At 38.8% G+C, this 72,089-nt stretch overlaps 1 protein-coding gene across 1 annotated transcript; it reads left to right on the forward strand.

The window, feature by feature from the left end:
• The first annotated feature begins 2,720 nt into the window (after positions 1-2,720).
• On the forward strand, positions 2,721-60,137 carry LOC128740867 (potassium voltage-gated channel protein Shaw-like). Its single transcript, XM_053836438.1, has 11 exons — positions 2,721-2,764; positions 14,153-14,302; positions 14,466-14,598; positions 24,557-24,736; positions 24,798-25,310; positions 41,151-41,447; positions 42,249-42,458; positions 50,475-50,643; positions 59,453-59,548; positions 59,697-59,804; positions 59,923-60,137. The coding sequence occupies exons 1-11, from the start codon at positions 2,721-2,723 to the stop codon at positions 60,135-60,137; spliced, it is 2,115 nt and encodes a 704-aa protein (XP_053692413.1).
• The last annotated feature ends 11,952 nt before the right edge of the window (positions 60,138-72,089 follow it).

Genomic DNA, 72,089 nt, shown 5'->3' on the forward strand with positions numbered 1-72,089 from the left:
ATGCTTCGATATAACGTACAATTCGATATAACGTACAACTTGAAAATCAAAATGTACGTTATATCGAAGTTCCCCTGTACTATTTTTCTCGTGAGCCTTTTCGTGCATTCATATAATCCACGAATTATTTTTTAAAACGCAATATATTCGTACGGAAATAACTTTGTTAATATGTACGATGATTTTACGAATCTGTTTCGTGGTAGAAAATAACGAAATATTTCGTAAAACAAACGTTCGGGTAATATAAATTATGCTTTATTATTAGTGTATAAACTTAAAACAATAAGCTTAATAAGGTCAAAACTTTCACTGCTGCTAAGGATTTACTGTTCCTCCGAAACGGATTTACCGATCACGCTAAAAGTTTATTTTGTTATTCTCAACTGTAAGCCAGTTCTAAGAAATGAGCTTCTGTATAGACTCGCGAGCTAGTAATCACGAGCGTTGATAATTATTATTATATTTATCTAGCAGGTACGTAGCATCGTAGCAGGAAAGTTCATACTACCGTTCATATTTCACTAGTCAACAAGGTTGTTTCATCGATTTGATTGAAAAAACGAATGAATTGGGTGAATGCATTATTTCTCAAAAAATTAGCTGATTACTGCATGATTTACAATATTTAATTATTCCTATGGTTCCCAGAAAATCCTCCCGAACGAAAGAACTCTTAGTTAGATAAACAAGTTTGAATGTATAACCTTCCATCAAAATCCACTTAACAACCTATATAATTATTTGTTGCCCAGTGTTATTTTGCTTTCCACCTGAATATACAAAATAGAGATTTTGGCCATTACCCAACATACGTATATCTATACCGGTTGAAATAATAATCCTTTCTCGGCTTTTATAACCCTCCGAACGAGCGAGTTGGCAGTTGGTGGTCGCTTTGATTTTCCATTATTGCTGAAACACACCGACGAGGATTACGATTGCCATAAATTTCCCGGCGACCATCGACAGTCAGTCGCGGGATGCTTTCGCGGTGCAGTCGTAGAATAATTGAATCAGTTCAAGTTTCCGGCTCAGAACTGTGCAGCCTTCGGCGCTGGGCGAGTCAAAAAGCATTTCAACGTGAAGCACTAGACTCCGCACCAGATAGAAGGTGAAAAATGGTTTAAGTTCGAAAGCAGCGGGCTAACGTTATTCTAGAGAATATTAATTCTATTGGATCCTGTTGCGCCCGAACGACTATTCGAAATGTTTATGAGCTGTGAGTAAATTTATGTGGCTGCGGGGAACATTCGGAACGGACTAAACAAAGGGAGCGGTACGTTACGGCAAACGGAAACTTGCCGATCGTTTGGCTGGATTTTGGCAGCAGGGAAATAATAGTTGGTATTCGACTGTGAGGTTTAATTAATGGCACTTGAAGCAGTGCCAATTTCGTTTTTACCATTTCGTCTTAAAATATATTTTGAAAAGGATTAAAATTTGAAACCGTATTGCAATAGACAAACGAAAATTTATTTACTGTATTGCTAAATTTGAGAACTTTTCCCTGTATATTGACTCATTTTTTCTCTATTTTATCTCTTTTTTTATTCATATTCACTTAGCGGAAACTTCTTAGATCGACAATCATTGTGCGTTACGAAACACAATCAATCGTTAGCAGTGCAAACGAAGGGCTCTTGGCAAAATGAATGCATAAATGAATATATACAGCAAAAATCATAGACTACGGGCGTTGCTCCGCAACAAACATCCCCGGTAACCTGGTGAACACCGTTCGACACCGAATCCTACACCGAATCGGTAGAGGAAAAATCTTCCCCGGGAACAAACTTGTAGCAGGCACGCAACCCACCCGTAACGGTGCTGCAGCGGTGATGCCCTTTCGAAGCACGATGAAGTGCACTTCGTTACGAAATTGGATGAACCCGGAAGAGAAGCGAATTTGATTGCAATTTTTGACGAAGGGCATAAACCCGAAGCAAGTGCTCTGTGGTGTTGTTACTGGCTTTTGACGACGGTGAAAACGAAAAGCGAATAAAACATATGACGATTGGTGTGAATTGTTTCCACGTGAGTTGGTTTGTGATTTGAAAGGAGCCGGAAAAAAGAACTATGCGAAAAGACGAGTTTTATCGTGCATACAGAATTGAGAGGAATACGGTTTTTAGTGGCAAATAAATAGTGAAATTCGATTTTGTTAACAGTTCAAATAGTTCTACACAGGAATTTATTGATGACATACTGTTTTAGATAGGATTCTCATGTTGTAGTGTATACTATCAAGTACAACATAAATATTTTCACATTTGTCTAATGGTTAGTTAAAATTTTAGAAATTGAAACCAATTTTGAGAACCATTTCAACATTGTCGCGTAAAACAAAGCAAGTGTTTATAGTACCATTAGATATCATGCTTAAGTTTTGACTTAAAAGTAAAATTTTAAAATGAAAAACCGTTAATAGCACACCATGTGTTAACCAAAGCCAGTAATCATCTGCAACTGGAAGCAGCCGACAAATGGCGCACCAAATGGAAATCTCAACACCAGACAGCTGTGCGTTTCGTTTTGGGTGGCCACTTGTAACCGCCAATCTCAGTAAGTGAATGCTTGCATTTCCAGCAAAGCAAAAGGAAGAAACGTTACCTCTCCTGCCGAGCAAATAAATGGACTGTCATGAATTATGAAAATGATTTAACGCTGGAGCCAAGCAGTAGCAACAGGAGCAGCAGCAACAGCAGCAGCAGAACGCAATGGACGGAGAAAATCGCATCATTCTCAATGTTGGCGGCATTAGGTAAGTCCAGCAGCGCAATCGAATTAATGATCTCATTATTGTCTGCCCGTTGGTTGGAAGCTTCTTGTTCAGCGGTTCAATTCACAGAACCGTCGGTAAAAGCTCCGCGAAAAAAAAAACCTTTCACCGTCAAATTGTTTACGGGCTATACTTGTAATAAAGGCTAATGGTTTGTCAAAATCTTTTCGAAGAAAAGGGAATTATACTACCAGATGCGAAGCGAAAGGATGCGTAGGAGTCTGAATGTCACTTGCAAGACACCGTCGTCGCGTCGACAGTGGCTTATGCTATCGCGAGGAGCTTGTTGTTTATGAATTTTTCATATCCTGTTACGGTAGATACCTGTTGTTGGAGAGCATGGAGGAGATTGCAGAACTTGCTGCCGGATGACTGATGCTGACTAAATCAATAGCATGTTTTGTTTCTTCTTGGAAGGAGACGAAGAACTGTTGCCTTTTGACGATTGATTTCCTTTGGCAATAGTGTAAACGTGAGTGTTTTGTCCTGGAGTTTTCCAGAAATGGTTCGAATTCAGTCCCTCGGAAAAGAGTGAATTCTGAATTAATTCTATTTATTTATTCAAATGTATCAAGTTGTTGTATTTCATAAATTAGTGGATCCGCTTGTTTTATTAATGTCTGATTCAATTAATGACACAAAGTTTTCTATTTGAATATAATTTCCAGAGAACTATTAAAAAATGCTTACACAGCACTGAAGAAATATTATATTTTGAGTAATCTGGGACTATTTTCGAAGGTACTCGCATTTTCGTTGAAGGAACTAAATTTAGAGTAAATTTTCGATGCTTTCGCTAATTAACCACATTTAAACTTGCAGGGAGTCTAATTTATAACGAGGACCAAGCTAATAAAAATTCTACAAAGCAATGCGTGCAAGTTCTTGATGCAAAGCTTCACATATCAAAAATGTCAAAACCCAACCTGATAAACCCGCTTCATCTTGCCCCAATAGTCAACAGCTATTAAATTCTGTGGCAGAATTTTTAACAAGAGCCTCAAATTATCGTGGTACGAGAAATATCCCCAAATGACTACCTTGGAGAACAACACTTGAAATAGGATAGGGTACTGTCGGTCAACCTTTTTTCCATATTGGGTATTTTTATGACGTCGACCATTTCTGTGATCTATTGTGATATCCATTATATTATAGCTAAGCTGTCAAGATGGCGCACCACTATCCGAAGCGATTTCCATTTTTTGACTAATAGCGTTGGTCCGGCCCGGCAATGTATTTCGAATGAAGTGCACTAGTGCATTGCTGGTAGTTGTCCTCCAAATTCCAAACTGGCAGTGATATCACTCATATTACTGTGAGTACCAGTGGTGAGTTCAGAATAAGCTTTCCCGTATGAGTGACCCTCCGGACCGTGGTCTTGGAGTGCTATCACTCATACGGTCATCTGCATGGTACTCCTCGGTTGAGCCATCCGGCATGAGTGACCCTTCCGTTTGGGGACTTAGAACCCACATCGATGACAGCTCTCCCACAGAGGGAAACTTTTGCTAGACATCTACGTTTGAGATAACTTTCCCCTATGGACCAGTCATGGGAAAAACTCAAAATCTCAAAACTCATCAAAAATCAAAATCAACTGTGAATCATGTCAGCTTGATCCTATGCAGAAAATAATCACGCGTGAGTTTTTCTGTTTTCATAGCAAGAAGCACAAAACTCATACATATTTCTTCCCGCTCGATCACATTCTGCTTTGCTTCAACTGCTACCTGGAGCTATGCACATATACGTGCAAATTCCTTGTTGAACAGCATACGCATTCTGTCGTGCGATACGTTGCTGTGAGTAAGCGTGAGGGAATGAATCTCTAAATAAATCGCAAAGTTAAACTAAAACGCATATTTATTTTATATGTTTATCTAATTCTTATTAGGCTTGTTACTTTCTAGTTAAGAAAATGTCGATTCTCGCGAAGAAAAATTAATTCCGCCAATATGTTTGCCATCTTAATTCATGAATGTGTGTTGCATTTTTCGCTGCTGATGTTTTCTCTGTCGGTAGGTTCTCTGGTTCGTTGTATGAAATGCCAGCTGTGGAAGAATTAAGCAAAATGCTCACAGCTGAATTTGGTTCACATCGCATAGCAACAGAGACATCGCGTAATAGCGACTGAAAATCATATGTGAGTTTCGCGCTTGTGATCAAGGCTGAAATTTCATGTGCTTGAAATCTCATTGAATTTATTGCTGCTATGAATTCTTCAACACTGTGAGTGACCTCTCCGTCCGAAGACTTGGAGAGCCATCACTCATTCTATCAAAATATCCTCAAAGGTGGATCCATAATGTAGAAATAATACTACGCAACTCTGGACAACATTATGATTCTGGCGGAGCTGAAATATAAACTGTTTCCAGGATCTGATGCAGTGTTAATATCTAGTCCGTTGCAGACCGTTTTTCAATGAGGCTTGGGCCTTGAGCCACGAGTGTGAATGGGGATGTAAAAGTGATTGAATGAGAGTGTGAAAGTGATCGAATGAGGGTGCGAAAGTGAGTGAACCATGGAGTCAGTGAGTGAGTGAATGAGTGAGTGAGTGAGTGAATGAGTGAGTGAGTGAGTGAGTGAGTGAGTGAGTGAGTGAGTGAGTGAGTGAGTGAGTGAGTGAGTGAGTGAGTGAGTGAGTAAGTAAGTGAGTGAGTGAGTGAGTGAGTGAGTGAGTGAGTGAGTGAGTGAGTGAGTGAGTGAGTGAGTGAGCGAAAGAAAGGAAGAAAGAAACCGGTCTCATAACTTCCCAAAAATATGTTCGCAATTGCTGAGAGTAAGTGTGAGATGATTTGAGAGAATATTTTGTATGAGGCATTGTGAACGGTGATTGCACGATGGTTCTCACGATTCTGTGTCGTTTTTTTTTTACAGTGGACTCTTCAAACAGTTAACTCTCAGAAAAGTTAATTATCTTCAATATCTGGCTGATCTAAAACCAATATCTGTCGGAAGGTAAAAATTTAGTCCGCAGAGTCACGAGCTTCAATCAGGCCCGCCTGATAATTCCCCATTAAGACCATGAAAGCCTATAGCTGGCGTTTATTAGCATTATTCCACGATGATTATAGCACTCGGGCCGACCTCCCCTCTTTGTAGATGGGACTAACAATTCCTTCCATCCATTCCTCTAGAACAGCGTATCCCACATGGGGGTTCCCAAAAATTTAGTCCTCTGCAGCAGTATAGGGAAATCTGCCAGGGAATTCGCGAACCAAAAAACGTTGAGAGCCGCTGCTCTAGAGGCTTCTTCTTTACCCAAATCATAAGAACTACATAGTGTACAGTCGTATTCAGCGTTTCTCGGCTCTGTTTATGAAGCACCGCTGGTAGACGATCCTTACCGGTGGTTTTTCTGGTTTTCAGCGACCCGTTTTCTCATTTTATTTCTTGGAGGTCAGGTGTTAGGACACTACTATCTTCCGTGGGCATTGCTAGGTTAACCTCCATTCTGCCGCTGGCAACTTTGCATTCGTAGTATTCGCATTTGTGTATTTTACACAATGCTGCCAATCGAGCGAGACGCAAACGATGCCCACTTACTCCATAGGGCGTATGAATAAAACAGTTTACTTTGCCCGTGTAAACCTTATGGGAGAAGTAAAACAAACTCTTTTATTCATATCGCCTATTGGCGCAAGCGTATGAGAAACAGCCGCTGGTGCATGTGTGCGTACATTTTGGTAACTACACACTCACGAGTGCACAGCCTCGTCCCAAGTAACACACAAAACAAGTTAGAAAATAATATTCATGGAAAGTAGTCGTTCAAGAGTACTATAAACGTACTTTGAAAGCATATGTCGTTATTATTAAGGTTTTGAGATGTTTTGTGATGACATGAATTTATTTGACAGCTCATATCAAATGAATAATGTTTGTTTTTGTCAACATGTCAACCCGAAGTGTTTATTATGTCTCTATTACTAAATTTAAACTACTGGAAGAACAAGTTGTAGCCTATGCTATAATAACGTTTTAAATTGGTATGAAATAACCTGATACATACTTCTTTCGATTGTTGTTTCATTAGACTTCAATTTTTTGCGCTTTTTTGGTAATAGAGAAGTTCTGATATATGTAATGTTATACTATTCTATAACAAGCTGTGTTGCTTGGGGTAGTGTGTTTCTGCACAACCCGCTCACGAAGCCAATAGCTCTTGAGCAGCCAACAGCCGACGATGGTGGGCGGCACACTAGAATGTATGGCTATAGATTTTGGTTTAGGGGAGTGTAGTCAACAGTGAGACAACAGGAACAGTGAGACATCGGGAATAGCTTCGCCATAAAACATACAAGATCCATGATATTTTCCTGCAAAGTAAAGTTTGTGAATCTATATCACATAATACAGTTTGAGAAAAATTTGTTAATTTTTTAGTATATTTTTCAACAAAAGTCGTTTTTGGGGGGGTCAAAGTAAATTTTATTGCGATCATTTTCAGGAGATTTTTAACGGCAAATCGCATAACTAATCCAAATTAAATGCCATGTAGTGCATCTCATAGGAATGAGAGATAAAAATAAAAAATATAAGACCATCGAATTGTTTGCTAACACCACTATTTCACTATTTCTTATGAAACATTCCTATTGGGAACAGTGAGACAAACAGATGTGGGTAAATCTCAAAAAAAAAAATTTGTGTTGAATTGTAACGCAATCCATATAAATTGATTGTAAATGAGTTCTGAAGTGTAAGTTGAAGGTCAGATAGCCCGGATTTGACCTTTATATGAATATAAATGTAGATGTGAGAAAAATCGGAATTTTCAATAATGCACAACAATAATGTATCCTTTATGCACAAAATAAACAGTACGACCTCTAAACTATTCTTTGTAAACAAAAAATATGGTTTAGGTTTATTCTAATATGTGTCTCAATATTCAATACTCGTTGTCTCACTCTTCCCACCTACTGGGGAACAGTGAGCCAAAAAGACACCTTCACATTTGCGTTTGTAACTATTTTATCTTTTAATCAAAAGGGCTGAAACTTTTTTTCAGACAACTAGAAGGATATACCTTTCAAATGGATTGAAGACCTCGTTGCTAACTATCACCAAAACAATTTTAAAATTTTTGGAAAAAAAGTGTCTCACTGTAGACGTCTCTCCCCTACTTCTTTTTTTCTTCTTCATTTTATGCCCTCGCTTTCACACGCGGGTAAGAATGTGGGCCTCATGAGTAAATGATACCAACCGCTCAGGTTGTAAGTATCCTTCTATAAGTATATGTAAGAGTGACTTTCAGCATGGCAGAAGGGTTGTTCCGCGTAAACGGAAGTGGTTCGAAAAGATCTAAAGCCAATGCTGTCTGCAAAGTACTAGCAAATTGGTAGAAGACCTGCTCGATCTGTATTTCTACCTGATATGGGGACCTGCAGATATACTCGAATAACTTGTACTGAAATAAGGTCCCACCGACAGCCATGTTTTTGAAGATGGCTAGGTTGATAAGTTTTAGGTGTCTTTTGCTGGTCAGCAAAAAAACGCCTAAACAGCAACAATAAACGGCAAGAAGCCGCTGAAAACAAGCGGAAATAATGCCAAAAACAAACATATAAAACTACGAAAATACTGTGAAAAGACGGCAAGAAAACCAAGAAAACACACTAAAAATACGACAGCGAGATGACAATGAGACAACAAAGGCAACAAAGAGTGTACGAAAAGATGGCGAAAAGGAACCGAAAGGCAACGCTAAGATAACGAATAGACAGTGATAAGAGTCGTCGAAAGAACGATGAAAAAACAGCAAATAAACTACAAAAAGACGTTGAAGTGCACAGGTCCAAATGGGTGAAAAGTGGAACTTTTTTCCTATCATTTTTTGCTTTCGTTTCAGCAATATAATGTCTTCGGAACTTTTGTTCGTAGGAGTATCCCGTGATCTGACAGTATCAAAGATTAGTCATGGCTTACTATGATAAAAATAAACAAATAACTTTTTGTGTTGAGAAACACAGATATAGTTTCTTCGGCAAAGTTGTAAAAAATATGAAGGCAAACAAATTTGCTGAAGAAATAACATTTCTATCTCTATCGGGTGCGGAGAACGTATAAAACATAAAACTAATGCTTGCCGTACTCTCATGTGGGTGGGTGAGGACAAGCTATCCAACTATCAAAAGCTAAGTACATAAAACTAATTTTTAAAGAACTTTCTCAGAAAATGCTCTACATTTCTGCACCCAATAGAGATAGAAATACTATTTCTTTAGCAAATTAGTTTGCCTTCATATTTTCTACAACTTTGCCGAAGGAACTACGTCTGTGTTTCCCAACACAAAAAAGTTATTTCTTTATTTTTATCATAGAAAGCCAAAATCAACTTTCGACACCGTCAGTTTACGGATAGCATTTGTACGAACAAAAGTGCTAAGCAACCGAAACGGTTACAATGAAAGCAATACACGCAAGGAAAACAGTTCCACTATTTGCCTTTCTGGATCACTGTACTGTGCAACAACAGCGAACAAGACGACGAAAATATGTCGACGAAGTGAAGACAAATGAGCGAAAAGACGCTGACGGAAAGACAAAAGACGACAAAAATGACAAAAATTTGGTGAGAAAGCGCCGACAAAACGGCAAAAATGCCATAAAAAATGGCAAAGAAAAACAATAAAAAATGACGAATAGATTATGAATAGATGTAGAAAATACTTTTTCATTCAGATAATAAAAGACAACAAAACAACCACAAGAAATGCCAAGAAAGGCTATCAAATGACGACGCCTTCAAACCAGAAATGCTTGAAAGAGAATAAAAAATGATAATAAATGGCTGAAAAAGCCAAAAAGAAGATGCCAGAGAACCGGATGTTAAAAGTAACGAAAAATGACTAGCAAGCGTCAAAAAGACAACAAAAAAGACATAGCTGTTAAAGTGACTATAATCAGGTTAAAAGAAAAAACGAAAACCACCAAGAGGACGACAAGAAATACAATACACGGAATACACGTATCAAAATATGAAGAATTGAAGACAAAAGAAGAAAACGACGAAAAACTAAAGATGAAATACGGACAAACAACTTTTGTCTTTGTCTTCCATGTTTATTTTTTTAGAGGCGTTAATATTCACTTTTCGAGTTTTTGGGTTGTAGAGCCCACAGATAATTTTGGTCTTAAATACCATGTGTGTGTGTGTGTGTGTGTTTGGCTATCAGTCACGTTCGCCACTCTCACTCGCTCGTCATTACAACCTGAGCAGTTGGTATCATTTACTCGTGAGGCGTATATTCTTACCCGAGTGTGAAAGCGAGGGCATAAAATGAAGAAGAAGAAAAGAAGTAAACCAAAATGTATAAGAGTAGAATAAAACCCAAATTGTTACTTGGGATTGAGAGACTCTCTTTGATCTCCCTCTCTTCCGATTATTACGGCGACATAAATGCATTTCAACAAAAGTTATCTTGACGACTAGGAAGCTAGTGACACTAGCAACCAAATTATGCAAGGCAGATGTTTTAAAGTGCGTTTGAATCGCCGTGGCAACCGAAAGAGAAGAGGCACAAAGAGAAACTCTCATTGTTACTTAGGTCCTTTTGAATAGTTACGCGAGAATTGTTTTTATAAAAATATTTTGACTTATATCCGACAAATTATTGTTTGCCCCCCGATTTTTCATGCCAATTTTAGGAGGGGGAGAAGGGATGGCAAACACTTTAAAAATAATTTGCAATGGCCTTATTTAAAAAAACAAAAATTTGGTATCACCTTAACAGGTGAATTCACGGTCACCCTAATAGTGCAGAAAAATGCGCTATATTGTTGAAATAAACTTCTCCGAAGACACTGCCCTCGAAAAATTGCGCATTTTTTACCCAATTACTAATGACTGCCCTTTTTTGACACTGGACCACAGTGTTATGCAATAAAAAATAATCACACGTCTAGAGGAAATGAAGCGGGATTCATCCGTGTAAAACGATTCTAGTATATTAGTAAATAGTACACATCGAAATTAATTTACACCTTTTAGTTTTCTTATATATGACTCTATACGCGGTCATGACATGGCTCTTTCTTTGGAAAGGGCACCCCCCCCCCCTCTGATGCAAAAAATGATGAATCAAATTAATTCTCGCGTAACTTTTCAAAAGGACCTAAGTAACATTGAGAGACTCTCTTTGGCGTCCCTCTCTTCTGATTATTACGGCAACATGAATGCATTCCAACAAAAAATTTCGCCACGTTTAGCTAGATAATGACGCTAGCAACCGATTCATGCAAAGCTGGTGTTTTGAAGTACATTTGCATTACCGTGGGAGGTGAAAGAGAAGAGGCACGAAGAGAATCTCTCATTGTTACTTAGATCCTTTTGAAAAGTTACGCGAGAATTGGAAAATTTCGATGTATAGGCTACAAATGTATTGGGTTGTTCAATAGGAGGTGGGAATCGAACTCACGATTGCCGGTTCACCACCACCGTACCGAGTAAGTCTGTGAAGAATGATACCAATTTCACCTTTTCTCACATATTTATGCGCAAATGATTAATTGGATAAACAGGAAAATGTGGATATATAGATCAAAAATATATCATTGAGTTCTATGACAGTTGGAATTCGAACTCACAACTTTCGATAGTCAGTCAAGTGTGAAACCATTACACCACCGCACCGCTGCACCCTTACATTAGAACAATTGAGTACAATTGAGTCAAGTTATTAGATATATTCCATTGCGTTTGTAGAATATTTTTATTTTAAAAAATTCGGACGTTGATATGCGGCAACTAAGGGATCGTGGACATTCGTTTGGTTATTCTGAAACAATTTTAACGGTTCAACACTGTGTCAGAACAAGCAAATTGTGTTGTTAGTCACCGCTTACGGTGTTGCAGGCTCATTACGTCTTATTAATCTAATATTACAGTTAATAGTGATAATGGATATAATTATCACCGTTAATAGTAAACACTGTCATTGCTCGAAATGGAACAAAGAGGAGGGACCCAGACTAAATACCACAACCATTATTAGTACTATTCAAGGGAAGGTATTCTTCTGTGATACAACGGAATTTGAGTTCGTGTCATCTTAAGGATTATTATTGTGAACAAAGAGATCTGGCTATGAAGTTCCTACCACCATCATGCTTTTAATTACACTTCGCATTATAATAATCACAGTCCATCGTACTACCATTATAAAGAACACAACCGGTACATTCGCTGCAGATAATATTCGAAGTATTATTAACATTGCTGCTGGCCCCAGTCATCGAGTCAACTATCTATAGGATAACCACTCGCTTCAAACCGAGTGCATCGCATTAATTACCCTCAACGATTGCACTTCTTGTAAGCAGTGGGTGTAGAGTTGCCACCAGTTCACTTCCTTTGTTGCAATTAGCGTTAAGATGCCACCTATTTTATCAGAGCGCACTAATTGATTCTAATTGTCTCCTCAAAGGCTTCATCACAGTTTCCGTGTCTTCCAAACAGTCAGTGCTGTGCACTTGGCTTTGTAGAACGGTAGTTTATCACACCCCTGTGACGGGCGCGGCGGTAAGGGTGTGGAACACTTTCGGGCCGAGTCTCCTCTAATGAATAACATAGCCTTCCGAGGAAGTTGCTGACACATCACATCCACACGGATCGAAGCAGTTTTCCAGGTAGATTGCTACCAGGTGAGCAGCATCTGATACCGTTTGGCTGCGAAGGAAATAGAAAGTTGATTAATTTATGTTTCTGATGCAAGGTGAAGACACGAAGCTGGCTGTAATTGGTAGTCGAAGCTGAAAGCAGAAATGGATGAAGATCCTGTTCGTAGTTCCGTTTTGCTCGAGTGCCGCAAGAATCAAGGCGCCTCAATGCTGTGCATTCTGCGTTCATTCTGTCACACTCACCAGTAGGTAGGTAGGTAGGTAATAAGCTAGCCTGTTTGTTGACTCTGGTGTCGACAGCTGTTCTAAGTGTTGTCGGCCGGTTGTGCAACATGTCACATCATTGCTGGCTGGGGCAAACACTCAAGAAAAGGGAAAGTTTGTCCTGCCAGACATTACACGTGCCCGGCCGGATGTGCGCTAATGGACACGCTGGCAGAAAGTCATTCCTTTGGTAACCTTGTGAATGTTCGGTGATGTAGGTTGAATGTTACTCAGATGGACATGGAATAAGGAAAATACCATCGTTCAGTCTGGCGCCGTTTCGTAAGCCTTCCCAAGTATTTCAATAGAAAGTCATTTTGATTCTTTGCTGGCAGACGGAGAAATTTAAATCTACAGCATGGATACGGAAAAGAAACCTTTTGCAAGCCCAAACAACTGACCCACAGCAACGAAACAAACATGAACAACTTTTGTTATAAGTTGGAGCAGATGCGTCGTCAGATAGATAAATTATTCAAATTTGTCAGTTTTCTTTAATCGTTAGAGAAAAACAAAACAGAACTATTCAGTGACTTGCAACTGTATCCGGTGCTCGCCTTGTTTTCATCATGATTTTCATCACCTCTTCTGAACACTTAGGATGGTTTCGTTCGAAAAAGGAATGTCACCAGGCAGGGTACGTGATACAGCATAGTCGAACCGGGGAGAAGGGTTGATAACATTACACATTAGCTGGCAGACAACCAGTGCCTTGTACGTGTCAAACAAGCTTACGCACAGAACGTGTTATTGTTGTTGTTGTTGTTGATAACGTTGACACTTTTCTGTTCCACCCCATTCTCCTTCTCACCTTTATGCTCGTAAGAAAGCGAAAACAAAGTTTCATTCGTTTAGCAAATGTCCCTCTCTGGCGCTGCTGTCTGTTCGAAGACTATTGCACAACTTGATAATAGCTGTTAGTAGCACTGCTTGACTGCTTTCAGCTGGCCTTTCTTGCCGACGACGACACTAGCCGGCATGTTATACTCGTAAACAAAATGGGCCACACCCGGGAAAAGAATATGAGTTTTCGCAACATGCAGCCCTTGTCGGGTACACCCGGTGATATGCCAGTCGGTGGAACAACGAAACAAAACAGGATAAAGAACATGAGACTGTTTAAAGTATGAATTCTTGATTATGTTTACGCTGGTTTCGTCTTCTGCTCCATTCCTAGTAGGTATCACCATGCGGAGCCTTTGTTTATTTCCGTTGAGCAAGCAAAAAGGATTGTTTCCATAACGAGAAAAATATCAAACGAACTGTCGAAGGTCTAAGTTTTTTACCCAAATCCATTGTAAAACAAGTTTCCATAATCTTGTACCTCTCCGTGTACCACCCTAACGAATATGTTATTAAAAGTTGTTTAACTTTTACTCTTCATCTTTTCTCGTCCTTGTTCTTTGTGGTTACTACCCGGATTCCTGCCTTGGTATACCAACCGAACCGTCGAACGGATGGTGGGATCACCTGCAGATATGAGACCTACAAGGCGACACTCAAAAAAATTCCCGCCACTCGGTTGTCGCGGCTGACCGAGGCGCTGGCGAATTACGACCCGGTGCTGAATGAGTACTTTTTCGACCGACATCCTGGCGTGTTTGCTCAGGTACTTAATTACTACCGGTAAGTGCTTACTTTCATGCTTTTCTCAAATGGAGACGCGTGGTCGGTGCTGGGCAACCACACCAACTGACCACGCGTTTTTCTTCTATGAACTGTAGATCTAGAGGGAAAAGTCCGCTCGTTACAATTTATTTACAGCAAAGTAATCTCGTTACCTTTACAGCACCGGCAAGCTTCACTACCCGACCGACGTCTGCGGGCCCCTGTTCGAGGAAGAGCTGGAATTCTGGGGACTCGACTCGAACCAGGTGGAACCGTGCTGTTGGTCGACCTACAGCGTGCACCGGGACACTCAGGTAGGATAGGCCGCTTAGTATAGGGCTAAAAATAAACGACGGAACAAAAAAGAAAAATTGTCGCGAGCTGGCATGCCTAGTGATCCGCTGGGAAAGTGCTAATACCGCAGCAACGGGCGTGAATAATTTAATTTCTCCCATCCCGCATAGCAACCGGAGAAGAAGAAGAAGAGATGGATTCTTATTTTACTTTTCGTCGGCTGGCCCGGCCTGGCCAGGCTGCGGCCTTGCCAAGTCACAAACGACGGGGTTGAAACTGAGGACTAAATTAAGTTATAATAAAGATCGTCTGATTGAGTTATGTCGGTTCTGCACTGACGAGTGAGTGGAAAGCTTGAAGAAGATGATAACGCTCCGACGAGATTAACCTGAACATTGTGCAGAATAATTGAGTCTGGACGTTTACTGTAAAGCGGAGTGATTTTTTGAATAAGGTGACGTTTGGACTTAAAGTTGGTTATTTTTTGAAAGAATTTTAGCTGGAAAAGGTACCCAGCTAGCATTTTTATATGTATACTAGCTGACCCGACAAACTTCGTATTGCCACAAATTAACCTGTGTTGTACATAAATCATGAATCTCGGATGATCTTTATCACTTCTCGAGTTTTGCAAGTCCCCCAGTGGGCGGCGCTTCCGACGGCGGGTCACCGGCAACACTCGCGACCGGCTCGTCCTGAATGATCTAGTGTTACTATAGATAGTTTTTGTGGTCTTGTTATTGATTAATGTTTTATGGAAGAGTCTCGAATTTCTCGAGTTGGATTAGTTTTTGAGTTTCGCCAAAATTTCTGTTTTATTTGTATGAGAGTCCATATCCCCCTACCACAGGGGTGAGAGGTCTCTAACTATCATAAAATAAATTCAAGACTCAAAAATCTCCTACATGCTAAATTTGGTTCCATTTGCTTGATTAGTACTCAAATTATAAGGAAATTTGTATTTCATTTGTATGGAAGCACACCCTCTTAAAAGGGAAAGGGGTCGTAATACACCACAGAAAAAAAATTCTGCCATTTAAAACTCTCACATGCCAAATTTGGTTCCATTTACTTGATTAGTTCTAAAGTTATGAGCAAATTTGTATTTCATTTGAATGGGAGCCCCCCCCCCCCCCCTCCTAAAAAGGTAAGAAGTCCTAATTCATCATGGGAAAAATGGTTGCCTCCAAAAACACCCACATGCCAAATGTTGTTCTATTTGCTTGATTAGTTCTCGAGTTAGGAGGAAATTTGTATTTCATTTGTACAGGAGCCCTCCCTCTTAGAGTGGGGAGGGGTCCTAATTCACCGTAGAAAATTTTCTTGCCCTCGAAAACCTTCACATGCCAAAGTTGGTTCCATTTGCTTGATTAGTTCTCGAGTTATGGGGAAATTTGTATTTCATTTGTATTGGAGCCCCCCCTCCTAATGTGGGAAGAGGTCCTAATTCATCACAGAAAAAATTCTTGCCTCCAAAAACACCTACATGCCAAATTTGGTTCCATTTGCTGGATTAGTTCTCGAGTTATGAGGAAATTTGTATCTCGTTTGTACAGGACCCCCCCTCCTAAAGTGGGGAGGGGTCCCAATTCATCATTGAAAAAAAAATTGTCTCCAAAAACACACACATGCCAAATTTGGTTCAATTCGCTTGATTAGTTCTCGAGTTATGAGGAAATTGGTATTTCATTTGTACAGGAGCCCCTCCTCTTAAAGTGGGGAGGGGTCCTAATTCACCATAGAAAATTTTCTTGCTCTCGAAAACCTTCACATGCCAAATTTGGTTGCATTTGCTTGATTAGTTCTCGAGTTATGAGGAAATTTGTATGGAAGTCCCCCCTCTTAAAGGGGAGAGGAGTTATAATTCCTCTTATAAAGAGGGGAGGGGTCTCAATTCACCATAGAATAAATTCTTGTCACCAAAAAAAACACCCACATGCCAAATGTTGTTCTATTTGCTTGATTAGTTCTCGAGTTAGGAGGAAATTTGTATTTCATTTGTACAGGAGCCCCCCCTCTTAGAGTGGGGAGGGGTCCTAATTCACCGTAGAAAATTTTCTTGCCCTCGAAAACCTTCACATGCCAAAGTTGGTTCCATTTGCTTGATTAGTTCTCGAGTTATGAGGAAATTTGTATGGCAGCCCCCCCTCTTAAAGGAGAGAGGAGTTACAATTCCTCTTATAAAGAGGGAGGGGTCTCAATTTACCATAGAATAAATTCTTGTCACCGAAAACACCCACATGCCAAATTTGGTTCTATTTGCTTGATTAGTTCTCGAGTTATGAGGAAATTTGTATTTCATTTGTATAGGAGCCCCCCCTCCTAAAGTGGGGAGAGGTTCTTATTCATCATAGAAAACATTCTTGCCTCCAAAAACACCTACATGCCAAATTTGGTTCCATTTGCTGGATTAGCTTTCGAGTTATAAGGAAATTTGTATTTCGTTTGTATAGGAGCCCCCCCCCCCCCTCTTAAAGTGGGGAGGGGTCCCAATTCATCATAGAAAAAAATTTTGTCTTCAAAAACACACACATGCCAAATTTGGTTCCATTTGCTTGATTAGTTCTCGAGTTATGAGGAAATTGGTATTTCATTTGTGCAGGAGCCCCCCCTCTTAAAGTGAGGAGGGGTCCTAATTCAACATAGAAAATTTTCTTGCCCTCGAAAACCTTCACATGCCAAATTTGGTTCGATTTGCTTGATTAGTTCTCGAATTATGCAGAAATTTGTGTTTCATTTGTATGGGAGCCCCCCCTCTTAGTGGGGGGAGGGGTCTCTAACCATCACTAAAACCTTTCCTGGCCCTAAAAACCTCCACATGCAAATTTTCACGCCGATTGGTTCAGTAGTTTTTGATTCTATAAGGAACACAAAACAGACAGACAGACAGACAGACAGACAGACAGACAGAAATCCTTCTTTATAGGTATAGACTAGCTGACCCGACACTCTTCGTATTGCCACAAATTAAACTGTGTTGTACATAAATCGTGAATCTCGGGTGATCTTTGTCACAATCTCGAGTTTTGCAAGTTTCTGAGGAGTTCAACCTTAGATGATTCTTTTTGGCAGTTACGTAACTATCCCAGGTAACCAATAAGCATCACCAATGCTATTCAAATGTAGGCCAATAAGTATTTAAGTCGCCTTAAATGCTACTTAAATTGACCAAACTCGTGACTTTAGTCATGACCTTGAAATGCGGTCAGGCATATATTAATATTTTTTTGAAACGATGATTCTACAATTGATGAAGGGACGGTAAGGGAAAGTAATGAAGAAGGATTTTTTCGGGAATGAAGGGGAAGGGTGGAAAGGAAGGGGGGGGGGGTACTTAAATGCTATTTTGGCAAGATATACAGCTACTTTACTGATAATCTTCTTATAGTGCTCACAATGCTAATTTACAGCTAATTACCGACACGAAGAATTTGAATACAATTTTGGATACCAATTTACAACACCTATGCAGTCAAAAAGCTAATGTACAACAACGTGCAGTATAAAATGTCAGATACGCAGATTTGCTGCTAATGTTAATGCTAAACTACCTGAAATAGGTAGTTTAATATACAAATATGCAATTTTTCCTCGCAGTAAAGTAGAAAACAACTCCCATGTCCCCTCATTGCATAGCCAAAAAGCGGATAGTAATATTCGCCATGATTGTACAACATTTCGCCGAATATAATTTTCCGAAAAACCTTAAACGGAAAACTTTTTTGTGGAAAGTACCATTTCGCGATCCTCTCCTTACTCGCTGTCGCTCGTTCCGGGAAACCCAGGTAGACCTAGGAAAACAAATAAACATAGACAGTAGTGATTTCTGCGGTCAATTGCCTCCCCCCAGTGGGCAGCGCTTCCGACGACGGGTCGCCGGCAACACTCGCGGCCGTCTCGTACTGAATGATCTAGTAGTAATAGTAATTGTTACTATGAAAGTTTTTGTGGTCTTGTTATTGACTAATGTTTTATGGAAGAGTCTCGAATTTCTCGAGTCCGATTAGTTTTTGAGTTTCGCAAAAATTTCTGTTTTATTTGTATGAGAGTCCATATCCCCCTACCACAGGGGTGAGAGGTCTCTAACTATCATAAAAAAAATTCAAGACTCCAAAATCTCCCACATGCCAAATTTGGTTCCATTTGCTTGATTAGTACTCAAATTATAAGGAAATTTGTATTTCATTAGTATCGAAGCCCCCTCTCTTAAAAGGGGAAGGGGTCCTAATTCAGCATAGAATTAATTTCTGCCATCTAAAACTCCCACATGCCAAATTTGGTTCCATTTGCTTGATTAGTTCTCGAGATAAGAGGAAATTTGCATTTCATTTGTATGGAAACCCACCCTCTTAAAGGGGAGATGGGTCATAACTCGCTTTCTAAAGAGGGGTCTCAATTCACCATAGAAAAAAATCTTGCCTCCAAAACCACTTACATGTCAAATTTGATTCCATTTGCTTGATTAGTTCTCGAGTTATGAGGAAATTTGTTTTTCATTTGTATAGGAGCCCCCTTCCTAAAGTGGCGAGGGGTCCTAATTCACCATAGAAAATATTCTTGCCTACAAAAACACCCACATGCTAAATTTGGTTCCATTTGCTTGATTAGTTCTAGAGATATGAGGAAATTTGAATTTCGTTTGTATGGGAGCCCCCCTCCTAAAAAGGTAAGGGGTCTTAAATCATCATAGAAAAAATTCTTGCATCCAACAACACCCCCATACCAAATATAGTTCCAATTGATTGATTAATTCTCGAATTATGAGGAAATTTGTGTTTCATTTGTATAGGAGCCCCCCCTCCTAAAGTGGGGAGGGGTCCTAATTCACCATAGAAAAAAATTCTGCCTCCAAAAACCTTCACATGCCAAATTTGGTTCCATTTGCTTGATTATTTCTCGAGTTATGAGGAAATTTGTATTTTATTTCTATAAAAGCCGCCCTCTTAAAGGGGAGAGGAGTCATAATTCCCCTGCTAAAGAGGGGAGGAGTCTCAATTTAGCATAGAAAAAATCCTTGCCTCCAAAAAGACCCACATGCCATATTTTGTTCCATTTGCTTGATTAGTTTTCGAGTTATGCAGAAATTTGTGTTTCATTTGTATGGGAGCCCCCCCTCTTAGTGTGGGGAGGGGTCTCTGACCATCATAAGAACTTTCGCTGGCCCCAAAAACCTCTACATGCAAATTTTCACTTCACACCAATTGGTTCAGTAGTGTTCGATTCTATAAGGAACATCCCGATAGAAATCCATTTTTATATTTAAGAGATCAAAGTAAAAAATCAGCATTACGTATAAATATATTCTCGTTTTAATTGGCTGTCAGTCTATTGATAGTAGAACAGATTTTGTATTCTTTCCAACGTTTCAACTGTGTATTTCCGTCTTCTTCAGGGATTGAATACTGTCCGCTCTTTGTCAAGTATCTGTGTCTCGTAGAAATTACTTGTCGTTAAAATTGTTTTTGTCGCACATCTGTTACTTTGTCTGATTAACTGGATCATTGCACCTGTTTTTCCTGTTTGTACACTGACGTCTTACGTCTACTAACGTTATTTGCTATAGGGGTTAATGGTGCAAAACGTGCTGCTTTTCACCATTTATGCTTGTTGAGACCTTCACCATTCGATTTCTCTTGATTTTTAACATAAGAAAAATCACTTTTTATCACTTAAAACAGTGGCAACAAAAAGTTCCGTTTTTCGGTCGATGTGGCTTAGTGTACAGCGGCTGTTAGTGCAGTAAGCGTTGGTAATGTTTCTCAAACTCGTTGGTGTAAAAGTGGGCATCGTTTACATCTCGCTCGAGATGCAACATTGTGCAAATGGTATGCAAAATGGACGCTAGGCATATTTCCGTATTTACAACTGCATCTATAGCTTGGTCCAATGGTGATAATAGTCCAACGGTCCGGGAGCGTTATCTAAATCTCTCTTCTCAGCGGTAAAAACAAAGAGCAGTCATACAAAAATAATATCGTCATATAGAAGTGTGTAATGCGTATACCGGAATGATAGATTTGGGAGAAGAAAACAAAACCTGGTATTAGAATACCTAATATAACGAGCGGCAGTAGTTTAGTGAGTAAAACATTCGGGTACCAATCGAAAAAGCGTGATTGCGAGCTCCACTTGCCATTAGGGATCATTCAATAATGACGTCCATTGCTTATGGGGGGAGGGGGGTGTCAATTTTGTGACAGGTTGTGATAATTGCATTTTCATCAAAAGGCAGCAAAAATATGTTTCTCAGTCATTCATCACTCATTGATTTATTTCGATTTTCGTACTTATTGTTCCAGCTGACGGCACTTGAAAGTCAGGCACAATTTGTCAATGTTAACTAGATAGACCACGCGTTACATTGAAGGACCAATTTACACATCAATTTCAGTTCATTTGCAATCAAAGTTACTAGCATTTTGCTAAATATTGGATAGAAAAGTACAATGAACTCTAAAAGCTATCATCACGATGTAATGAAACCTGCTTCGCCGACGCAGATTGAAGCTTATTGTTTTGAAGCGGAGCCGTGCTACTTCAATTGAAACCAAAGCTTCATTTCTTCATTGATTTGTAACAATTTGCAATTGAATGTTGTTAGAGCCCTTGTTCGCAGTTATTATTTTTTTTAATTGCTATTTTCTATATTTTTTTTAATCTTACATTAGCTCTTAAAAGGTTAAGCTATTTTTATAAACCACCTTTTACTAGACTCAAGTTTTTAGTCTTGACCTTGAAATGCGGTCATACATATATATTAATATTTTTTGAAACGATGGTTCTACAATTGATGAAGGGACGGTAGGGAAAGAAATGAAAATTTTTTGGACTGGTCCAGCGCCTTTATGGTTCAAAGGTACAAGTACCAGCGAACCACATGCCCTGGCGGGTGTTGTGGGTTCGAATCCGGTTATAATCTCAGATTACAGCTTGGTTCGACTCATGCACCTTCCAGCATTGGACAAAAGGTAGGAGTCAAAATGACTACTTGTCAAGCATAGCTACCAATACCCCCCTTCCTTTCCGCTCTTCCCCACCTTCACCAAAAAATTTTCATTTCTTTCCCTACCGTCCCTTCATCAATTGTAGAACCATCGTTTCAAAAAATATTAACACCTTTTACTTTCAACACGCTTTTCATTTTTATTTTGAGTTTGTGTGACGTCCAAGGGGGGGGGGAGGTTGAGTTTTGTGACACAATCGTACAGGGGGGGGAGGGTGGTCTAAAAAAGCAGAAATTTGGCGGACGTCATATGTCACAACCCAATATATTTTTGGTCCATATTGAATTTTTCCAGTTTATCCAATTAATCATTCTTCGCATCAGACACTTCCTCCCTTTCCAAAATAGTTTACGTTATGACCGTGTATAGAGTCATATACGAGCAAATAAAAAAAATGGTATGTTCCTTTCCAAAAACTTTTAAAACCACATTCTTTTATTTGGTGCTTCGAGTGCTCTTTTCTGAATTAAGGAGGATTAATGCAATGGTTTCTGATATTTCTTTCATCAAAATTCATAACTTTTGAACCACTGAATCGACTTAAATGATTTTGGTTCCAAATAAAATGTATTTCTATCAGTTTTTTAGCAAAAATATTTGCATCGAGCTCAAAGTTTCCCGTGACTACTTGTTGTAGACAAATATTTTTGCTTGCATTAAAAATTTAAAGAAACGAATATTGGCAAACATGATTATTTTGATGGGCACTCTAACATATTTGTATATATAAATGTCCCCCCAGAGATGGGAGGGATCTCAAACCGTCATAAAAACTTTCTCCGGCCCCAAAATCCTCTGCATATAAATTTTTGCGCCGATCGGTTTAGTAGTTTAGTAGACAGACAGACTCGAAAGACTCGACTAAGTTTATTTTGTACCATTTATGTGTCATCTTTAAGTTATTTCTGAGTCAGATTTTGTGTTATCATTGTTCCTTTTTTGGGTTCTTTTTGTATCTTTTATTTTATTTATGTTTGAATCATTGTTGTACTATTGAATTGTTCCTAGTAACAATCCCTGTTATTTTCATGTTACTTTTGTGTTAATCGTAAATTATGTTCAAATAATTTTTGTGCGACATTTGTACCTTTTATATTATCTTTGTATTAGTTTTGTAATTTGTTTATCATTTTTCTATCTCTTTTGTTTTATTTTTTATCATTTTTGTATATTTATGTATCATTTTTGTGCTTGAGTCATTTTTCCTCATTGTATGTTTCTTTTTTGTGTTGTTTTTGTCACGATTTTTACATCTCTGTTATATAAAGCGTAATTAAAACTGACACATTTCTATTTCGAAACATTTAGGTTTTTGGCAAAAAATGGCTTAAACTTGCTTGGCACCAGTTTTGTGTAATTTGTTTTATCACTTCTCTATAATATTGGTATCATTTCAATGTCGGTTTTTGATATTATCACGGTGTCTTTGGTGTTCTTCTGTCTATTTTTTATTTATTTTTTGATTTTTTGCTTTTATGTGTATTATTTTTGAATCGTTTTCATGTCATTTCTATCATATTTTGTATAAATTATGCATGACTTCTTTTCATTATTATTTTCATTTTCGTTATATTTTGCATTACTGCATTTTCATTACTAGCTGAGTGCCCGATCGTGCTCGGGACCACTCCGCTTTTTATAGAGACTATAGAGCCTATTTTGGCATTCGCCTCTATACTCCGCTATTATAGCCCATCCACATCCTTTATTCCATCGAAAAAAATCCAAAACATACCAAATTTGATGATTGTTTCTAATATTCTCAGATTTTTAATGGTGAATTTGAAATTAAATTCGCTTGGTGCATTCGTGGCGAAAAAGGCAATTTTGAAACCTTAATTCATAATGGACGCCAAAAAATTGTTATTTCATTTTTGAGCCCTATCAACGTTTTTAAAATATTTCAACCTTTAAAGACCTCGTGTCAGTAGTGGCCCGGTTTCAACGAGAATTACTCAACTAGGAAGTCTTTAAAACTTTAGTGTTCAAAGAAAAATGTCCCAAGACCGATTATCACTAAGTTTAACAACATCGTACTTTGCAAGTAAACTGTATTTTACTATTCAATGCCTTGATGACCAATAAATTTAATTGAGTGATTGGAATTGGCAGCTAATCCAATTTAAATGACACAACAAAACGATAGTAGATTCTTCTTACCTGCAGAACCAATAAACCTGTTGAACGTACGGACTTTCATTTGATGCACCGAGATTCTCGAGGAAAGTGGATGGACGAGCTAGCTCCTATATTTCACCCTCTTTCACCGAGCTTTTGAATTATTCACCGGCTAGGCTTTCCATCAAGCTTATCTTTGCCAGATAACCGGTTGCCTTTCGGTGATGGGTGGCTGGGTGGCTACACGGCTTCACTGCAACTTACAGTCGCACCGAAGCAGCCGAAACACTGTCAGTTTGCTTTATGAAAATAATCCCGCATTGCTGGTGAGGGCACACAGAAAAAAAACATGCTATGCTTTACTTTATATCCGAGTTGCCGAGAAAGCTTCCCAACAACGTTGTCTGACATTCCGTTTGCGAGTTTTTACTATTTAATTAGAAATGAATGGCGTGGGAAAAACGGGTTCTGTTACGCATCAAATGAAAAGAACGTTTCATTTACGTTACCTCCTAGAAAGGGGAAAACTTCGGTAAGGCTGCATGAAGACTAACATTTTGGAAGCGTAATTGGACGAAAGACAGAAAGTCGGTGCATGACTGAACATTGAATGCACTGAAAGACATCACCAAACTCAAATTTTCTTCATTTCATTGAATATAAAATTATCCGCATAGAAACACTTGGGCCAAGAAAAACACTCTAAAAACCCGAAAATTAAATCATCTTTGCAATTTGTTTCTTGTTTAATCAGTGTTTACTGATAAAACTGTTCAAACAACGACACATTTAATTTCACTTAGGACGAATTAAACTCAATTTGCGTTCTTTTTTTTTCTTCTGTCTAACAACACAGAGTACTTTGGCCATATTGGACAAACTGGAACTGGATGACGAGCAGCCGTCGGAGGAGGCGATTGCACGACTTTTTGGTTTCGAAGAGGCACTGCTCAACGGCGAGCTGACGTGCTGGCAGCGAACGAAGCCCAAGATTTGGGCCCTGTTCGATGAACCGTCGAGCTCAACGGGAGCAAAGGTGAGTCCGCGCGGTATCCACCGGAAAAGTTTAACGATTCTAATTAGGATCTCTTCCGCAGATCGTCGCTGGAATATCCGTGTTCTTCATATGCATTTCTGTGATATCGTTTTGTTTGAAAACACACCCGGGACTTCGTGTTGAAATTCCGGCCGTCATGAATATGTCCACCAACGGTAGCAGCGGCAGCACTCTTATGGCGAATGTCACCAGTTTTGCAGGGTTTCTTTTTACGAATCCGTTGGATGGCAAAGGAAGTAGTGGTGCAAATGGTTCCACCAGGAGCAGTAACAACAGTGATCAAATTTTACCTACTGAACTTCCACAACCGACTATGGCACCACCGAGAACGGCCGAATTCTCCAATCGACAGGTTTCGGCCAGCTTTGGGGGTGGTCTGATGGCGCAACGCTCTGGCCGGCTGATATCGTCCGCCTATCGGATGCAGTCCGGCAAGGGCTCCAACATCGTCGATAACTGGCAGGAGACATATGGACAACCGCACGAAGCATTCTTCTACGTCGAGTTGGTGTGCAACGTGTGGTTTATCATTGAGCTGATGGTTCGACTTGTGGTGAGTGTGCACACAAATTGCGCTCCTTTAGTGAACCTCCTGCGTCACTCTGTGTCCGCCCGTAAGCTAATCTCATGAATGTTTGGTTTAGTTTTCTATCTAAAAGCTTTATTGGTGACAACTACATTCCACCTAGCGGGGTTATATTCTGCGGTAAGGTCAACCGTTCTATATGGGAAAGCATCCAAACATCCAAGAACGTCACATGGTTAGCATTTATGGTTCAAACCGCAGCAACAGCTGCTACATGCAGCAGCCGTATAGTGACACAACCAGCTCGAATATGGCTATAGTTTGTGCGGGGGGTTCAGCTTTGGTAACTAACATCTCACACAATGCATATCATCGACTTTGTCTACGGTTTTTGCACAAATGCCATCGATGCAACAGCAGCAGCAGCGTGCATCGAGCACAACAGCGAGGGGAAAAGATGGAAATTTACCGGGCAATGTGGAAGCACGGGGAAAAAGCTTCCACGAATGAGTTATTCAATTTTCCGATTCGTTTGCTTTCGGAAAATATGTGTCGCCTGTCGGAGTGTGTATCCCCTTTCCGCCCGCTTGCCAAGTGGTAGGCCACTTTGGGGTGGCAAATGGCTTTTGTGTTTGCCTGGTGGGTAGATGGATGTTTCTCGTCGACTTCTTGCGGAATTCTGGTTTCGCTGCTACAATACAAACGTGGGTTGAAAGCTTGGAGCATTACTCCGAGTGCTCTCGAGCAACGCAATTAATTATTGAAGTATAAATTTTCATTAAACTTCAGAATAGGAGCGGTAGATGGTGTTAATATACATATTATATGCATGTGGCATGTTTTAAAGACTGAGAGGGAGTCATGTAAATGTAAGTTGTCTAGTGTCATAGGAGCTGGTAGGATGGAATTACTTCACAACAGCCTCCTCCATTGAAACGAATTACACGAACTTTCGAATTATTCTCTTTGTTAACATTTTGGTTTACAATTTGAAATTCGAGATTTAGGTATGGTCGAATTGCGCCTTTCGACTTTTCAATTTACGACATCGACCTTCCAATTTTGAATGTCGTCTGTCGACGGTCAATTTTCGATTTTTTTTTCGACTCTTGTCTATTGATTGTTTGAGCTCCCTTTTATAACTTAAATTTGTTGAGTTTTTCGGAGAAATTAACAAATATAAGTTATATTTTGTCTTTAAATTTTCAATTTTCAAATTTATATTTTCGATTTCTTCAATATTAAATTTATAGTTTGGATTTTGAATTTTTAAGTTTTAATTGCTTTCTTATGTTTATTTTTACTTTCGTTGTCGGCTATTACTTTCGTATTTCGGTTTTGATTTTCGACTTTTAACTTTTGACTGTGTCAAAAGGACGGCTTTTAACTTTTACTTTTCGTTTCAGACTTTCAAATTTCGACTTTCGGTTATTAATTGTCGACTTTCGGCTTTCGTCTTTCGTCTTTCGTCTTTCGTCTTTCGTCTTTCGTCTTTCGTCTTTCGTCTTTCGTCTTTCGTCTTTCGTCTTTCGTCTTTCGTCTTTCGTCTTTCGTCTTTCGTCTTTCGTCTTTCGTCTTTCGTCTTTCGTCTTTCGTCTTTCGTCTTTCGTCTTTCGTCTTTCGTCTTTCGTCTTTCGTCTTTCGTCTTTCGTCTTTCGTCTTTCGTCTTTCGTCTTTAGTCATTCGTCATTCGTCATTCGGTTTTCGTCTTTCGTCTTTCGTTTTTCGTCTTTCGACTTTCGACTTTTCAGTTTTTGACTTTCAATTTTAGGGCATTGACTTTCACTTTTCAACTTTTAACAGACTTTTGACTGCCAAGAGATAAATTTTGACTTTTGTCTCTCGGGTTTAAGTAGTAAAAGGATTCGACCAAGATGTTAGACATTCGACTTTAGAATTTTTACTTTCGCGTTCCGATTTCGGCCCTCGACTTTCGAGATTAGATTTTTTACTTTCGACTAGCGATTTTCAACTTCTAATTTCTGATTTATAACAGCTTCAACGGATTTTTAACAATTTTTAACGAAATATGACTTTTGATTGATGGCTAATAACTTTCGACATCCGGATTTCGCCTTTCGGTTTTTAACTGCCGGCTTTTGTCCTTTGACTTTAGATGGTCGACTTACGACTTTTGGCTTGCGACTTTTGACAGCCGAAAGACGTCTTTCGAAATTCAATTTTAGAAATTCGACTTTCGGATTTTGTCTTGTGACAGTCGACTTACGACCACGATCCTTCATTTTCGACCTTAGACTTCTTACTACCTTGACTTTCGACTTTTGATTTCCTACTTTCGAGCTGCGATCTTCGACATCAAACTTTCGGCCCTTAACAGTGCCACGAGTTGAGAAAAGGTTTTCGATTTTCGACTTCTGACAATCGCCTTCCGAATTTCGATTTTCGATTTATGACTTTCGTCTTCTAATTTTCACTTTCGGTTTTTGACTTCCAATATTCGATTTTCAAATTTCACTTTTGATTTTGGATTTAAAAGGTTCAACTTTCGACTTCTGACTTTCGAAGTTTAACTTTTAATTTTCGACTTTTAAGTTTCGACCTTCGATAGTCAACTTTCAGCTATCATCTTTCGACTTCTGACAGTCCACTTTCCGGTTATAATCCCAGATTGTGGCTTGGGTCGATCCATGCACCTTTGAGCATTGAACAAAAGGTAACAAAAAAGTCACAACGACTACTTGTTAAGTGTAGTTATTTATAAACCCCCCCACCCCACCCCTCTCACTTTTCCGCTCTTTCTCCATCACTCTTAAATTCATTACTTCCTTCCACCGTCCCTTCGTCAATTGTAAAAAGAACTACCGTTTAGTCCACTTTCGGTAGCCGTAAGACGACTTTTGAGTTTCGGATTTAGAATTGCGACAGTCGACTTATGACTGCGACTTTCCACTTTTGATTTTTGACTTTTGATTTCGACTTTCAACCTCCGATTTGCAACTTTTAACATTTGACTTTGACAATGGGTTTTCGACAGCCGAGTAACGATTTTCCACTTTGGACTTTTGGTTTTCAGTTTTCGATCTTAGATTTTCAGCTTTTAGCCCTGGACATTCAACTTTCAACAGACTTTCGACAGCCAACAGACGAATTCTTACTTTTGCCTTCGACTTTAGATTTTCAGTAGTGAAAGATTGTCTTACAACCAAGATGTTTGACATTCGACTTTCAACTTTCGACTTTTACCTTGCGTCTTTTGACAGCCGAAAGACTACTTTCGAATGTCGATTTTCTGCAATAGCAAGTCGACTTTCGTATTTTATCTTGTGACAGTCAACTTACGACGGCAATCTTTGACTTCCGACTGTAGACTTCTGACTATCGCGCTTAGACTTTCGGTCCTTAACTTTCGACTTTTGATTTCCTACAATCGAGCTGTGATTTTTGATTTCTAACTTTCGGCTTCTAACAGTGGACGAGCCGAGAGAAAACTTTGACACTTAAAAAAAAGCACCGAGTTCGGTAAATAACCGTAAATTTTACCAAACTCTAGGCAGCAGAACGTTCGGTAATTTTTTTTTTATGATGCCAAACATTACTAATGATTCGTAAACGTCGTTTGGCACCATCGAATTTTACCGAACGTTCGGCTGCTCAGAGTTCGGCAAAAAAATTTAAGTGTGTTCGATTTTTGTCTTCTGACGTTCGACTTTTAAATTTCGACATTCATGTTTTGACTGTCGACATTCGGCCTTCGTCTTTCGGGAATCGACTTTCGACTTCAACTTTTGACAGTCGACTTACGACTTCGACTTTCGAGTTTCGACAGTCGAACGTCGATTTTCGACTTTCGGCTTGCGAGTATGACTTTCGATTTTCGTCCCTCGTCATTTAGCTTTTGATTTTCGACTTTTTACTTTCGAATTTAGATTTTCGAATTTCAACTTACGACTTTTGACAGTTATCATACGATCTCGATTCTCGACGTTTGACTTCAAACAGTCGACTGTCGACAGCCGAGAAACGTCTTTCGACACACTTTCTGTTTTCTGATTTCACGGAATCCATTTCAATTTCGTTGTGCTCAGTAACACTGTTTAGGTTTATTTATCTGTGTTAGCAAATGGGTAAAATTATTCTTTCAAGCTGGTACACTGTTAAAGGTTAAGCTAGAAAACAGTACACGAATAGAAATTAAATCTCCAAAACGAGCAAAATTACTCATGATTTTAGGTTTTTAGCTTATGTTTTATGAAAATACACCATGAATAATAATCATGATGCCATGAACTTCTTGCAGTACAGCACAACGCAAAATCATATGAACTATTATTCATGATTTTGTGCTGCCTGATATGGCAGTTCAGTCATGATTTGACAGCAATTCAAACTTATTGATTTCATCATTTTATTCATGGTATCGAAATCAAATTTCTTTCCGTGTAATACCTTTCGTTACTGCTACTCTTATGCAGAGCCGTTGCGTGACATTCTGGCACCCTTGGCGAAGACCCGGTGTAGCACTCCCTTAACCCTCTAGTTCCCAACCCTGCCAATTGGCGGGCTTCAGCAAAATCATTATAAATCTACTATGCTTATTCGTTTTATGTTGATATCCACCCATACCTTCTCATTATAGTCTAATCTGAGTATTCGAGTGGTTTGTTTGTTTTATTACGTTAATTTGAAACAGATATTTCGTGCGAAACTTGAAAAATACCAGAAAACTGAGAAAAAAATTATTTTGCTCTGCAGAGAGAAATTCAAATTGTTGTAAATTGCTTATTTCTTGGAATAAATGAACAAAAAAATTATTGGTGAGTAGCTGATAAGTTGTACTTCATGGTAAAAAAGGAAATTTGCGATAAAAAGTTTAGGCACTGGTCGATTTTTATCGAGGAACTGACCCCGCCAATTGGCGGGGTTGGGCATTAACGTCAACTTTTTTTTGGTAATTTGACAACGTGTTGTTTCCGTTGTATTTATTGATTTTTTTCGAGTTTAAACTACAAATTATTGTTATAGGCCTTGTTAGCTTCTTTTATATGCCTTGAAAAATACACAAGCATGCAGTGGCATTAATATGGAAGGGGAATTTACAGGACTTATCACCTAACTTTCAGTGCGCCTGTTTGACGAGCTGCAATATAACGCTTTATAGCTATATCACAAAGCATTTTTTCATTTTATGGTATTTGAGAACCATAACCCTATAACCAAGAAACAGATTCAATGAAACCCGACGAATTTTACTGCCTAACGACAAAATCTTTATAAGCAAGACAATATTATTCAAAATGGGATCTATCATATACCATTTTAAAACCGCAAATTTTAATCTATACCGCTTAATAAGTTTATGTTAATGAACAAATTGAGTGAATCACCAGTCGATAAAAGATTATAGTGAACAAATGTGTACAACAAAAATGAAAAACCCAATTTATCAAACAAATCGCATAAATGAGGATTTAAGTTTCATGTTCTATCAGACTCTAATGATTTTCAATGGTTACGGTTTCAAAGCATATTATGGTGTAGGCAATCCTGACTTGGGAGCAGCTACTAATGTTGTTGTTCGCCTTTCTAAAATTTTACCGAATTTTAAAAATCATATTTTTTTATTATTAGGTATTATACGACATTACCATTGATTTTATATCTCCACTCGAGAGGAACGAGAGGAATATACGACTGGGAACTATTCGGAGTAATAGAATCCCCAAAAGCAAGCTGCTTACTGATAAGGACATCAATAGGCAAGACCGTGGTGATTCTGCTGAATTCATTGCCAAATTTGAAAATACAACTGTTTCTGTGTCTGTTTGGAAAGATTCGCTTTCCTCGGGCAATGACTATAGACAACAATGAACTGGAAGTGGTTGAAGGGTTCGTATATTTGGGATCTCTGGTCACCGCCGACAATATTACGGGTAAGGAGATTCAATGATGCATTCAAGCTGGAAGTCAAGTCTAGTTTTCTTCCGCAAGACGCTTCGATTAACCCCTCTAAGGTCTACTTCATTTTTAGCACTGCAAAATTTACTAAAATGGCCGTAACTTTTTTATCTTTCAATATTTTTTCACCAAATTTGGGTTTTTTTCCGGAAATATTTTCTATTTTCATAATATCTATAAATAATAGCCATATGTCATATGGTCCCGGAGTCATTCCGGAGTTCCTTGGGGGACCGTGACATGGCTTTTTTTGATAAAGTTACCAAATATTTAAAACTTGTTTGAAATCTGTTGATTTTTGTAAGCATATCATCGAGTGGGGACATATTAGTTACTCTGCAGCAGTTATGAGCCATGATGCTCGCCATCCGAATCCGGGGGGACATTATAAATCCGGCACCGGTTCCCATAAAGGGACATTTCAACATCAGTAAATTATGTCGTGTCGCATATCAAAAACCCGATTTAATCCACCTAGTGGTGAAAGGAACCTTTGTTATACGGTCTTACTTGCTATTTAAGATAGAAATCGACACGCCTTCGTCTATTGGTTAACGTTGCGTAGTGCGTTGGTTTACATAAAATTTTTGAAAATTGAATAAGTTTACAAATTTTGATAGATCCTTTTTTCGTGAAATTGCTGAGTAAGGATAAGTAGGTTGTTATTAATCTGAGTAAGTGCAAATAAAAGTAAGTTGTGAGAGGAAATCTTATTCTTTAACATATACATTGCCTAGTAAAGGTCTAGTTTATAGGTTTTTGAACTATGCATAATTTTCTGTAATGCCATTCTATGTGAATCAAATCAATAGAGTTTTCTTGAATAATTTTCATCAATTTTTATTAACCTTCGGTTACTCACGCTGTTGTATTTTGTACAACACGTGTAGGTATTCCTACGCCATATTGTTATAAAATTACAAATCGTTGTTTAACTAACGTATATTCTCCAATAAACTTATTATGAGCAAAATATCATAATCATTCAATGCATTAATAATTTAAATTGTTGGGAAAATAGATCAGCATAAACCGCCATCACAGAAACGAAGCAATCAGCATGTGAGGTGTACCAGAATTTCGCCCCAACTTGAATTTTCTCTTGTTTCTTCATATGGAAAAATGGTGTCTGTATGCAGCAAAACTATCAGCAAATGTAAAATGTTTTAAATGTATCCGTCTGCTGGTATTCAAGTTATTAGAGTATTTTTTATAATCAAAGTTCCTAAACAGTTCCTAAACAAGCAAACATAGAGGTATACTATTTTCAGCAAAGTTGTGTATTTTTACTATTTGTTCAATTTTGTAGTATATGAAAAAGCCAGACAACAATTACAAAAAGAGCAAAAATAGAAAAACTGATTTTACAAAATCATATACAATAAATAAGATTTTTCTATCTTCGCTGCAGAGATAGAAGGTTATTGTCTTTAGCAAAATTTCTTGTAGTAATATGCTCTATAACTTTGCAGAACACATCAATGTGTTACATTGACACTGCAGAAAAATATTTTTACCTTTGTTATACTATAACAAAGGTTTAGGAATTGGTCGAAAAACACGAAATTGATCCGAGGCCCGGAGGGCCGAGCCACATATACCAATCGACAGGGTTCGACGAACTGAGCAATGTCTGTGTGTGTGTGTGTGTGTATGTGTGTATGTATGTGCGGGGCGCAACTTTTCTATCGCCTGTTTCTCGGAGATGGCTGAACCGATTTGTTCGCTATTACTTTTGCTTGAAAGGTATTATTGGCTAGTATATCACTATTGAATTAGTTCGAGGTCCGACATTTCGTTTAAAAGTTATAAGTAAAAACGTGAAAATTACGTGACACGATTTTCTCCGGAACCAAGTGACCGATTTCAACGATCTTGGTATCGAATGAAAGCTCTTGTTAACGCTAAATTTTTTGGGTAAATTTTATTGAAAACAAACAAGCAGTTTAAAAGTTATCCTAAAAAACCTGTTTTGACAAGGTAATAATTATCGCCTGTTTCTTAGAGATGGCTAAACCAACTTAGGCGCTATTAGTCTCATTTAAAAGGTAACATAGCCTAATAGATCACTATTGATTTGTTTTTTGATTGGACGTTTAATTTGAAAGTTACGAGCAATTGAATACAACACATTAAAATTAATAATAATTTATAACCATTTCATCTAAGATGATTTATCTAGTTTGAATTATTTTGACATCAGATTAGAGATTTTAATGCTGCAAATATATCTGCAAAATTTCAGTAGAATTGGTTTTGCCGATCAAAAGATATTAACCCTCCAACACTCGCGCCAACTTTTGTAATACGGGTTATTCGCGCGCACAATGGCCCAAAGCCAAAAAGACATGCGCACTAGAGTTTTGACTGGGAAAACTTGGTTTTAGGTTTATGGAACCTTTGGAAGAATCTCTTGAAATTGAAAGTTCTATCGTCTGGTGCAATTTAAATTTTGATTAATCCCCCTAAAAGTGGAATAAAAAAATTATTTTTCTTCAGTTTCAATATAACACATTGATGTATTCTGCAAAGTTTTAGAGTATATTATTACAAGAAATTTCGCTGAAGACAGTAACCCCCTATCTCTTCAGCGAAGCTAGAAAAATATTATTTATTGTATATGAATTAGTGAAAGCAGTTTTTTATTTTAGCTCTTTTCGTAATTGTTGTATGACATTTTCATGTATTACAAAGTTGCACAAATAGTAAAAATACACAACTTTGCTGAATATAGTATACCTCTATGTTTGCTTGTTTAGGAACTGTAGAACTTTGATTATAAAAAATACCCTAATTTTGACTCCGGATTACTCGACTACCAACAGACGGATACATTTTAAACATTTTACATTATTGCTGATTGTTTTGATGCATACAGACACCATTTTTCCATATGAAGAAACGAGAGAAAATTCCAGGCCAATTCCGGTACACCTCATATGCTGATTGCTTCATTTCTGTGATGTCAGTTTATGCTGATCAATTTTCCCAACAATTTAAAGTATTAATGCATTGAATAATTTTGACATTTGGCTCATAACAAGTTTATTGAAGAATATACGTTAGTTACACAACGATTTGTAACTTTATAACAATATGGCGTTCAAAAACCTACACGTGTTATACAAAATACAACAGCGTGAGTAACGGAAGGTTAATAAAAATTGATGAAATTTATTCTAGAAAACTTTATTGGTGTGAATCAAATAGGCATTACAGGAAATTATGCATAGTTCAAAAATCTATAAACTAGACCTTTACTACGCAATGTATATGTTAAAGAATAATATTTGCTCTTACAACCTACTTTTACTTGCACTTACTCAAATTATTAACAACTTACTTATCCTTATTCAGCAATTTCATGAAAAAAGGATCTATCAAAATTTATAAGTGGTCATATTTTGTTCAAATTTTGTAAACGTATTCAATTTTCAAAAATTTTATGTAAACCAACGCACTACGCAACGTTAACCAATAGATGGATTATACTCCGAAGACGTGTCGGTTTCTATCTCAAATAGCAACTAAGACCGTATAACAAAGGTTCCTTTCACCACTAGGTGGATTAAATCGGGTTTTTATTTCACTTTTAGGGGGATTAATCAAAATTTAAATTCCACTAGACGATAGAGCTTTCAATTTCTAGAAACTCTTCCAAAGGTTCGATAAACCTAAAACCAAGTTTTCTCAATCAAAACTTTAGTTCGCATGTTTTCTTTGGTTTGGGGCTATAGTGTGCGCGAGTAACCGTGTTACAAAAGTTGGCGCGAGTGTTCGAGGTTTAATATCTTTTGACCGGTAAAACCAATTCTTATGAAATTTTGCATATATATTCGTAGTGTCAAAACCTCTCGTTAATAAAATAAATAATCTTAGTTAAAACCATTATAAATTATTATTAATTTTGGTGTGGTGTATACGGTTGCTCATAACTTTCAAATTAAACGTCCTATCAAAAAATCAATCAATAGTGATCTATTAGGATATATTACCTTTCAAATGAGACTAATAGCGCATAAATCGGTTTGGCCATCTCTGAGAACGAGGCGATAATTATTACCTTGTCAAAACAGGTTTTTTAAGCATAACTTTTAAACTAGTTGTTTGTTTTCAATAAAAAAATTCTGAACAATTTAGGTTTAACAAGAGCTATCATTTGATACTAAGATCGTTGAAATCGGTCATATAGTTCCGGAGAAACCCATGTCACGTAGTTTTCACATTTTTGCTCATAACTTTTAAACGAAACGTCGTATCACGAAACAACTCAATAGTGATCTACTAGACAATAATACCTTTCAAACAAAAGTAATAGCGAACGAGTCGGTTCAGCCATCTCTGAGAAACAGGCGATAGAAAAAATCATTACATACATACACACACACACACACACACACACACACAGACATTGCTCAAAACGTCGAACCCTATCGATTGGTATATGTGACTTGGCCCCCCGGGCCTCGGATCAATTTCGTGTTTTTCGACCAATTTTTAAACCTTTGTTATAGTATAACAAAGGTAAAAACATCAGCACTCGACAAAATAGCGATTGGCGATCATCTCATGTCTCTCAGAGGCCGCTTGACCGGTTCCGGACCCGGGGAGGGTTTCTTTTCTTATTCAAGCACGGAACGGATTTCGAAGGAACTTTTCCGGGACCTGGAATCGGCCATATGGTCAAAAATTTCAGTTGAAGCTCATTATAACTAGTTCCACAAATACTAGCACTATTATAAATGTTCTGAAATCGATGTTCCGAATTAAATCGAAAAATTTGATTTTGCAACTTTTTTGCGCCCAGGTGCCCAACCCCGCCAATTGGCGGGTTACGATTTTTTATATATAATCAAACTATTCCTGAACTTAGTAATTAGAGAATATTTTTTCCATTATTCTGGCCACGAAATGAGCATTTTAAAAATTTTTCAAGCAAATCAAAAATTTGGGCACTAGAGGGTTAAATCCGTTTTCCTTCCAAGTTAATTATTTTTGGTACGATTTCTGGACCACATTGTAACAAATTTTGGAATAAATTTGAACTAGATTCTGGATTAGATTTTGGACCACACTTCATGACATTTTGGGCCAGTTTTTGGGCCAAAGTTTTTTGATCAACTTTTAAACCACCAACCAGATTTTGAATCAGGTTTTGAACCAGATTCCGGACCTGAATCATATTTTGGATCTGGACTCAATTGCGAACCGGATTTTGATCAACTTTTGTTTCAGATTTAGAAACAAATTAAGACTTGATTCTGGACCAAATTTTGAACTACATTTTCGACCAGGTTTTGAAACGGACTTTGGATTAAATATTGGACCCGGATTCTAGACCTGATCTAGAACCTTCTGAACCTGCCTCAGATTCAGGACCAAATTTTTATCAGATTTGGACCAGATTTTGGACCACAATTTATATCAGATTTTGGACCTCATTTTTTAACAGATTCTGGACCTGAACAATATCTTGGAGCAGCATCGGTTTCTAGATCAGATTTGGACCAAATATTGAATAAAATTTTGGAATATATATTTGAATCAATTTTGGACCAAATTTTAGGCCTGAACCAGATTGTGGGCTTTGCCCTGATTCTGGAATACGTTTTCTATCATATTTTGCCTCAAATTTGAGTCCAGATTCTGGAACTGGAAACAGATGTTGTAGACTAATCTCAAGTTTTTAGTCTTGACCTTGAAATGCGGTCATACATATATATTAACCCTAGAGCGGTCGCGCTAGTGTACTGAGTACACGCGTTTTCGAAAAACGCGAAAAAATCATCGAAATTTTAATCAAATCACACCAGGTTTTGGTTGTATTCGAAGATCTACTCTTCCTCTTTCTAATGATGCCAAAATATAGAAAAAAGAAATAAAAAAAGTGGTCGAAAGATGCTTGTAAAAATGGTGTGTCCGCGCGCGTGTACTCAGTACACCAGCGCGACCACTAACGTAACTTTTTTGAAATGAAAAAAGTTACGCAAGCGGTCGCGTCGTGTACTGAGTACACGGCGGGCAATAACTCAAGTTTGTGAATAGATAGAAGGTTGCGACTTTCGACAAAGTTGCTTATCTAGTTAAGACACATCCCGTGATATACAACAAAATTCGGAACTGATTCGCTAGATGGCGCTAATAATGAAGCAATTAAATTCATTTAAGAATATTTTAAAACCGTAATGAGCTAAAAGGTTACTATTTACTACAAAGTTGTTTGTAAAGCCAAGACGCATTTGGTAACGAACTCTGAAGTTTGGAACTAGTCCGCTAGATGGAGTATACGGTGAAATTTAATTCATTTGGCGATATTTCCGAACCGTGACGAGATAGAAGGTTGATGTTTTCGACAAAGTTGTTTATCATGTCAATATGCTTCCGATGAAGGTAAATTAAATTCGGAATGAAGTAGTAGTAGGTGGAGATGATGAGAAAATCAAATTATTTTCGGAATATTGCGGAACCATGATGGCATAGAACACTGCTGTTCGCTACAAAGTGGTTTCTGTAGTCAAAACACGTTAGATAACGTATCGTTGTCCTTTTCATCATCGATTGCGTTGTCAATTCCAGTCAATCAACAGCTATTTTTATGGTTTCCTGAAAGAAGCAATTGATACGTATTGCTTCAACTTTTATCAAAAGACAAGATGAAGAGCACAGACTGATCAAAATGCTTTTGACGAAGCAATTTCGTCGTCTACATCGTCTATATAGAAATATCACCAGAACAAGATTCCTGGAAACCCGTGCTGCGTTTCCATCACATTCTTAAAAAAATATTTTAGAGTGTTTGAGTCCCTATTCTTCCCAGGGTCGCTAATAGGTTTATTCGAAAACCTGGCAAACACGAATAAATGTCAAAATTTGGCGATCAATTTGACCGATGGGGAGGACTTTTTCGGGAAACGTCTTGCCAGTTTTGATCAACGCCGGTACAAAATGTTGTCTGAAATTAGGAGCGATGACTCCTTTGCAGAACGGAAAAACAAAAATCTGGCAAAAATCTGGGACATTACCAAATATCTGGAAGATTTAGAACTTTGTCTGGCATGCAATAAAAAATCTGGTAAAATCTAGATTTATCAGCAAAGCAAAACCATGCATGGATATAAACGTCCTTCAGAACTTGACCCTTCTTTATCGATAGATATCGCTGCCGGTTATTAGAGTACAGGAAAATCACTGGGCTAGTGCAAAGATCCTATTAACTCTGAAGCGGCACCGCCCAGTCGAGACTCGAACATACGACGAGTGGCTTGTTGGGCCAGCAACGTATCCCGGAGTTAACTTGGCAGACAGGCATAATGGCAACGTTGATGCTTGCAATTATTAACGTATGCGTGATGATAAAACCAAAGCTATTTGTTTTGCTAACGCGACAACACGACTGAAGTGCACTCTCTTGATACTCATTTGCAAAACAGCTTGCTTTTTTCATTGGGCTCGAATTCTTTACTCTTTCCTTGTATTACGTGTGTGTTATTTCCTGTATGATATAAGTGACCGTAATAAGAATATTATAGAATTGTTAGGAATCTAATGTACATTTTTCATTCTCATTATCATAGCAGGAAATAAAACAAACAAATGCTCGTTTTGTATTGTTTTATGGTGTTTTAGTGTCAACATAATTCTAACATTCTAATGTTTAAAGCATTACCTCAACATACCATAGCAAGCTTCCCTAATAACATACTCATTATAAAACTGTACAACTAATTGTTATACAACTAATGTGAGTCATTAATAAATTGATTTAAATAAAAGTATCGTAAGTGTGCTACTTGGGTAAGTTGAATAAGTATCATGTATCCCTAGGTGATATGTGCATTATTCAGTTTGTCAACATTGTCGATGATTCACAAACTCTGTTTTGGGAAAATCGTCAAAAGAATACTATTTACAAACATTTTGGTGTTCTTTTCCAGACCAGATAAGCCATTTTACCGTTTATTCGACATAAGCTGAGATATCGCAAAAAGAAATATGATTTTACCAACTGCGACATCTAGCGGGACAGTTCTGAATTTGACCGATCATTTTCAAATTCGTCTTGTCTAGACACACAACTTTGTCAAAAACCGCCACTTTCTATCGTATCATGGTCATGAGATATCATCATAAGATTATAATTTGACCACGCGCGCCACCTACTGAGACAGTTTCAAACTTTGTTATGAATTTCCAAATGTGTCTTGTTCGAACAAATAACTTTGTAGAACACAATAACAGTCTATCTCGTCACGACTCTGAGATATTCCAAAAAAACTCAATATGCTCGTTATAAGCGCCATCTACCGTATCAGTTCCGAATTTTGTTATCCGCAGTCAGATTGATCTCGTCCAGATAAACAACTTTGCCAAAGACAGCAATCGTCTATCTCTTCTCAGTCCCGAGATATTAGAGATTCTAGTATCGAGATTCTAGAATCATTTGTTTTGGTCGCCATTTGCGCCATCTAGCGGATCAGTTTTCAAACTTTATTGTTCGTTTCCAGATGCGTCTTAAATTGATAAACAACTTTGTCGAAAACCGCAACCTTCTATTTCATGTCAGTCCTGAGATATAGGCAGTATTATTCGCCGTGTACTCAGTACACGACGCGACCGCTTATGTAACTTTTTTTAACGCGACCGCTCTAAGGTTAATATTTTTTGAAACGATGGTTCTACAATTAATGAAGGGACGGTAGGGGAAAGAAATGAAAATTTATTTTTCAAAAAATATTAACCAGATGTTGAGCCAAATTTTTAATAAGATTTCAAACTACCAACCAGGTTTTGGATCAGGTTTTGAACCATATTTTAGACCTGGACCGTATTTTGGGCCTGGAATAACTACATTTCTTATCAAATTTTATTCCAGATTTTATAACACATTTTTGAACAGCTTTAAATTAGATTTAAACCGGATTTTTGACTACATTATTAATTAGAATTTGGCCATACTTTGGACCAGATTTTGGACCTCAACCAGATGTTCCACCCCTATCAGATTCTCGACCAAATTTTGGTCTAAATTTTTTATCAAATTGGGCAAGGTTTCGAATAATATTTAGGATTTTGGATCAGATGTGGGATCAGATTATAAACCACATACTGGACCAAAATCTGATTTTGGGCCTGGACCAGATTCTGCAGCACATATCTTATCAGTTTTTGGATCAAATTTTGGACCAGATTCTCTAATTTAGGTCAGCTTATTAACCAGATTTTGGACCGCATTTTTGATCATATTTGAATCAGATTTTAAACCAGCGACCAGATTTTTTTTTTGTTTTTTTTTTTTATAGACGCTTTAACCCTAGGCGACCAGATTTGGGATAAGATTTTGAGCCGGATTCTGAACATGGTCCCAGTTTTGGACCTGGAATATAGCGTGAATCACAATTTTTATTAAATTTTATTCCAAATTTTGGAACAGATTTGGACTAGATTGTGGACCATCTTTTGGAACACATTTTTATCAAGTTGTGGATCAGATTCTAGACCTGGTTCCAGAGCATCGAACCGTGATATTGTGGCGACCTTGGCGAAGACCAGGTTTGGCACCCCCTCGCTTCTTAATTTAGTGTTCCTTCAAAGTTTATTATATTTTAGAATTAGACTGCCATACATGAGTCGTACAACTCCCTATATCCAATACTTCACTACACATGAGAGTGTCTTACTAAGATTTAGGTCATTTTTAGCGTCCTCTAGAGCTAGCGACCTTGGCCAACAGAAGCTCTGGCCAACTGTACGCTACGGTGCTGCTGTTATGAGCATGTGCTCCGTATATGTTATAATAAACAAAATTGATCGTACGATACAGATTAAAGTTTATTCTTTCAGCAATTCAAGCAAATGGATTTTTAAGGTTGTTAATCTCTTCTTCACAATCTCTAATCGATTGAGAAAAATTGTAAAGAAATAAATACATGTTTACTTACTCTTCCAACGCAGGTAACGCCGAACATATTCGAGTTCATCAAATCTCCGGTGAACATCATCGACTTGGCGGCCACCCTCAGCTTCTACACCGACGTCTGCCAGCGGATGGGTGAGCAGACGGGCTTGCTGGAAGCGTTCTCCATTGTCCGCATATTGCGGCTTTTTAAGCTGACTCGCCACTCGCCGGGATTGCGAATCCTGATACACACCTTCAAAGCATCGGCCCGCGAGCTGACGCTGCTCGTGTTTTTTCTGGTGCTCGGAATTGTTGTCTTCGCCAGTTTGGTTTACTACGCCGAAAAACTTCAGGTGAGTATGGCCGGGTTGCGAAAGGATTATAAGGATTACAAGCTTATATGTACGCGCACACAAGACACGGCTTCTTGCAAAGTTCACACATTCCAACACGGCACATTAATCATGTGGGAACAGACCGTGTCAAGAAAGCGGTAAGATCAATCAATCACGATTTCATGGCTTTTTCATAGAGCACGAACGAAATACCTTCTCCGATTAGCCGGCTGGGGAATAAAATCTGGGTCGAACGTAACGGCACGTGCGACAGTTGTTTGTTTGTTACCAATCAACGTGATTGCACAAACAGGACTGCGAAAAGTTGAGTTAGGTGTAGCAGATGGTTGTTCTATATTATTTCCTAGAATTTCGTTCCACCGAGTAAGGCTGGAAAAAGAGATCCTTTTCAAATGTGCATTTGTTTCATGATTGATATTACATGTTTATAAATATGCATGCACCTTTTTTGGAATTTGGAATTTCTTTGGGATTATCGCATGAGATAAAAATATTGCAATCAACTTTAGCAACACATTTCAGTGCTGCTTCAAAATAGAATCGATTTCAGGCTCGTCACAAGCGATACATCCTGACGCTTGCAGTCTGCCAGATTCGACCTAAGGGTCCATTAATCTTGCTCTCACATCATTCTCTTGTTGCATCAGAGACAGTACATGAACATAATCCATCACACAGCAGACAATCGTCCGAATAAATAATGATTTTTATCTCAATTCTGATGTATTCCACTTTTCGCACTCCCCTACATCTTGCCCACACTCATACCGGAAACACGACCGTACGTACAACCATCAGGACAATCCGGATAATCAGTTCAAAAGCATACCGCTGGGCCTCTGGTGGGCCATCGTCACTATGACCACCGTTGGGTACGGCGATATGGCACCGAAAACCTACGTCGGCATGTTCGTCGGCGCCCTTTGCGCCCTGGCCGGTGTACTTACCATCGCCCTGCCCGTTCCGGTCATCGTGAGCAACTTTTCCATGTTCTATTCACACACCCAGGTAAGCAAACAGGCAGTTCATTGCATCACAATCTTCGCTGAAAATTTAATCAATTCAAAGTGAATACACGAAGCGTCTGCGAGCAGCACAGGGGAAATCATGGCACGCCGGTTGTTCGAATCGAAGACGGAAAGATTTTCTGGCGAAAGCAAAAAGCAAACGTCGGAGTCGGAAAATGCAGCAACTTTCTGGCTCGATGACGGTAAACAGTCCTACCACTCACTGACTGTTGTCGATGTACTAGCATTTACGAGAAAAACTTTCCCCAAGATAAAGCTGTACATTGTTACAGCGCCGGCCGTTGCGAGCATTACAATGTGATTCCAGCAGCATTTTATGATACTGAAAATAGTTTCGACTTTATTCGAATTTCCATTCAAATCAAGCGCATTCGAGCAGGGACGGAAGTGCAATCCTAAAATCATCATTTGTGGGAGTGCACTTTTGGTGCGGTTTGGTGGACCGGCGAGGGAGAGAGAGACTGAAAAGATTACATTGGAATCGAATGACTTTCAACAAGCTTCGATTCGTGTTTGATAACATTTATTACCAGTTGGAAATAGTTTTATTTCAAAGTTTCGGTTTTAACAGTCAATTTTGTTTTGCGAAATTGTTGCAGTTTTCTCCTTGTTGAATGTCACATAATTTTCTTCTTTCTTCATCGACGTTGTCAGCCTACAACCGGTCTTCGTCATCTATCTGGTTTGAAGCTTGATGGTTTTTATCATCAAGGCTCGACTCCCCGTAAACATTTTAGTTTCATGATGCTGTACGGAAAACTTACGTTCCATTTCATTATTTACTGTTTACCTTTTTCTACCTCAGCTGCAATGATGAATTTTCGTTGCCGTCGTACTTTTTCTTTTTTACTCTACATTGGAAAACTTTACAGATTTTAACAACGCTTTCTTATGTGCCATCATGATACTCAACAGATGGCTTAAGAAGAAAATCTCACAATCTAGATTCTTTAAGAGATAATCAGTTGAACATCATGTGCCAGTAAAAGTTTGTTTTTGTTGTTAAAACTTGTACTTGTGGTTGAATGATAAAAAAAATTATCAAACCCGATCCTTGCCTAGTAACTTTTTAAGACCAGATTATGAGTCTGCAGGTGGTTTGCGGTGGAAATTTCTCTTTTTCCATCCAAGAGTCACGCCGCCATCGCTGCTCTTAGCTGTGCTGCTGAACGGTATGTTAATGACTCGAAGAAGGAAAAAAAAGTTTCTAAAGGATTATCCTTTCTCCGCCCCAGGTAGTTTCCTACAGGAACAATATACGAGGCTTTTGGTTTCCACTTTGTCGTAGAAACTTTCTCCTTTCTGGGATGGTTGGTCTTCCATCTTCAGAGACAAGCAACAAGCTCAAAGTAATGTGGTAGTAGCAGGATACTCTGCAGCAACTTTGCACAATCAACAACTGTTTACGTAGTTTTTTGCTTCAGCGACACAGGAACTGGCCAACGACTGACTTTAACTATACACATTTGTGCAAGTGGACTAAATTTCTGAGTTGGAAAACTATTTTTATCCAATTTATTTGTCGTCAACCAACTGTAAATTCACTCAAGTTAAACCAGCGATAAGAAAATAGGAAAGTTACACTCAAAAAAATCGCCATGTCGCATCCACGTGAAAAATCATGTAAACTTCTGTAGAGCAACTTACGTGAACTTCATGTACCAGTTAATGGGAAAATTGATAAAATTTACCGGGATCGCACGTAAACTAGTTAGTATGAGTGCGAGTTAACAACAATTCACGTGAATGTTACATGAAAAGTGTGATGGATGAGAATTACCTATGTTTTCACGTGAACTTGACGTGCTGATTTTTTTGAGTGTACATTTAAATTTAAGCTGAATTTTACATTATTTTTGAGCATCTTAGTAGAATTCACGGACCAACTAGAAAATTAGGAGCAAAATATTGATATTGATATTGATACTAAGAATGATCTAAAACAAAGTGAGTAATTTGCACACTTGGATAAAAAACTAGGCGCTAATTGATTCTAGAATCAGCTTTTTTATTGGACTGTACAGCGTCTCTAGAGAGCATTCCATGACTGTCAAATTACCCTAGTAATTGTCAGTACACAAATTTTACAGAATTTCACTTATATACTTCTTTTTGAATTTATTTTTTTCTTTTCTATTACCTCAATCTCTTTATTTACCTCCCCCCAGCTTTTTCTGATTTCTTCTTCCTCAACACCTGACTGTTCCTAACCTAACTTTGTGCTGTTTAACCTTCTTTCGCCTTGTCTCTGTCTTGTAGTTCTTTACTTTTAATCTTTATAGGAAAAAAGATTATTTTCAATTTGGTCTGTCTTCATAGCCTTTTCTTCTCTCTGTTTTCTTGTCTTCTCTCATATTTCTCTCTCTCTCTCTCTCTCTCTCTCTCTCTCTCTCTCTCTTATCCGAATTCATTTCATCGTTCCTTTTTTTATGTCCCGTTTTCGCCTACTAAGCATTGCTATCACTTATATCTCTTTAACTATACACATTATCTTGTCAATTTTTTCTGATTTTTCTCACTTCTCTCTTCTCCCTTTGTTCTTACTTCAATTTTTTATTTTGTCTTTTTATGTTCCTTCTTTTTTCTTTTCTCTGCTCTTATTTATCTCTTTTATGACTAAACTATTCTCTACGTTTCGTTGTCTCTTTTCTTATTATCTTCTGTTATCTTCATATATTCTTTTGTTCATATTTTTTCTCTCTTATTTTTCGTGTTCTTTAGCCAGTTTTTCTGGTCTTTCGTTTTTCTTTCTCATCAGAATTCCTTTGTCGTTTGTTTTAAACTTTAAAAAAATTTTCAAAGATTTTCAAATTTTACGAAATTACATAGCCTAAAATTTAAAAAAAATTACAAATTTCTGATTTAACAAAAAAATTTGTATGTGTTTTAAAATTTTATTTAAAATTTAGTAAAATTTTTCAAATTTAGCAAAATTTTTCAAATTTAACAAAATTTTTCAAATTTAGCAAAATTTTTCAAATATAACAAAATTTTTCAAATTTAGCAAAAATTTTCAAATTATAAAAATAAACTTCAAATTTTACAAAATTTTTCAAATTTTACAAAATTTTTCAAATTTTACAAAATTTTTCAAATTTTACAAAATTTTTCAAATTTTACAAAATTTTTCAAATTTTACAAAATTTTTCAAATTTTACAAAATTTTTCAAATTTTACAAAATTTTTCAAATTTTACAAAATTTTTCAAATTTTACAAAATTTTTCAAATTTTACAAAATTTTTCAAATTTTACAAAATTTTTCAAATTTTACAAAATTTTTCAAATTTTACAAAATTTTTCAAATTTTACAAAATTTTTCAAATTTTACAAAATTTTTCAAATTTTTTCAAATTTTACAAAAATTTTTAAATACAGTGGTAACCCGATTTTGTCACTCCCCGATTATGTCACTCCCCGATTTTGTCACCCCCGATTTTGTCACGTTTTTGACCCGATTTTGTCACCCCCGATTTTGTCACGTTTTTTACCCGATTTTGTCACGGTTTTGATTTATCAAAAGCTTAGTTTGAAAATCATTTTCAAACATGTCAAGTGTGTTAAAACACTGTGAAAAGAACTGTGTTGATTTTTGTGGAGTTTCCACAAAAGTTGTTTCTTTTCTCCACAACTATAATAGTTCGAAGGTCACTTTCTTTGGCAAAGTTTTTTATAATAATCTTCTCAAAAATATTGTAGAACATTGTTTTACTCTATCTCTTACTGCTTGAAAAATAAATTTTCTATCTTACTTTTAGGGGGGTTAATCAATAAATCGTTCATACCATAAGAAAGAGCTTTTTACGCTGTGAAATTTCTCTGAACGTAGTCAACCAGTATAATCAACCATTTCGGCGCAATTAAAAAACGCGTGTTTTCATACTTGTGGGACCTCACAGCACAGGTGACAAATGTCCACAGAGAGGTAGAAAGAAGTGCGAAAGGTCCTAAAAGTGATCAGAATGAAATATATGTAGTTCGTTCTAAGTTATCTGCAAAAACATAAAAATTGAAAAAATACCCGATTTTGTCACTGTCCCGTTTTTGTCACCTCTAAATTCATCATGGGGGTGACAAAATCGGGTTATTACTGTATTACAAAATTTTTTAAATTTTGTAAAATTTTTGAAATTTTACATAATTTTTCAAATATTACAAAAATTTTCAAATTTTACGCATTTTCTCAAATTTTACAAAATTTAGGCCATTGCAAATCATTTTCAAAGTTTTTGTCACACCCCCCACCCTCCCCCTTGGAAATTGGCTTGAAAAATCGGGGGCAAAAAAATAATTTGTAGGATATGAGTCAAATTTTTTTTTATAAAATCAAGTATCTGTGGGCTCTACAGTCTGAAAAACTCGAAAAATGAGTGTACAAGTTGAGTTAACGCTTCTAGCACGAGACAGAAATGGAAATTCGAACAATGGAAATTCCGAAAATTGTTCAAAAAATTTTCTTTCGTTTTGGTCTTTTTTCGTAGATTCAAAACAAAAACGAAAACTTCAAAAAATAATTTGCAATGGCATTATTTGATAGATAAAATTCATCTCACTTCAACTCGGGTTGAATAAACAAATTCGTTATACGATAAGCATCCATACACTGCTAAAAAAAATCCTTGGAAAAATCATTGAAACACATCGAAGCTCTCTTCCTCACCTGTGCATATCTCATTGGCTCTTGGAATAACTATCGAACTATCAATAATAACCATGTTTCAGAGCAGGGTTATTTTCGACAGAAGGTGAAATAACCATCGAAATGTCAAATTTTAACTAAAAAGTTAAAAATTTCGCGAAATGGTTCACAGCCTTAAAATATTAGACCATCGCAAACTAATTTTAAAGTTTTAGTCACCCCCCCCCCCCTTTGGAAATTTGCTTGAAAAATCGGGGGGCAAAAAAATATTTTGTATATGTTAAATTTTTTTATAGAATCAATTGCCTTTGGGTTCTACAACTCAAAAAACTAGAAAAATGAGTGTACGACCGGAGTTACCGCTTCTAAGTTGGAACACAAAACAGAAATGGAAATTCAAACAATGGCATTTCTGAAAATCTGCAAAAAAAATCATTCATTTTTGTCTTTCTTTTCGTAGGCTTTTGCTAGGAAAATAACAACGTCTATGTTGAAAGCAAGAATAGATTTGGTTTTCACATTTAAACTGTAATTAAAAATGTTTAGAACGCATGTTTTTTTTTGGATGGAAAAAAACCTCTTTGGGTTTTTTCGCCCTCCCCCATTCTACTGCCCAGCACCGGAAGGACAAAAACTTTTTAAATTAAATTAAATTTTTAAATTTGTAATGGGCTCTCAAAATTTTTCAAATTTTACTATATTTTTCAAATTTTACAAAATTGTACGTCACTTTCCCTTTCTTCTACTCATTCTTTGTATCTTTTCTCTCTCATCTCGCCTAAGTAAGAATTGCAAAGCATTTCTACATGGTTTTGCTTAAATTTTATAAAGGTTTTATTTCGGTATTAATTATTACCACTGGTTTTATTATGGTATGACGCAATACCAAGAGGATGCGAGTCAAAACACACTTATATCTAGCTATAAAACTATAATATAATAAAACTATAATAAAACTGTTAATAAAGCAGACTTAGTAGTTGCTTATATTACAACGATAAAACTAGTTGGCTGCACCACTTCTCGTATAAACTTGCGTGTGGCGTAGCAATACAATATAGCGCACCAATCCAAATTGTTTTTATTACGATTACTTATCAAACCACAATAAGGCCATTACTAATATTTAAAAAAGTTTTTGTCCTTCCGATGTTGGCCAACTGAAGAGGGAGGGAGGGGAGGGGGTGAAAAAAACAGAAAAAGAGATTTTTTAATCGAGCAAAAAAAAATTTTTCGAATTTTTTAGGCTATAGAGTTCACAGACAATTGATTTTATAAAAATATTTTGACTTGCAAGGCAAATAATAGCGTCCATATGAAAAGCAAGAATAGATTCGGGTTTCGCGTTTAAACTTTAAGTAAAAAGTGCCTAAAACGAATATTTATTTTTTGCTAGTTTAAAAAAACTATTTTTATTTTTTTCGCCCTCCCTCCTTCAGTCGGCCAACACAGGAAGGATAAAAACTTTGAAAAACATGTATAATGGCCTTATTATCAATCAGTTTTTCTGTCACAGGAAGCAATTAGAATGATTTTGATAGAATTTGAGATTGACTAACTGATTGTATTTGTTTTACTAAAATAACCAGTTTTCAAAAATTGCAAAACGATGACGGGTTGATTTTCTCCACCTAACATATAAAAATGCACTATAAAATTTAATGCGCATGTGCTGCAAACCAACGGAGACTGCTGAAAATTTATAAGTTAATTATTCTATGGGGTATTTTATTATGGTCACTATAAACCAAATGGATCGGGATGATTCGACAATAAAATTTTAACTTTTCTGTTTACGGATGTATTTTCAATTTACCAAAGCTGGCGGACCGATTTAGATTTAAAGATTTGAAGTTTTAAATTCTTTGGAGATTTTTGAGACTGGCAATTTATCCATTTTTCTCTGTGATTCAAATCCCTTAAGCTTTCTTGTAGTTCGTCTGTGAATAAGGTAAAAATCAAGCAAGTAGCAGGGGATATGGTCATCTATCACCCAAGTCAAGAAGATATAAAGTTCGATCCGGTTCTTTACCTCACAAACTTTGGCCATCAACAAAACGCAACAGGCGAATTAGGCGGGCTACAAAAGTTTCACACCAATCCAAGTGGATCAACAACAGGGTGAGCCTCCACTTATAAACTCCAGCGTTCACCTCAAAGTTTTTCGACGTGCTGTGGGTTGGTTTCCTCTGCTGCTCGTTTAGACAAGCCACGCCTGCCCCAAGCGGGTAGCGAGCGAGCAAGCGGAGGAAAAAGTAGGCGGCAAAATTTGACGAGCATTTTTTACCACCGAAAGTGTTGCACTGGCAAAAACCTTGCTAAAGACAACTTTTTCTGTTTGACTTGATGGATGGAAAATAAGGCGTTGTCGACGGATAAGGAACATGCTTCGGAGCTCTTCCCCCAAAGGATGCTTTTAACGACTTTGAATGTTTACTTTCTGGGGTGAAGACGTTAAACTTTTTATGATATGTTTACGTATATCAAGACCACTAAATTCCCACTTTTCATTCTACTTAATGTTGATAGCTACATAGCTACTGATAGCTATGTTCAGTGTCCAATAGGATACTAACAGCGCTGATCAACATAGCACTTTTCGAATATAATTTGTAATATATCTGATTTAAAAAACATCTGAATAGAACGTTCGACATGAAAAATGGCAAGTCCTTAGTAGATTATTTTCATATCGCATTCGTCCAGATAAAACTAATTTTGCATAAAAATCGTCACTTTAGCTTCTTTTAATTGTATTTACATGGAAAATTAATTATTAGCGTGATCCCATCCGTTTTTACGACGTTCCCCATTAGAGGGTTGCAAACCTCTGGAAAATGTATCCCTCCATTTGGGAATGCATAGCCATTACTTAGAAAATTTAATTGTTATCCTTTAGCATCCGCACATTACACGAAACGGATGAAAGCGTTGCCGCGTCCAGCTGCAGAGACAATGTTAAAACTTGAAGGTCGTAAAATTTTAGCGTTAATACCGTGGTTGGAATTCCGCTCATGATATTTAAAATCTTCTGAAGGAAACAGAAAAAACTAATTTAGAGCCATAAAAATGAGCACTTTCATTTCAGTCGGTAAACTTGCTGCAAAGAGGAAAATCATGATTTAATCAGATAGCGTCCTTTATACACAATGTAAATTTACACTCTACCCCATAGTTTAACCGAACAATAAAATCTCCTCGCCCCCTTCAATTCGCTTCGACCGTACGGTCCGTAGATCGCCAACCGGATTGCTGCCACCCCATTCGCTCCATCGCAAATTATGCCACTACATATGATCATTTTTATCTCTCATTCGGTTCTTTCCTTTTATCTTCCACCCGCCCCGTACCGCGTACAGGCACGCTCAAAGCTACCGAAGAAGCGCCGGCGAGTGCTACCTGTGGAACAGCCGCGACGCAAACGGGAAACGTGCGCGGCCAACCGGAGGGTGAACGCGATGAAACACCAGCACGCCCATCCCACCCATCCGGCAATCTTTAAGGACGCTTTCGGGGGAGCGAAAATCGGTAAGTTTGCTTGCCTACCGGGGGAGAGCTTTATTTTTCGCCCGGCCGGCCCGGTTTGGATATCTGAGTTGGTGGAGCTTTTTGCATCATGAAAAGAAACTTGTGATAAAAGCTGCGGCTTTCAGTCTGGGCTTCAAATAAACTTTTGCTTAAAAAGCGCGACTGACGAAACGTTAATTGTTTAAGTGGAAAATATTTGGTGAAATGTAATTGATCTTAGTAATTCATAAAATGTTTAAAGCAATAATACGAATATAGCTATAATATAACTGTTTCTCATAACCTGCATAAGAGTCATTTATCATTACTTGTTTTGATTTTAATTTTGTGATTTTCTAGTTAGAGAAATGATGCTGATGGTGCAAGCTCCACACAATAAGGCTCGCTGATGAACTATTCATTATTCTTCCGCTTTTTAAGGAGAAACATTTTGTTCGTTAACCTCACAAAAATCAACAATAAAAAAGTGGCAAAAATATACGGCGATAAGTAGCAATAAACTTTGAAGAAAAAACTGCAGTGCTACAAATTCTTCTTAAATTTTCCATTAAACATCTACTGCCGTTCATTCCTCGTTTGTAAATTGTATCATTTTCAAACGAATGATATATCTACAAATACATAAATGCGACCGTGGGTATGCATGTATACTCAACGCTCTTTTGCATAGTTTATTTTTACGGTAATTTTTAAATTAGTGCGTTTTTATAACGTTTGTCAAGTTCAACCTGGATATAACAGTGATTTTAGGATATGAGCAGTTATTTCGACGATTTTTGTATTTTGTATAGTTGTTTTTCTGTGATTAACGCGGTTTTCCTATGACGAGTCTAGATTTAACACGGGTTACGTCAACTTTTTAATTACCGCCGATTATTGCACGTTTATTTCCACACCCTTTTTAAGTCGTGTAAAAAAGGCTTGAATGTATGTACGTTTATATCACAGGCAAACAGACATAACTCTTGGAAGAAAAATCAACAAAAATTATCGTACCTCACATTTAGCCTGAACACTAGCACCATCTATGATCGACATTCCCAAATATCAAATAGCAACATGGGTATCCCTCGAAGTAGCGAGTATTTTTTATGGGGAATTCCTCTTCTTTCGTCAAAAAGCGCCACTTTGACCAAAACGGAGACATTCCCAACTAAGAACAAATTGGAAATGACGGTTTAATCGGTACGAAGAATGGAAAACGAGTGTTATGTCTGTTTGTCTGTGGGGGAAGCATGATCATACTTCAGGTTAGGAGCGGCTCACGACAGCGTCTAATCCGGAGCGGGCGGCTGAATGAAGGACTGCGTTATCTCGGAACTAGACCTAAAATGGCAGCCACATCACGAGACTCCGTAATGTGGCCCTAGAAAGGTAAACTAAGTAAATCTTAAATACTACGAACAATTAAGGAAATTAGACTCGGAACATTCGACTTGGACAAAGGCGTCGAAATAGGGACATGGATAAGATGCTTGGTAAAGCGAAAAAGCGCCAGAAGGAGGACAGAGATTGTGAAGAGCTAGAACAGCTATTCAGGGCTAATGAGGGCTAATCGAAGGCTGATTTGTGTAGCCGACAGATGAAAGCAGTTCTTCGATGAGCATCTCAATGCCGATATAACACAATTTGGGTTATAATACACTCTTATGATGGGATTTAAGACCAACATTGTTCACGAACACCGTCATAAGAGTACAATAAAACTCACATTGTTGCTTGGGCTAGAGACAGAACGGGAGTTAACTTAGGAGTGCCTACAAACGGTAACAGCGTTCCGGCTTCCGATCTCAAAGATTTCCGTCGAGAAATCGGTCTGCTGAAGAATAATAGAGTCACCGGATAGGACCGATTCCCAGCAGAATTCTACAAAAATGGCCAAGCATCACTAGCACTGGCACTTCTCTGGATAATTTCAAGGATTTGGGAGACAAATCTTCCAGAAATGTCTGGAGTACAACGCAACGTGCCCACGCATCATATTTTCGTAGATTTCAAGGCAGCATACGTTACAGTCGAGCGCGAACAACTTTGGCAGATAATTCATGAAATGATTTGCTACGTGCTTATTTCGGGGACAACTTCAAATCACTCAGAGAGTTGTGGCAAGAGGATGGACTATCCTGTTTCCTATATGTTATTCAACATCGCTATTAAAGATGTGATCCGGCGAGTGGAATGATTGAAACGAGAGGTACGATCTTCAGCAAGAGTAGTCGACTCTTAGCCTTCACAGACGACCTCGACATCATTACTAGACACTTTGGCACAGCGGAGGAAATCTAGACCAGACTAAAAACGAAGGCTAGGTGGATTTGGTAGCAAATCAATGGGTCGAAAACCACATGTATGGTATGAAGGAGCTCCAGAGAAAACAACTCCCACGGACAGTAACTATTAATGGTGATGAACAGGAAGTGGTTGATGACTTCATCACCGACAATACTACGAGTATGGATATTCAACTATGCATTCAAGCATTCAGGGCCTACTTTTTGCTAAATAAGATACCTTGGTCGAGGAGCATTCGCCGCCGCACAAAGCCGACGATGCGAAAAACGCTAATCAGACCAATAGTCCTCGTCGGACTTCCCTAGTAGCACAGTTTTCGCACTGTGGTTGCAGAAACTTATTTACGATTAGAATTAGTCTTAACTGGTTTGCCACAACCGGTTTGTAACAACTGTGCTACTAGGGCTGAGGTTTTAATTTTACTTACGGAAGACGTATGTGCACTAATTGAAAGACATACGTGCCGTATTTGAACAAAAAGTGTTGTGGAATATTTTTGACGAAGTACAAACGGAAAGCGGAGAAAAGTGTAGGCGTATGATCCCCGAACTGCAGTTACTACTTGGAGGGATTCCCCACACCACATCGTAAAGGTATCGGATGACTGCAGTGAAATCCGTTCTAATTAAGAACCCTATCGGCACCAGGAACAGAGAGGTGGGTCAAGCAGGTTGAAGCCGACTTGCATGTGTCGAGACACGCAACGAATTGGCGGCGAGTAGCCCAGGAACCAGGACAGTGGAGAGGAATTTTTGATACGGCAAGAGACATCCCGGATCTCCACTGATATAAAAAGAACAAGTTATCCTAAACCCAGGTGTGCCACAAGGCAGTCATCTTCGTCCGTTACTTCCCGTACTAGTGATCTCCTATAGGATTGGGCAATATTCCCGAAAGGATCGATAATTGGATATCAATATCAAATCCGCCGCTTTACCGATATCGTCGATATATCGTTCGTGAAGCATCGATATTAGATTTATCGATACTATTTAAGGCGGCATTCTGGGATTAGGAAATGCTACACAAAAAAGGGATTCATATAAATTAATCAATAAAAACAGCTCTATGTCGGGCACATCTCTTTGTACGGAAAACTGCACTCGTGCACCACCTGCCACAGCTGTTCGCGCCCGCATCGTATGCTGCTCAGGAATCCACAAAAATATGATGGGTTGTACTCCCGATACATCTGGATGACCTGCTGAAGAATAAATATTTGATCGGTAGTAGCACGGGCCTCCATAAAGCCCCCCTGGTTCTACCCTACGAACTCTCCTGCCACCGGGGATAGACGACGCAAGACAATCTGGGAGAGCACCCTGTTGGTGGCTTTGACCAGCGTTATGCTGCGGTAATTACAGCAATCTATCCGAGATGGGACAAGCCACACACTCAATTCACTCGTCCGGCAGCCCTCAAACCTAGGATTGGGCGATACCGTATCGATACCCGCGATATCGATACTCGAAGACCGATATTTCGATATATTTCATCGATACTTACGACGTCGATATTATGCTAAATCGATAATTTCATCCCGATACTGTTTTGATAGCGGGATATGCAGCTGAAAAAATATAAGCTAAAACTAGGCCAGAAAATGCTGAAGAAAGCAATATTTTAAGGATTTTTTCTGGTGCTGTTTTCTTTTCAGGTATCTACTAAGCTTAATTCTCAAATTTACTTTATTGGAATTGACTCTTATGCAAAACCTTGAACAATGTCACTTACATGTTTAACGCTTATTGTACAGTAAGTGCATACGATACGCGATTTTCAGCAATTCAGAACTGACCAGAGAGCACAGAGAGTGTGGAGAGTGGGCGCTGACAGCATTAATAAAGACTCCAGCTTTTTACGCGCCATAATACCGGTGAAAGAGGCAGGGGAAGGACAGAGATCGAGAAGAGCTAGAACCGTAAAGGAGCAACTCCTGGCGGAACTCTGCAGGAATGGCCAAGAACCGCCAGCAACGACACATCACTGGATGGTTTGAGGGCTGCCGGACGAGTGAATTGAGGGTGTGGCTTGTCCCATCTCGGATAGATTGCTGTAATTACCGCAGCATAACGCTGGTCAAAGCCACCAACAGGGTGCTCTCCCAGATTGTCTTGCGTCGTCTGTCCCCGGTGGCAGGAGAGTTCGTAGGGTAGAACCAGGGGGGCTTTATGGAGACCCGTGCTACTACCGATCAAATATTTATTCTTCAGCAGGTCATCCAGATGTATCGGGAGTACAACCCATCATATTTTTGTGGATTCCTGAGCAGTCGGGCGCGAACAGCTGTGGCAGGTGGTGCACGAGTGCAGTTTTCCGTACAAAGAGATGTGCCCGACATAGAGCTGTTTTTATTGATTAATTTATATGAATCCCTTTTTTGTGTAGCATTTCCTAATCCCAGAATGCCGCCTTAAATAGTATCGATAAATCTAATATCGATGCTTCACGAACGATATATCGACGATATCGGTAAAGCGGCGGATTTGATATTGATATCCAATTATCGATCCTTTCGGGAATTTTGCCCAATCCTACTCAAACCATCCAGTGATGTGTCGTTGCTGGCGGTTCTTGGCCATTCCTGCAGAGTTCCGCCAGGAGTTGCTCCTTTACGGTTCTAGCTCTTCTCGATCTCTGTCCTTCCCCTGCCACTTTCACCGGTATTATGGCGCGTAAAAAGCTGGAGTCTTTATTAATGCTGTCAGCGCCCACTCTCCACACTCTCTGTGCTCTCTGGTCAGTTCTGAATTGCTGAAAATCGCGCATCGTATGCACTTACTGTACAATAAGCGTTAAACATGTAAGTGACATTGTTCAATGTTTTGCATAAGAGTCAATTCCAATAAAGTAAATTTGAGAATTAAGCTTAGTAGATACCTGAAAAGAAAACAGCACCAGAAAAAATCCTTAAAATATTGCTTTCTTCAGCATTTCCTGGCCTAGTTTTAGCTATTATTTTTTCAGCTGCATATCCCGCTTTATCAAAACAGTATCGGGATGAAATTATCGATTTAGCATAATATCGACGTCGTAAGTATCGATGAAATATATCGAAATATCGGCCTTCGAGTATCGATATCGCGGGTATCGATACGGTATCGCCCAATCCTAATCTCCTACTTTCATCGACAGAGCAAATATTCTGGTATATGTCAAACTGTTCTTACTAGTCAACACCGCCAGTTTTTTTGGCTTGTTACAAGATTTAGTCAACTTCGGCAGATTCTGTGTTGGCTATGGGTTGTCAGTAAATCCTAGGAAATGTTTTGTCTTTACTACGAGAACATCACAAATTCAATATTGGTACAGCTATGAACAGATATTCCACAAGTGACATTGTTACGGGAGTTAGAAGTTATGTACGATGAAAAGCTCTCGTTCGCCAATTTAGTTAGGGAATGTTTACAGATGTTTGCACTAGTACGTCGATTATCCCGCCAACTGCTTGTAGATCTGGACACCGTGACTGCCAGACTTAAAATAAGGGATGTTCTCTTTTTTGTCAGTGTTTTATGTGGTCGAGTAAGAAGCAAGATGTTAAGCGACAAATTGAGTATGAACAGGAGCCCCGCTGTTCTACGTCGGTGCAGAACTATTGACCTCCTCTACGAAGCAGAAATTATTCGCAGCATGAGGTGACATGTAAGTTCATGAACGAGTTCAACGGATTTTTAAATTATAATAACCTTGGATATGACACCGCGCATGTTACGACGACGTCTCGGTTTGTATTATAGAGGTCAATACGGTGACCCTGAAAAGAGCCGTTCGATTCGATGTCTCAAAAACGCAAACACCTTTCGAATAAGGTTTTTCGAGATTACTTCGGAGATTTCTTGATGAAAATTTGGCTCTATCACTAGAGAAAATATAGTATTTTCCTCTGAAAATTATTTGCATTGCCCGAAGTTGCCCGGAATTGAAAAAAAAGTTTTGAATAGTCGGAATTTGTTTTCTTAAACATTTCATAACTCATCAACTATCCCAAGCAACAATTTGGGTTTTATAATACTCTTTTGATGGCTTTTATGACCGAAATTGGTCATGAAGACCGCAATAAGAATGCAATAAAACTACAATAATTGTTGCTTGGGATGCGTCCTAGCGACAAACAGTCTTCAGAGAAAATGTTTATTTTAATATACTGAATAACTTTGTAGAAGATTTGAAGGCAAAATTTGTTGACTCTTTGGTGTAAACACTACATATCTTCAGAACAGCATGGGGCTTGTTTTAAAACGTTCAGTCTCTACGAATCTCGTTAATTTCGTTCCATTCTACCTGCGCAACATGAATAAAGGAATGTACAATGAAAGCAGCGTTTGATCGGGTGTATCACGGCATCCTCCTTGCCAGGCTTGAGTCGCTGGCAGTTTCCGCATCGTTCTGCAAGTGGCAACAATAGTACCTAACACACCGTAGGATGAGTGTAAAGATCGGGTCCGAGTTTTCCGACTCATTCTGCAACATCTCTGACGTACCACAGGGTAGCAAACTTGCACCTTTTCTCTTTTTTATAAATGAACTATCCGGTCTCTGGTCACCAGGCTGTCGGTCTTTTTATGCCGATGATATAAAAATTGTTAAGGTAATTAAAATAGGGCCCAAATGGATTAAACTGCAACGCTTAACGGACAAAATTGAAGATTGATGCTCGAGAACGTGCTTGCCGTCAGCACCTCAAAGTCACCACCACCTATCACCGGAATCGAAGCAACACAGAATTTTGTTTACGGTATGCTTTGTGCAGTCTTCCATGGCGTGATCCCAGAAACTTTCCGCCATATGAGGAACCTTGCCGTTTGCTTCATTTGGAGACTCTCAAAAAAAGACGTACCAACGCTCAAACCACGTTCTTGGCTAGGCTGCTTTTAGAAGATATTGGCTGCCCCGCCCTCCTGAATCAACTGAATTTGTATGCTCTTGAACGCCACTTCAGAACTAAGAAATTCCTATATCTGCAGGGACGGAATGCAAACTTTGGACGACCCTATCCGATTTATGGCAATCGCTCCTCCAGCAAATTTATGTTTTTAGAATTTTCTTCTTGAAAATCAAACAAACATACTTGAACAGTTTTTCATTCTGTGGTTAACAAAATTTTGTAGACGGTTGTCGATTATTCAATCAAAATATTTATCCAAAATGAAGCATTGCAATTGTACTCGCATACCTAATTATTTTCGCGACGATACTTAAGCTCAACTTTCAAATTTTACTAATTAGCTTTCCCGCGTCGGAAACCAAACTTGCTACAAAAGGAGGGAAGTTAAAATGCACCTCCAAGACAAAAAATCACCGCTCATTCTTTTGCTGACACTGTGCTGTCTCCTCAGAGGTTGTTCCTTTTTTACTGGAAGAGACACACATACATACACATTCCCCGGAGGATCCGCTACGTAGCGAAATCATTAACAGTAAATTATCGCCGACAAACTATTAGAGCGCAACTTAAGTCAAGAGTTGCTCGTCTTATCACTCCGACTGCACCCACAATGTAGCTTCCCGGCCGGTTGGTAAGAAACAAGATCCCTCCTGCCTTGTGCGAAGACTTGTGGTGTCAAGCAGGCAGAACCCGAAGTAAAGTTGTAAGCAACGGAAAACAAGTTGTACATTTTTTTCAACATCCTCTTGACAGGGCAGGACCTTAACTGCACCGCCGTCTACACCGTAAGACACAATCTTGCTTCGTGCCGATGTGTAACAGCGGCTGGTCCAACTAAGCGTTAGTGTGTGGGTGTGTGTGTGTGTTGAAATAAAGGTGTGTTCAAGTAGAAAATGGATGGTTTTGCTTACGCTGCCAAGCGGCCGACGACTCGACGGTTGGGTGCAGACCGGTAATGAGAACCGGAAAGCTAAGGACTCTCTTGAGATGGCGGCGAAGATAGTGCTGAATCATGGAGGGTGGAAACTTTGTTTTTGCCCGGTTAAAGTTTACTTGTGATGACGGTAATTAAAATAGCTTTTGACAATGGCAAACTACTGAAGTTTTTAACCGATGGCTGACTTTGTCATCCGAGTTTTTTTTAACTTATAAATTATCCAGCTGAGGTCAATGTTGTATAGCGGTTTTACCGCTATTGATAACATAAATTAATGACTCAGCGTACACTCAATCAGTCTCAAGTTACCAGTTATCATGATGCCAATTTCATACCGTCCAGATGTTACCGACCGAAAGAATTCGATCCTTTGTTTTACTTCATTTTACCATAATCCTCCGCATTCTCGCTGTTGCTCGAATTAGATTACATTCCGATTGCGATTGCTACTAATGGAGGGAATGATATCCTAAATATTGCTACCGCTACTTTTACCAACGAAGCGAAAAATTGATGATGCTGACAACAAAACAGCCGGCTCGATATTCTCAGTCATTTCGTTGCCCATATCGGCCGACCGGTCCGTGGCACAAATGGCGTACAAATTGCCAGTCATCCCTCGTGCGATTGGTTATCATATCTTATTCCATTATAACCCTACTTTTTTCTCTCTCCCCACTTTCATTTCCCAGGACACGTGAATGGCGTAAACGTGATAGGTCTCACCTTGCAAGGACCGTCCGTTCCCGGTTTGGCCGTAATGAAGCCACCCTCCCTTATGCAGCCAGGTATGTGGGCAGCCGCACAATTTTGAACCCCCGATTGGCATGATTAACCAGCACTAATTAATCAAATAAACTTTCTCTTTCATCTTACGGTGCTGATCGTGCCGTGTCGCTGCGTCGATTTGCGACGTCCCGTTGTTGGTCACGGCAGGTGACTTTATTAATGTTCCCCAGCTGAACTCGCTCCAGCCCCGGCAACCGACGACCGGAAATGTGGATTTATTGCTGCCATTACAGCCGAAACTGCTGGTTCCGCTGGGTAAGAAAAACAACGAAGCATTATTTGCCCCTTAGATCATGTCCGGTAGCCGCCCAGTATTGTCCGCAGCCACCCTCCTAACCAATTGCTTTTGTGTTTCTAATTTCTGCTTCCACAGTGGATCGTCGGGATGGCAATCGAATCCCAATGGGAACGACCACAGTACCGACTATAGCGACGACGATGATGATGACCAATGCAGCAGCATCCAGTGCAGTGACGACGTCCGCCCTGCAGCAGGAGCAGATACCACTGGAGCCGAAAGTTACCCTGCAAAATGATTCGTACTCATCGGACGGTGGTCATGATTGTCCCAGTGAGGACGAAGTCTAAAGGTTAAAGCTTTACCGGTGTTGAAGTGTTCATTGCATGCGATTGGAATTGTACGGTTTCTGTACTGACCGTTGCTGTTGCTATTGCTGCTGTAAGTACTGCCTACTAAAAGGACAATGAATGCGAGTCAGGGTGGAAATTTTCCCTCTTGTTGCACTGGTTGCATTGCTTGTGCTAAATGCCATTAACGAGAATAGTTTGGAAAGTAGATAACATAAATCATTGATTAGAATGGTTGTTTTCGAACACAAATAACTGTGCGGCTCCAACCGAAATGCTTTCGGTGGAGCCGCATGGTTATCCACACTAAAACGCAAAACAAAACAGCACCGTATCTTCCGAGCAGAAGTCAAACTTTAACCAGTAAGGAAGGGAGAAAAACTTCATCTTCAGAGCAGATAAATGAGAGTGTAAAAATCTGTTACAAGCTGTAACGAGCGTAGAAAAGAAGAAGAAAAAATAAGGAAAATCATTCACAACTGTACTGGCACATTATTATGAGGAGCCGTCGGGAGCACCAAGGGTGGCAGGGAAAAAAGTATCACAATCTAACGCCCTAGAGGCTAGAGGTGATGCAGTGGGAGTAGCGGCAGCAGCGACAGCAGCAGCAATAGTAGCAGTTGATACCGAATGAATGCTGGTAGGGATACGTAGATGTACAACTATTTTCCTAGTGCGAAGAAACGTCTTTCGTCTAGCTTCGAGCTGTTCGGCGAAAGTTTTAGCTGATACAATAGATTATTGTATTCGTCTCCCCCCCCTCAAACCCTGTTCTCATAAAGACGTAACACTGGAAACTAGCTAAGAAATAGGGGAAAAATTTCCCAGCGAACAATCTCGCACGAGGGAAGAGATCGATCCGAATAGAGTGAATACGACTGAAAGGTGCGGTCGGTCGGTGCGGTAGTAGAAATGGGAAATGGGAAATGGTGCGACCCGGTTGTCGGAGTTGTTTGTTGGAAGCAAATGGTTTGACTTGAACAGGCGGAAGGATAGTTAAGCGACGAGAAAAAAAATATGATAAAGGAAGTTGATTGAGTATTTCTAGTTTTGCAAAGTTTAAAGCGCAGAATAGAAGAATAGCAACGATGGTTTTCTAGGTAATTGAAGAAGTGATCTTATTCGTGAACACCGCGGAAGGTTTTCCGATGATTTTAAGCCATTATTGTAGAGTCTAGAAAGATGCTATTAACACAATATGATATTTAGAGTACTGTACAGTTGAAATGTAACGGAGGAAGTTATTTGAATTATCATGGGAAATCTTATTTAAATGGACTAGTAAACTATTTTGACAACTAAGCTGCAGCTGTTTTTCTTTAGTGATATCACATTCCACTATTAGTGCAATATATTAATGTCAAAGTCAGAAACATGGTCGACTCTGCGCAACTCAGCTCCATCAATTAATTAGTTAGCAAGTTAGTTTTGTTAACACCAAACAGCAAAAACATCGAGTAAAGCTCGTAGGCGGCGACAATAATCAATTTTTTCAACTGCCAGAAACAGTTTCCGGTCATCAGCATAAACAAGCCTGTAACCAACTCCCAACAGGGAGATGACGTCGTTGAAAACAGCAACAAAAGCAGTGGCCCCATATTGCTACCTTGCGGAACTCCATAGATATTTGTGAATTATGAAGAAATACAGGAACCTAGTTTCACACGCATTATTCTTCCATACAAGTACGAGCTTAGCCATTGTATCGTACGTTTGCGCAAGAATAATGCATCGATCAAAACCTGCTTTCAAGTTCGCGGTCGCGGTCGCAGTTTTATTAGGTGTTGGGGTTTAATTAGGTAATTTTTTTTTGTTTTACCTTTTTCGAAATACCGGACGAAGCAAGATAGTATTAAGTTTTAGTTTCACTGAAACACGTAAATTAATTCCGATGTGTACTTAGCAGACCGCCCAGTTAGCTTCGAGGTACGATGATGGTCTAACAAGATTGATGTACGATGATGGTCGTCATAATGTTCGAATATCGGCTGGGCGGTGCTGCTAGAGTCAATATGATCCATACACTAGCCCTGTAATTGTCTTGTTATCCGGCTGCGAAGTCTGTCGATAAAGAAGGGTCCAGTCTTAGAGACGTTAATAACCCAAGGTTTTTTTGTGTATTTGGCAGACATTCAGTTTATCCTTTTAATTGGGAGTAGGCTATCTATACTTTCCCCTATCCCAGGAAACACATGATCATGATTTGTTTATTTTTAAATTCTAATAATTCGAATACTCTCTTCGCGTGAGAGAATAACCAGCCAACAAGAAACAGAGAGAAATAAAACAACCGAGTTTATGTATTTGGACATTGCCATGGTTTCAACATAAACCAATTATTGCATTAGGTTTTCGTGCCAATATTGTTTAAGATTCATATTTATCATGCTACAGCGAGAGAGGATAAGCATTTTTCGGGGAAAAATGACCGTAGAAAATATCAGCACTCTTTATTTAGCAGATAAATTGTTTTCTTTTGCTTTCTACAAGCAGATAACTGGAATCTAGTTGCCATATAAAAATTTTGGGTGAGCGACACACCTGTATTCCTACGTGCGAATGAATATTTTAGTCACTGGTACTTAGAGGGTCTCTTTCAACATGGAAATTACCACTTCTTCGGAATGAGGTCAGTTTATGATACATTTAAGTTTTGATTTTAATTACTCAAGGAAGCTTACTCCAGGCTTTCGTCTTTGTTGTTCTATCTTTCAGCTTTTATTTTTCGTCATTTGGTTTCATCGCCGTTTTCGTCTTATTTTGTTATGTGTACCTACTCTGTCGCCCTCTTGTAGTTTGTTGATCGTTTTTTCTACCTTTAACACCTGATTTTCTGGCATTTCGACATCGCACGGTGGACCGGTTTCGAAAGAGTGCGGACATTAACAATTGGGTAAAAAATGTGTTATTTTTCAAGAGTGGTGTCTTCGGAGAAATTTAATAATAAAATATAGCGTATCTTTCTGCACTATTAGGGTGACCGCGAATTCACCAATTAGGGTGATACGGACTATTGTTTTATTTTTTAAATACGTAAGGCCATTGCAAATTATTTTTAAAATTTTTGTCACTCCCCCTCCATTGGATAGAAAAATCGGGGACAAAAAAATAATTTACGTGAAATTTTTTTATGAAATCAATTGCCGGTGGGCTCTGCAGCCTAAAAAACTCGAAAAATGAGTGTACGAGTTTTAATGCTTCTAACACGGAACAAAAATAGAAATTCGAACAACGGAATTTTCGAAAATCGGCAGAAAATTTTTTCTATCGTTTTTGTCTTCCTTTTCGTAGGAATTTGCATGGAAAATAATACTGTGTATGTGAAAAGAAAGAGTCGATTTGGTTTTCACGTTTAAACTTTAAGTAAAACTGCTTAAAACGCATATCTTTTTGCCCCCTCCCCCCTCAGTGGCCCAACACTGGAAGGACAAAAACTTTATAAAATATTTGTAATGGCCTACCTTTAAAAAAACCGGTTCCGTAATTTAATGATGTGTTAAAAAAAGCAGTTGAAAATCAATTATGCTCAATAACTTATGCATATACATACTTACGTTCACATTAACGTTTTAGATTATTTGGAAAGAGAGAGATAGAAAGCAATGAAGAAAAATAGGCAATGCAACGAAGAGCAAGAGAGAAAGAAATAGTAAATACGTGATATGAATAGAGAAAAAAATAAATAATTAGATAAAATAGACAGAAAAAGAAGGATCAATAGAGAGAGAGAACGAGAGAGAGGGAGAGGTTTTCCCCTACGTTTAAAAACAATTTTTTTTAGATTGCATCGAAATTAATATTCTCTAATCAGTTGAGACGTAGAGATTCTGTTAATTTTTTTTTAACGAAATAAACGAAATCGCGAGAGTATAATCAGGATGACAATCGCCAGCCTGAGAAGCAAAAAATAGGCTTACGTGTGATTTGCTGAAATATGAAAATTGAATGACTTTACTAATGGTTAAAGGCATTATGCTTTCAGCCATCACAGAACAAAATTGCTGGATATTTTTTCATTCAACGACATACTGGTAATTGAATTTAATGCAGTGGTAAAAAAGTAATTCGGTCAAGATATAAACTCTTTTTTTTGGAAAGTGAGGAAGTGTCTGATGCGAAGAATGATAAATAGGATAAACTGGATATATTGGGTCATTCAATGGCAGAAGGGGCTCGCACCCACGCAGGCTACTGCCGTGCTTTGCAAAAAATCTCAATTCTTGGCGTTTTATTGGTGTACCGATCTGGTCTCTCGCGTGTCTATCCGTAAACTCCCGATTCTCTGCTTGGCTGTCAAGTGCGCTCTCTCTCTTGATAACCACCACGCAAGAGATACACTAGATACATCGCTCCTAATCCAATGTATTCTATCATACGGTGCAAGGTGTGTTACATCTCTAGCAGGTGACTCCGGTACAACTGGCAAAGCGCAGACGATGCTCTCTCTCAGTCGGATGTTACCTTCTCCGACGCGACGAATTTTGTTTGGCTTTTGCAATGCTTTGTTGCTTTGCTCTGCCGGCGAGTGAGCATCAGTTTGGTTTCATCTTTCTGTTTTCTGCCGGAGCGCTACCGAATGCATGCTCTCAAGGTCACGGAGCAAATCATTCCGGTCCATAGAATTGCCTATCGCATATTCTCTTTGTCGTTGTGCTTCTTCTGCGCAAGATGAGTGGTCGTAAGAGAAAACAGTACTCAGGCATCGTTCGGAGGGAGAGGAATCGGTTGAACAGAAAACGAAAGCACTTGATCATTGTGAGGAGCAGATTGCTCTACCTCTGTATGCATAAGATGAGCAAAATGAAGCCTGCGCCCACGCTCTTTCGGTTGGTATCCAAATGTTTTACTAACTAAACTAACATTGCAACCTTGTGTTACGTAGTCTAAAACCTAGTTTTGTTTTTATTCACCCAATCCTATCATTCAAGACACAAACACACACACACGCACACACACACACAAACACACACACACACACACACACACACACACACACACACACACACACACACACACACACACACACACACACACACACACACACACACACACACACACACACACACACACACACACACACACACACACACACACATACACACACACACATACACACATACACACACACACACACACACCCACACCCACACACCCACACACACACACCCACACACACACACCCACACACACACCCACACACACACCCACACACACACACACACACCCACACACACACACACACACACACACACACACACACACACACACACACACACACACACACACACACACACACACACACACACACACACACACACACACACACACACACACACACACACACACACACACACACACACACACACACACACACACACACACACACACACACACACACACACACACACACACACACACACACATAAAAGAGCGGCGATTGGCTTATTGGTGGACCTTATTAGTAACCATCGAGCTAGTTGTTTCAGAGCCAGAAGACGCGTCCAAAGAGCCAGAACTGAAACAGATCGGGAAGAACGTAGCGCGGCGTTCAGAGTGGCCAAGGCTGCATTGAAACGGGAGATAAAACAAAGTAAACGCAACTGCTTCAAGGAGCTGTGCCGAGAAGTAAACACCAATCCCTGGGGTGACGCGTACCGGGCGTCGTTATGGCGAAAGTTAAAGATCGGAAAAGACAATTAGGAAGTTGTGTCCGAATAAGCTGAAGGTTACCGTGGAGGGACTTTTTCCGACGCGCGCCCCTACGATGTGGCCAACAATACCGTACGGCCCAGAAGAGCCATCAACACCATCGTCCTTTCGTTTTAATTTTTGAACTTGCCAACGTGAAGAAAAATAATTATGTTGTTACGGACCCGCTCAACTTCGACTTCAACCGATGTGATTTCGAATTGGTTAACGGATTGTTTGCTGAGACTCGATGGGAGGAACTTCTTGCTGGTTGTAGTGCAGATGAAGCTGTGTCACGATTTTACGAACATATCTACAGTACACTTCGCGATGCTGTCCCTATGAAACAACATTCTCGGCAGCGTGGTAGTAAACAACCGTAGTGGAACAGTCAGCTACGGCATCTACGAAACCGACTTCGCAAGGCTAGGAAGAAATTCTTTCGCTCGAGAGATGAAAGGCACAAAGCTGAGCTGCGTGATATTGAGAGCGAATATAACTCACTTCATGCGCACTGCTTTCGTTACTATATTCGTCGTATGGAAGACAACATAAGGCATGACCCCGCATCGGTTTGGACATATGTAAGGAATCGGAAACAACAAGGCGGAATCCCTCAACGTGTGTGCTATTTCGACAATCAAGCAGAGTCACCGTTAGAGTCTGCAAATTTGTTCTCGTCCTTCTTTCGAAGTGTGCAAAGTAATAACCGACCACATTTGTCTGAAGAGTATTTGAGCAGTTTGCCGCTATTCGATCTGAACATGCTGATGTTCAACTTTTCGCTGAGTGATGTGGTGCTGAAGCTGCAATCAATTGACGCATCGAAAGGCGCCGGTCCTGACAAACTGCCACCACTCCTCTTCAGAAATTGTGCTACGACGCTTGCGATTCCAGCGAGGATTATTTTTAATTTATCCATGGCGGAGGGAATTTTTCCGAGTGCGTGGAAGACTGCCGCAATTACGCCCGTCCATAAAGCAGGAAGTACCCATGACGTCACCAACTACCGTGGTATTTCGATTCTGAGCTGCTTACCGAAGGTTTTCGAAAGTCTTATCCACGATTCGCTTTACCCGAAGGTTCATCATATCATTTCGGAATGGCAGCATGGGTTTGTGAAAAAACGTTCTACGATTACAAACTTGATGGCGTATGTCACTTCACTGACAAACGCACTTGAAAAGCGTCAGCAAGTCGATGCCGTTTATGTCGATTTTGCTAAAGCGTTCGACAGGGTGCCACATTTTCTGTTGGTATCGAAGCTAGAAAGGATGGGATTTCCTGAGTGGCTAACACGGTGGATACTGTCGTATCTTACCGATCGCAGTGCGTTTGTACGTAATGATTTTTTTTTTTTTTAAATTATTTATTAAGTCAGACGTAAAAGCTAATTACATTTGGTAATTACATTAATTGTCAAATTCTAGTACAAATTTCAGAGCATTTAAATCAATATCGTTAGAAGCAGAATTTATAAAGTTTATGTAATTGATGAATAATCTCATGATTCTAAATTTTATGTTTCTCCGGTGCTCTTTCAGGACTGGTTGCAATAATTTGTTGAAAGTTACACGTTGTCTTGTTCCAGTTGCTGCGATGTGTTGCTGAAGTACGATCCAAGCGTTAGCGACTCTAGAACAGGTGCTGAATTTGTGTGAGAGATCTTCAGTTTGACTCCCACAATGTTGGCAAGTACTGGTACTGATGATGTTCATCCTGTGAAGTAGTTGTCCGTGTGCAGTTTTGTGGTTCACTAGTAAGTAGTACCAGCTTCTTTCAGTCGACTGCAATTCTCGTGCATTGACGTTCCGCCAAATTTGTCTCCAGTTTGAGTGGGGGTTTTCTAGCATAACTTTTGGATGTTCGATTTGCAGAAGGAAAAAATCATGTATGTTTGAAGCTGCTGGGCTATTTTTCAGGTTATTTGGAAGGTATGCACTTTCTTGACATACTATTTTGAGACAGGGACAATTTGTCGGTATTTGTCGTAGATCTGGGGGATTTGCTATATGCTCAATAAAATTGTTATAGAAAGGTATGCTGTCAAGTTCTTTCAAATGACGGTTAATGAGCAGTGCTTTACATTTGAAGAAAGGTAGATGAAGTTTAAGTCCACCTTTGTCTTTATGAAGAGCAAGCTGATGCATCGGTAATCGTGTTATTTGCCCATTCCATATGAACGTTCTCATTAACGCTGTTGCTTTAGCTATATGATGATTGTAAGGACACAGGATCGATGCAATATACCACATTTTTGATGTAATCATTACGTTTAGCAGAATCACTTTTTGGTGTATATTTAATTTTCGCATTTTGTGCATCCATATGATACGTGCTATTTTAGAGATGAGACCGTTCCAGTTTTCATTGATCATTTTTCGAAGCGAATTAGTATATATCACTCCAAGTATTTTCACTTTTTCACTAGTCGATACCCACAGTAAGACAATTTTATTTCGATCAGTGACATATCCTACATCAAGCGAAGAGGTCTTCTGTAAGTTTAGCTTAGCTCCTGAGCATCTTTCAAAGCTCTGGAATAGCTGTTTAACTCCCTCGGCTTTCTGCTGGTGTGTTGTAATTATTGTGATATCGTCGGCATACACTACTACGAGATCATCCGTTCCATTGCATATGCTCTCTATCTTGGTGATAAGTGGTTGTAGATAGATGGCAAATAAGTGCATAGCGAGTGGATCGCCTTGACGAACCGATTTTCGAATGGAAAATTCCGCAGAGAGGTGTCCGTTAATAAGAACACGAGAGCGGGAGCATTCGCCAAGCTTCGACAGTAACCGGACTAGATCAGGCTTGAAACCAAGAGAGATCATTGTTTTGAGCAAGAATTTTCTATCAACACGATCGAAAGCGCTCGAGAGATCAAAGGAGATCAATTTTCCACATCGCTTTTTGTTACCCAGGCAAGCGATCCGATCTTTGATGGCAAGGGTTGCCTGAAAGATATTTTTGTCACCGTTAGAACATTTTTGCGAGCAGCTGAGGACGTTGTGGTTTTTAATAATCTGGTCGATTCTATTTTTGAGGATCCGAGCAAGGATTTTATAATCGAAATTTAGTAATGAAATCGGTCGAAAGGAGCTGATTGTGTTCCCAGTGTTCTTTTTCTTAACGAGCACAATTATACCGTTTAAGAAGTCTGCCGGCAAGTCTCCTTGTTTAGCTTCGTTCAGGATTAAATTTAACTCGCGCTGGATTATGTCGAAGGTGCGTATATAAAATTCCTTAGGTAGGCCATCTGGACCCGGTGACTTGCGGGATGAGCTAAATTTGATCGCCTTATAAATTTCGTCTGTCGATATGTCATCCGTTGAAGAATTGTTAGCTACACTGTCTGGTGGGATAATCGTATTGCAATCAAAAGTTTGATTCTCGTGCGTCTCTTCTTCAGCGTACAGGTTTGTAAAGTAATTGGAGATGTATTCCTGGATGTCTGTTGAGTCTTCAAGCGGGATGCCTTCGTCGTTCACGATGCTCTCGATTACAGTACGTTTTCTCTTTCGTTCCCCAAGTTGAAAAGTTGACAGAGGTTCTCCGGCAATATGAGATTCATTTATACGAATAAAAAGTTTAGTGAAATCTCGCTGTAGCAATAGCATCTGACTTTTGATGCGGTTGATTGATGTCGTTAGTGCGGGATTTTGGTAATAAGCTTGGTAACAGTTGTGGAGTTGTACGTATAAGTGCTGTTGTTTGCGGTTGAAATCGTCATACATTTCTTTTGATTTCCACCGAAAGAAAGATCTTATTTTTCCTTTGGCGAAGTTTATCCACCATTGTATCCATGAGGCATACGCACGGCGCTGTCGTGTCCAGTAGGTCCATTTGTGTTGAAATTCTTCTATTGTTTCATCGGTTAGAATGTACGGACGTAGCGACCAAAATCCCTTTCCTTGCCCTCGACCTTGATTAGGTAGACAAATTCTTACGGTTAGAGCTTGATGATCTGTGAAAGAACATGCATGGGTATGTGCAGTGCGTAGTTGCTGCCGGAGGTTCGCATTTACATATATGCGATCGATGCGAGAGGCTGAATTGTGAGTTATGTACGTATAGTCTACTCGGTTTCCGTGCAGGGCTTCCCAAGAGTCAATTAATTGCAATTGCTGCACCGTGTTTTTCAAAGCAAGACTAAAGTTTTGTTCTCCTGTCGCGTCCTTTGCATTGATAATAGAGTTGAAATCTCCGCTTAATATGACGAATTCAGTTTGATGACGTAAGTAGTATGCTAGCGTGGTGTTGAAGAAAAGCTCTCGTTGTGAGCGCATCTGACTGCCTGATGGTGCATACACATTCACTAAGGTGATAGATCCGGGAAGTCTAACTGCTGTCAGACGAGTATCGATGCTTCTTTCAATATTGGAGAACTTTATATGACTTTTTAGAGCAATTGCGGTGCCCCTGCGAGTGTGGTCAACGTTGGAAATAATATTGTATCCAGGAATTGAGATCATCCCGCTCTCAACCTCTTGTAGGAAGATTATATCCAGCTCGTGATTGCGTACAAAGTTTTGTAGCGCATTAATTTTGTTTTGGTTTGATATTGTATTTATGTTAATAGTTGCAATATTAAAGCTTTGAAAATCCATTTTGAATTTAATTATTATGTGTGAGATCTAGTTTAGTCTTCTTAGAACGTGTACGATGGAATCGTTTACCTTCGAGGTTTATTGATGTGGAGGAGTTATCAGTGGTTGTGCCGTTGTCTTCGCTATCTGGAGCAGAGGTCGTGTATGGTGTCTTGAAGATTATTGCCTCATTGCTATCTGCAATGGCAACTTTTTTTCTCAGTGGAGGTAACAACTTGGAGTTTGGCGCTGTATGTATAGGGGAGTCCGTGTGATCGGGATTTAAAGATACGGTGATACTTGTGTTCTGGCATTCAAGGTCAGCATTGTCAGCTATGATAGAAGTATCAGTGTCCTGATATTCGTTGTCTGTATCCATGTGTAGATTTTTCTTTTGCACTGGTGATTGTGGAACTGTTTGTCGGTCTGAGAGATCGCTGGTACTCGGTAAATCACCCTTCACTGCACCGGCGTACGATGGTTTTGTGGTCTTTGGTTTCAACCTGGTGTTAACACTTATTTTTTGTGCTAGGAGCTTTTTATTTTGGGTGCATGGTATGCCGTTATGTATATACTCACTACAGTGGCGGCATGTTTGTTGTTGACCTATGTATTTAACGAGAGTAGTTTCTCCGGCGATGGTAATATATGACTTGATTGGGTACTTCAGAATCATATTAACTTCTCGCTTACCGGATGCTAAACCTGCCAATTCGTATTTATCCTCCCAGGGTAATTCGCGGATGGATAAAACATCCCCGAATTTGGACATGACGGTCCTGATATGATTGTCCGTGATGTATTCGGAAAGGTCAGTTAGAACAACTTTTGTGGCTCCGTCTTCCATCCGAAGCTTGATAGTAAATTTCTTCCCGGCAATTTCTATGCCATGTTTGTCGTGGTGTTGCTGAACCGTATCTGTAGCAGTGGCGAGATCTACACATTTCACAAACACACACCAAAAGTAGTGGTTTATCTGTAGTCTCACAATTTTTTCTTTGGTGAGACCAAGGTTGTTTGTAACAAAATGATGGATTTCCTCAAAGCGTGGCTTCTTTGGAAGGTCCGCGAAATCAATTCGGAATGTGTTTTCGCGGCGTAACGTCGAACTCATCTTGCTAGCGAACGTAAGACGAGCTTAATCGCGTCTTATTACATGTGAGATGAGTTCGTACAATTTCTAATAGTATATCTTTAACTGATCAAACAATCGTTTGAAGGTCGAAATTAAATGAGCTGTGTTCTCTACGAGAGTCACAACCTTACTTAGATGGAACTAGTTTGCAGCCATTTGAGATTCAATCCGGTCTGCCCCAAGGAAGTCACCTTGGCCCATTGCTGTTTATCCTTTTTGTAAATGATTTGTGTAGCATCATGAAATCTTCCAAGTATATGTACGCAGATGACTTGAAGTTCTTTCGTGTAGTAGCATCAAGAGTTGACTGCTGTGCTTTACAATCTGACATCGATTCCCTGCTAAGTTGGTGTATGCTTGATGGAATGGACGTGAACGTGCAGAAATGCAACATTATTTCATTCTGTAGGAGTAGGAATGTCATATCATTTGACTACACGATGGAAATGGACAGCATCAACCGTGTCGAAACTGTGAAAGACTTGGGCATCCTCTTGGACAGTAAATTATGTTTTGCTCAACACATTGCCGTTACTACTG

The sequence above is a fragment of the Sabethes cyaneus genome, chromosome 3 (assembly GCF_943734655.1).
Source record: "Sabethes cyaneus chromosome 3, idSabCyanKW18_F2, whole genome shotgun sequence".
NCBI classification, from domain to species: Eukaryota; Metazoa; Arthropoda; class Insecta; order Diptera; family Culicidae; genus Sabethes; species Sabethes cyaneus.

Bases quoted from the DNA above. Each gene is read 5' to 3' on its own strand.
- LOC128740867 (XM_053836438.1), top strand. From the start codon at position 2,721: ATGGACGGAGAAAATCGCATCATTCTCAATGTTGGCGGCATTAG. The intron at 14,303-14,465 runs GTAAGTGCTTAC...TTACCTTTACAG, and splicing joins CAGGTACTTAATTACTACCG to CACCGGCAAGCTTCACTACC. The intron at 24,737-24,797 runs GTGAGTCCGCGC...TCTCTTCCGCAG, and splicing joins CGAGCTCAACGGGAGCAAAG to ATCGTCGCTGGAATATCCGT.